The sequence below is a fragment of the Monodelphis domestica genome, chromosome 2, assembly GCF_027887165.1.
Source record: "Monodelphis domestica isolate mMonDom1 chromosome 2, mMonDom1.pri, whole genome shotgun sequence".
NCBI classification, from domain to species: Eukaryota; Metazoa; Chordata; class Mammalia; order Didelphimorphia; family Didelphidae; genus Monodelphis; species Monodelphis domestica.
In genome coordinates, this window is record NC_077228.1 from 250,592,482 (window position 1) to 250,664,570 (window position 72,089).

General features: G+C 36.5%; 1 protein-coding gene across 10 annotated transcripts; it reads left to right on the plus strand.

Moving 5' to 3' along the window:
• Positions 1-18,787: 18,787 nt before the first annotated feature.
• On the plus strand, positions 18,788-59,694 carry ZKSCAN5 (zinc finger with KRAB and SCAN domains 5). 10 transcript variants are annotated; one of them, XM_003340350.4, is made up of 7 exons: positions 18,788-19,327; positions 19,542-20,060; positions 33,933-34,071; positions 36,866-36,957; positions 37,500-37,635; positions 56,459-57,058; positions 58,050-59,694. In XM_003340350.4, exons 2-7 carry the CDS (start codon positions 19,650-19,652, stop codon positions 59,171-59,173), a joined length of 2,502 nt encoding a protein of 833 aa, XP_003340398.2. In that variant the 5' UTR covers positions 18,788-19,327; positions 19,542-19,649; the 3' UTR covers positions 59,174-59,694. The 10 variants fall into 10 exon arrangements, with proteins under 10 accessions (XP_003340398.2, XP_007483458.1, XP_056673450.1 ...); XM_056817472.1 differs by having other exon boundaries at positions 18,791-19,327; positions 56,459-56,895; XM_007483395.3 differs by having other exon boundaries at positions 18,791-19,327; positions 19,542-19,973.
• The last annotated feature ends 12,395 nt before the right edge of the window (positions 59,695-72,089 follow it).

Genomic DNA, 72,089 nt, shown 5'->3' on the forward strand with positions numbered 1-72,089 from the left:
TTCATCCTTGAGCTCCTCTAGTTTCTCCTTTAAAAAATTTGGATACTCTGCCATTTGGTGCATACATATTGAGTACAGATATTTCCTCGTTGTCTATACTGCCTTTTATCAGGATGTAATTACTTTCCCTATCTCTTTTAACTAGATTTATTTTTGCTTTGGATTTGTCAGATATCATGATTGCTACTCCTGCCTTCTTTTTATCATTTGATGCCCAATAGATTTGGCTCCATCCTCTTACTTTCACCCTATGGGTATCTCCCTTCCTCATGTGTGTTTTTTGCAGACAGCATATGGTAGGGTTTTGGATTCTAATCCACTCTGCTATTTGCTTGTGTTTTATGGGTGAGTTCATTCCATTCACATTCAGAGTTGTGATTACTAGCTGTGTATTTCCCAGCATTTTGATTTCTACTCCTGGCCCTGCCTTTTCTTCTTTCACTATTTCCTTCTATACCAATGTTTGTTTATAGTCAGTTACTTCCCTTTCTACCCCCTCCCTTCTTATTCCCTCCCTTATTTTCCCTTGTAGTCTTTTTACCCCCCCCCCATCTCACTCCCTTGTACTGCTTCCCTCCCCACCAGTCTGTTTTTTACCCTTCTACTCCCCTATAGGGCACAAATCTATTCTCTTCCCCAATGGATTGGATTGTGCTTCCTTCTTTGGGTCAGTTTCAAAGTACCTAAGAGTTGAGTATTTCCTGTCTCCAACCTCTTTACCCTTCCAGTGTATCGATGTTCTCCCCCCTCCCATCATGTGCATCTTTGTGACATAAATTTACCCCCATTTTTTTCTTTTCCCATTACTTTTAGTCATAACCTCTTTTCTTTTTTAGCTCTAGTCATGTATATACATATATATATACACATGTATATGTATTTATGCATGCATATATCTATATACCTATTAATGTCTTGTCCTTTCATCCTATACAGTTTGTCACTGTTCCCTCTGAGTGTAATTCTTCTAGCTGCTCAGGTGATAGCAACAGTTTTTAAGAGTTACCAATGACCTCTTTTCTTATATGGATACATACCATTTTAACTTATTGAGTCTCTTAAATAATTTCTATTGTTGTTTTTCTTCACCCCCCCCCCCTCTTTTTCAATTACCTTTTGATGATTCTCTTCAGTTCTGTGTTTGGACATCAAATTTTCTGTTCAGGTCTGGTCTTTTATTTATGAATGCTTGGAACTCTTCTGTTGTGTTGAATGACCATACTTTCTCCCCTATAAGAATATAGTCAGTTTTGATGGGTATTTTATTCTTGATTGTAGACCTAGTTCCCTTGCTTTCTGGAATATCGTATTCTATGTCTTTCGTTCCTTCAGTGTGGATGCAGCCAGATCCTGTGTTAACCTCACCGTGTTTCCATGGTATCTGAATGGCTTCTTCTTGGCAGCATGTAATATCTTTTCTTTCATCAGATTGTTTTTGAATTTGGCTATAACATTTCTTGGTGTTGTCAGTTGGGGATCTGTGGATTCTTTCAATCTCCACTTTCCCCTCTTGTTCTAGGATCTCAGGACAGTTTCCCTGGATAATTTCCTCTAGTATTATGTCCAGGCTTTTTCTTTTGTCATGGTCTTCTGGTAGTCCTATTATTCTTAAATTGTCTCTTCTTGAATGATTTTCTAAATCGTCTGTTTTGTGAATGAGATGCTTCACATTTTCCTCATTTTTTTCATTCTTTTTGTTTTGTTTTATAGTGTCCTACTGCCTTGTGAAGTCACTTGATTCTAATTGTTTTATTCTGGTTCTTAAAGATTGGATTTCATCTCTGGTTTTTTGGTCATCTTTTTCCTTCTGGTCTGATTTTCTTTGAAGATCGTCTTTCATCCTCTTTACCTCATCTTTCATCTCCTTTGCCTCATTTTCCAGCTGGTTGATTTTGGCTTTCAAGACACTATTTTCTCATTATAGTTCAAGTGCCTCTGTTTCCTGATGACTTATCTTAATTTTTAAGTTCTTTTCCCAATTGTCTTCAGCCTCTCTTAGTTGTGTTTTGAGTTCTTCCACAGCCTGTATCCAATTCGCTGGGATTGCTGGTTTATCGTTTGCTGATCTCTCCCCCTCTGTTCCATTTGCTGAGTAGTAGCTGTCTATTGTAGTTTCTTTCTTCTTTTTCTGTTGTTTGCTCAAATTCACTCCTTCTTTACTCCCCGTATTTGTCTGTGCTCTTGTTCCTCTCATTTTTTTGTTTTTTGGGCACTTCTATCAGTCTCCCCTCTTGGAGCTTTAACAGAAGATCTATTGGTGTAGTCTCTGGGGGAGGGTTGTTGGGGGTTTGAGCTTCCCTATGGTCTGGAGGCTTTTGATTGGCTTAAAGTCCAGCAGTCAATGAGGATGGGTGTGGAGCCTGGGCTTCCCTCAGTTCTGGAGACTTTTGATGGGATTGAGTTCAGCTTAGTTGGGCTGGGTTTACTCTGAGTTTTAAACTTCCTGGATGGCTAGAGGAAATATGGAGGATCTCCAAAGCTCTGGCCAGGCTGCCAGGTTTATGCTCCTTCTAGGCTGCCATCTTGACTCCGCCTCTAGGTTTCTGTTTTTTCAGAAGACCCTGCTCTCTAAGTGGGGAGGGGTCGTGGCCTCCCTGGGTTCTGAGGGCTCCTGATGGGATTATGTTCAGCTGGTTTTGGCCGAACGAGCCCTGAAGCAAAATACCCCCTCCTCCACAATCTGTTTTGAATGCCCGGAGACTGGCCCAGGTTGCTTTCAAGGAATGCCCTTTGGAGCAACCCCTTTGCCGGCCCTGTTCTTTCCAAAGAAACTGCTCTCCAAGTGGGGAGGAGTCCTGGCCTCCCTGGGTTCTGAGGGCTCCTGGTGGGGTTATGTTCAGCTGGTGTGGGCGGAATGATCCTCTAACCAAACCAAACCAAACCAAACCAAACCAAAAAAAAAAAAAAACCAAAAACAAAAAAACCCTCCTCCTCTACCATCTGTGTTGAATGCCCGGAGACTGGCCCAGGTTACTTTCAAGGTACTCTCTTCAGAACAACCCCTTTGCCGGCCCTGAGGTTTCTGTCCTTTCAGTAGCTCTGAGGGCTCCAGCTGGTGCCCTAAAGCTGGAACCTCCCTTGAGACTCAGATGGAAGGACCCAGCCAGGGGGCTACAGGCTCCCCCCCTTTCCCCCAGGTTTCCCTGCCGTCTGTGTTGGGTGCCCTGGAAACTGGCTCAGGTTGCTTTCAAGGTGAGTCCTTCAGAATAGCCAGCCCTGAGGCCCTTTTGCTGACCCTGAGGTTCCCTCTGCTGCCATGGGCTCAGCACTCTGGGTTGGGGGGGATGGGTCCTGGGACCTTCCTTCTGCCTACCCCTTAAACCCGAGTGATCTAGGGTTCTGGCTTTTGGGGGGCCATACTTTTTGATCCAGGTCCGAGAGGAGGGTTCCCCGGGTCTATCCTGTTCTTCAGCTTGAATTTCGGTGTCCTAAGAGCACTCAGTTTTCTATCGGTAAGGAAGGGTTTTCGAGTTCTGAACTTTCGCAGCTTCTAAGCTGCCATCTTGACCAGAAGTCTCTATCCAATCAGCAACTTTTAAATTAATCAAACAAGAACTCAAAGCACCCCAACTTAACCCTATGTAAGAGGATTCACAAGTCACTTGCTAAAGTGGGTGACAATTCCAGAGGCTACTGTCCTGTCCCTAGGAAGTTCTAGGCAAATTAAAAGACTGCAATTGTCCCTAAGAAGTGGAAGAAGTGACAGGAAGTGATGTGGGAAATGGACAATAAAAGGTCCTGAACTTCCTGTCCAGGACACTTCTCCTTCAGACTTCTCCTTTGAGCTTCCTGGCACTGCTTCTTTAGATCTTCAGCTTGGATATTTGGAGGTCTCTGCTTGGAACTACTCCTGAGACTTGGATTAGTATCTTCTCCTTGGGACTTCTCTGAAGGACTGCTTTACCTCTATGCATGAGCTGGATGTGGATTATTGGGAAATCCATGTGGGAACAAGGGATGTGGGGAATCCCCTGCAGTGCTGAGCCTCATTTCATTGGAGAAGGATTGAAGGTAGATAATTCTCCACCTTCTTCTTACATTTTTCCAGTTTTACTCTTTCCACCTCTTTGAAAATAAAGCACCTAAAAGTCATTTTGACTTAGCTATAATATTTTTAAATTGGCAACCACAGTGTTATTTTAAAACTGTCATGTTAGTCAAATTTATCTTCTTACAGACCTATGCCCAAAGTGTTATAAAACTGTATATACTCCCTGATCTAGCAATACTGTTACTAGGTTTGCATCCCAAAATGATTTTTAAAAGGGGCAGGTAGGACTCAGTGGATTGAAAGCCAGCCTAGAGATGGGAGGTCCTAGGTTCAAATCTGACCTCAGATATTTCCTAGCTGTGTGACCTTGGGCAAGTCACTTAACTCCCCATTGACTAGCCCTTACTGCTCTTCTGCCTTAGAACCAATACTCTGTATTGATTCTAAGAAGGGAGGTAAAGGTTATAAAAAAATAGAAAAGAAAAAAAAATTTTTAAAGTTCTATTTGTTTTCTGTCTCTGTGATGTTAGTCAATTAAATGATTTCTGTTCTTCTCTTTGTACTATGCTTAGAAAAATGTATTACACCCATATTTGGGTTTTTGTTTTGTTTTTTGGCTAGAAACAATACCTATCCTTTATTATCAGGTCTTATACCCCTTATAATAAATAATAGATAGTTGGAGATTTGCCTCAGTTTATTCTTCTGATAGTTTCAATTGAGAAAAAATATGGATAGTTTTTAATACCTTTTTACCTATCTTCATTCCTTTAGTTTCTTTCACTTTTCATTGCTATTGCTAGTATTTCCAGAATTAAATCAAATAATAGTACATATGATGTTTGATTTAGGCTTTATACTCTTGATGATATTAAAAAAATATCTCTCTGCCTTTTCTTGGAAATTTTTTTATGAGTGTTTCTCTTTGTTAAATACTTTGTCTGCATCTGTTTAGATAATAATATAGTTTGGGGTGCTTTTTATTTTTAATATATGTATTGCTGGGATTGATGGGACAATTTAATAAGATTAATTATGTTGATTGCTTTCCTATTTTCAAATTAGTCCTAGTAGCCCTAGATAAATCCCATTCAATGAATGGTTCCTTGGATAAATCACGATAGTCTGTTTAATAGGATTTTATTTGAAAACTTTTCATCACTATTTATTAAAAGTATTGTTTTATAGTTTTCTTTCTGTGTTTAATCCTTTCCGGGGTTAGATATTAGAACTATATTTTTCTCTCAAAAGGATCCTGGCAGAATGCTTTCTTTCTCAGTTTTTGAGAATAATTTGTGAAGTATTGGTACTATTTGTCTTTAAAAATTTAATGGAATCCTCCTGTGAATACAGGAGTTCTCTCTCCTCTCCCCCTCCTTGGCAGTTTCTTTATGGCTAATTCTATTTTCTTTCCTGAGATTTGTACATTTATTTGTAATATTTACTTGGTTGTCAGTCAGTTGAAGTATTATATATTTTTGAAGGCATTCTGCTAATTATTTTGCATTCTCAGATTTATTAGCATATAACTGTGCATAAAAATTTTTGGTTATTCTTTTTAGTTCTTTTGTGTGTGTGATTTCACCTTGTTCATTTACTATTTTATTGATTTCATTTCCTGCTTCCTTCTTTATTAGTTAGATTAGTTAATAGTTTATCTATTTCATCAATCTTTTCTAAGAATTAGCTTTTAGCTTTTAGTTTTATGTATCATTTCCTTTGTATTTAAAATCTCCTCTTTTATGCTGATATTAGGTTTGTTTAATTTTTTACTTTCTATTTAAAAAGTCCATATTCAGTTCATTAATCTCTTTTTCTATTTTGTTATTGTATTTTTTTAAGGATATGATTTCCCCCTAAGGATTTCTCTACCAGCAGCCCAGAAATTTTGGTGAGTTGTTTTATCATCATTGTCTTTCAAATAATTATTGTTTCTCTGAATTATTCTTTGATCCACTTATTATTTAGGGATTCTTTGTTAAATCTCCATTTGAGTCAGTATCTTTTGTTTGTGATCTCTTAATCAATGACTATTTTTATTGTATTATGTACAATATTATGTACAATAAAAATGTAAGATTTCTACTATTTTTATTAGCTTGCAATATCTCTGTGCTTTAATAACATGCCAATTTTTATAAAACTTTCATATTGTGCTGAGAAATATGCATATTTTAGTACTCTTGTTTACAAGAGATCATAAGTCTTTTAGGTCTAGTTCCTACAGCAATTCATTTAGCACTATATAGTCCCATTTGTTTTTGTTGTTGTTGTTGTAGTTGTCAGGCTTATCCGAAAATGAAAAGACATTGAAATCTGTGATAGATATTTGTTCTTATAGTAAAGTTAATGTTTCTTTTCTGAATTAGTGTGTTAAGCATATTAATATTGGCCTTAGTTTATTAGTTGTGTTTCCTTTTACCATAATATGGCTGTAGTCGAGGCAGAGCCGTAATGGTTGAAGCCCACCTCTTCTCCCTGCTTGGGCTGCATAGTCAAGGTCATGGGTTGAACTGTGTACGACCTGCCCAGCTGCGTGTTCAAGGTTAGAATAGTCAGCGGAGGGAGGTTTGATAACAACTGTGAGAAACTGTGAGAAACTTGTTTTTCTGCCCTTTTTTGGAATCCTCTCGGTTCCTCCTGGTGCCTGGCAGGTAACGTCATGAATTCCTATGAAGTTGCCCAATTATTGGTTCCTGCTGTTGTTGGGCTGTAACGTCATATTTTCCTGTGGTTTTAACCTATATATGCTTTGTCTGAATCCAATAAACTTTGTCGCTATGCATTTCATATAGCGCCCATTCGTTACTCTTCATCTTTGTTACCACAAGTAAGGGTGCACAGGGCTGGCCAACCCTGGAGCTGAGCCTTACAAAAATGGCATCCAGAACTGGGACATATGCCATCGTAACCCCAATCCCTTTGCTGGTCATAGAATGATGAAGAGTTAAAGGCCTCTGCCACGAGACTGCAGCTCGAATGTGCAGGGGATCGAACAGAGATGAAGTCACATTGGCGGGCCTCCTCTGTTCCCCAACTTTGTCTCTCTCTCTTTCTTTCACTTTTAGTTTATCTTTTAGCAGTAATGGGTAATTCAATTCCTGTCCTTTTAAAGGACAAAGATTGGCAAGCTTGGTACCGTATACATGCTGCCTTAATGGCACATGGAGCTAAAATACAGAAAAAGGTGCTAAAGAAATTCATGTTTTTGCAGTCATTTATAATGTAATCTTAGTTCAAGGCTGCATGAACAGTTCCAAGATCTCCTAGGAATGGGTTAACTCCCCTGCTAACACTCTGGGGAGGATAGGTTGTGTCTCTCAAGAAGAGCTTTAAATCTGGTGTTCTGCTTACTATAAACGTTCATTATCCCTCTTTGATAATGTTCCAATCTTTCTTTCTTGAGACTTCTCGGACAGCTCTAAGCTATCCCCCAATAGTTCTAAATTGTCCCCTATTAGGGACCCCCTTCCCCCCAGTTCTTTTATTGGAACCCTTCCTTCGGTTCTCTTTGGAGAACCCCTGACGCTGTGTGCTGGTCATGCAAGTTTCGACACTACAAAGATCCCCTCGGTGGTGAGTATACAAGATACTCTAAGGGTGAGAGGGAAATTATAATTTTTCTTTAGAATGGATCCTAAAACACTGATTTTTTTTCAAAGCATGCTTGTCACAATGTTGTGTGTTTCTGTTTATCGTTGTCTTTGTCAAAGTCTCGTCTCTATGTATTTTTAAATTGGACACTCACAAAAAGAAAGAAAATACAATGGGATAGTTGCAAGATTGAACTTGCCTGTCAAAAATCCTCAGCAGAGGACAAAAGCAAATACCTGTTCAATGATTTTCTCCTCTTTCTTCCTTTGGATGGTCCCCCAAAGGAGCAAAAAAGAATCATAGATCTGACAGGTAGTTTCTTTCATGTTCCACTATTTTTCTTATGATATTGTTGTGGGAGAGCTTAGAGGTGTTAACTTGGGAAAAACAAAACTACTCAAGTAGTCAGAAAAACCAAGTCTTTACTCAGGAAAGAGAGTTTTCACTATTCAGCCGCTACACAGAGTCAAGAGCCTAAAAACCACACAGAGCCAAAGGCTCTGGTACTCTGGCAACAGTATCTCTGAAAGAACCACCATGCTAGATTCTTCTAAGAACAATAGAATTTGGGGAACTCATATACCATTTGGGGAACTAAGGACAGGGAAGTATGACTGATTGACATTACCATGGCTACAAGGAAATTGCACTGACAGGACACAAACAAGCTTGGCCAGAGGCTGGGGTAGGGAGAGGAGTTAGATACAATGAGAGAAACTACAGGACAAAAAGGTACTTTTGATCACCCAAATAGGACCATTAAGTACCTGAATCTATTACTCAGTCTAAAATGGCTAAGTCTGGGACTGCCCTTGAGGTGAATTCTCAGGGGAAAGGAGCAGGATTGGGGTCTCCATATTTCAAGTAAAACCCCAGATTCAGGACAAGTTGCCCTTTGCAAGAATACAAGACTCCAAAAATTAGCTTAAAAATAAAAAGAGAAATTTATTAATTTGAGGGTAATGTTGAAAGGCTGGGAAACAGTACGCAGGTGGACACTGGTTCCTTGAGAAGATGGGGTCTGGGATTTTTATGTCCCTTTGATATCAGGGTTTACAGGATAAGTGGGGGAGGGGTGTGAATCAGGAATGAGGAAATTCATTGAATTGGGGGGTATAAGGGATGATCTGTAGAATTCAGTTGATGTATAGATTAGGTACCACCAATTGCTTATTGGGAGACAAGCTGGGAGGTGACTATCTGTACTCATTAAGAATGAGGGGAGAGGCCAGAAGAGATCTTCCTGTTAGCTCAAAGACACCTCCCCTTAGCAGTGCAGGAATGCAAGGAAAAATTAGTCTTTATGTGCTCTTTGACCTAGGATATAATCTGGAGATTTAGGGTATCTAGGGGAAGCCTATATCCTCATATCCATATCACTATTTTGCAAATCATGTCTCCATTTTGAATTTATCTTGGTAAATTGTGTGAGATGTTGGTCTATTCCTGGTTTTTGCCAAACTGATTTTAATTTTTTCCAGTGGTTTTTGTCAGATTGTGAGATCTTCCTCAATAGCTAGGATCTTTGAGTTTCTCAAACACCAGATTATTGTGCATATTTCCTTCTGAATACCATGTACCTAATCTGTTCTATTGATTAACTACTCTATTCTTCAGTATCAAATTGCTTTGTAGATTGCAGCTTTGTGCAGTTTGAGATCTAGTACTGGTAGGTCTCCTTTCTTCATATTTTTTTCATTGTTATCCTGTGATCCTATTGGGAAACCACTTTCCCCCAAAAGATCATGGAAACATAATCAACTTAAAAATTGCAATAATTTGTGGATAAAAGGAAAAGAGAACAAAACCAATGATTACTAGGTTGACAAAAAGCCAATTTTGGAGCAATCCCCTTTGGCATAAGAATATACATTCAAAACAAAGGCATTTCAACCCTCCATAGTTCAATTCACATCCTAACATTCACTCTGGATCTTCTGGTGCAAAATGTGGTCTCTGCAGGCATCTATCTTCATGGCACATTCTGGATTCTGGGAGGTAGCAAGTTTCTTATCCTAAAATTGCTCAAATTTAAGTCAAAGTTCACAATAATAACTTGGCCTCCCTGGGGTGAATAATAATAAACACAGGGATCACACAGGGATGCATGGATGAATTATGAGGTATATCAATCAATTTGCAAAAGAAAATCAAAAACATGAAAAAATCCAAATAAAAGAGAAAAGTAACTTGTGGATATAATATAAAATGTAAAAGTCTTATGTCTTAAAAAATCTAAGTAAAGGAAAAACAACTCTGTAACAGGTCCTTGAATCAGGGCCCAATTTAAATGATTTAAGCAATTATGCATTTATCCAATCAGTATCCAGGATTACAGAAAGTTTGCCACACCATGAAAGACAGAAAAGGGACTAGATTATAGGAGTCAGGTAGGAGCCAAATTTGAGATACTTAGTAGAATGTGGGACAAGGAAGGCCTGCCTTTAACACATGTTAAACTGCCGCAACCTCGAACCCCAAACCAGTTTAAGTTCTCTTGTCTTGGCTCAAAATTACATCAATCCCACTGGGATCTGGTCTCTTTGACCTTGTGCTTCATAGGCACTATGCAGGTGCTCTGTACTTCTTTAGCACTGTGCAATGGCTCTTTTTGTATTCTCTTGTCCTGGAATCAGACAGAATTATTAAGCAAAGTCCTATAAATTTTTTTAAACAATCAAGGGAATCATTTTTATAGTCTAAAGCTTTTTGGGTATGCATTAATATTAGAACAAATGTATTTAAAACATATTACTGCAAAATTAAAAAAAGTTAAAGAAAAATCTTCTCAATGCTGTTGACATGTGCTTCAAATACAAAAAAGGAGAGAAAAATAAAACTGAGATACTATATTGCACATGCAAGGAAAAACAATAATAAAAATGGTCTAAAAATCAAAAATATATAGCTTAAAATCAGTGACACACTGTCAGTCATGTGTGAGTACAAATGATTTTCAGAATAAAATGGAACACAGTAGATAATGCACAAAGAAGTACCAAAATCCCCAAAATTCAGAATAGTCCAGTTAATTACAACAGCAAACCAACCCACTATCATATTTCACATAAGTTGCTGTATTACATTAAAAAAAACCTATGAACTGATGGATATTTGTCACAATTTTTACAGATGTAGCAAATCTTTCAACCTTGGTAAATATAATTTTAAACAAAGTAAAACTTATTTGGGTTTAGAACATCATCAAGAAATCTAGATTGTTCTGATGGGAATAAATTAAAATGAAGAGTTTTGCAGGAACTCTTTTTTTTTCTTCCGACTTCTTGCTACATAGAAACACCTTGGTAGGAACATTTCTTTGTTTTTCTACCTTTAATACAACATTCTTTATAATACAAATGTAAAATATCATCTATGCAGAAACCACTAGTTATGTAAAATTATTTCTGAAGACCCCTTAAAATTACAATTAAATTCTTGGCTTATTAAATTCTCCAAAGGTTGCATACAATTTAACCAGTTTTGTTGAAATCCATCCATCATCATCTATGTGGCAATTAACAAAGGCAACATGTGATCTTCAATGGCTCTAGTGACAAGAGTTTTAGGCAAGATGGGCTTATACAGAGATATTTTGTTCTTCAGCAGAGGCAAAGGTACAAATTAAAGATAAATATGGGCAAAACATAGTAGCTTAAAATGATTCAGTATTACAGAAAGGTATTGACTAGATTAATACAGATAAACAAAAAAAAATAAACCTTAAAGCAATCAGTAAATACAATAATATAAACAAAGGTGCAGGCAGTCAAAATCCTTTTCACCAATCCCAATAAACTTGTTCACTATTATAGGAGGAGAATAAACTCAAAATAGCAAGAAAATTCCTGATCACTTTTAAAGTTTCCTTCCCTTCCCCCAGTATTTATTATCCATTTAGATTTCATTTGTCAGAAGCCTGAATTTCCTCATAGAAGTACAGGAGAGAATCTCTTCTCTACATGTTGAGAGCATTTAAGACTTTTAGAACGTTGTCAAAATATTTCAGGTTGGTTTGTAGTTTAACCAGGCTAGTTTGTGGCACATTCTTGAGAAGAAGGAAATAATGTGGGAAATATCTAATGAAAATAAAAAGTCCCAGGATAAGAATTAAGCATATCCAAACTGCACCTGTTAGCTCTACCAATTCAAACTGTTGTTTCAGAGTTTCAAGCATGCTTTGCAATAGCATTTTTCCTGAAAGATGTTGAATGGGGTTTGTTTAAAGAGTAAACAGAAAGAAGCAAAACTTTGAAGGAAAACAATAGTGTATTTGCATATGAGAGGAAAAAATACTTCTCCTTAATGTTTTGGGTCAAGAGAAAGAAGGGGAAAAAAACAGGCTTATTCCCCCAAACTTATTTTAGATATACTGATTTGGAACTAACTGCCCTCCCTGTGAAAAAAAACTAGTAACAGCCTTCTAAACTAGGAGTCCAGAATCAGCTTAAAAAAAATCTGCTTGAAAATTAGAAGGTGTGGGGTTCTTTTCTCCATACTGAAAAATGGCTATGGCAGGCTAGAAACACACATGTGGAGTATGGAAAGGAATTGGGGTGGAAAGATTTTTATATATTACTCTCTGTGGCAGGCTCTTATGGTGGGTCTGGTCTTGGCAAGAGGAGGCTCCAAGCTGGGTGGAGAGCAGTGAGGAATGCTGGCCAAGCAGATGGACAGGAGAAACAGCAGGCAGCTGCAGGCGGCAGAGTGGGGCACCACTGGACCCTCATGGTGGGCAGCAACCAGGCAAACTTACTATCTTTACTTAGTAAGGCTATCTGCTCAAAAGTTTTTGAGAATTTGTAAGTCCCTTTGTGGTCCTCAAAATGTGTGTTTTAAAATGAATAATCAATAACTAAATATTGTATTTTATAATGTTTTATTAATAATAACTAAAACAAAAGAATTGCCTGACTTCATCCTGGTCACAGGTCCAAGAGAGGAAGAGGGAGGAGTTGCAGCCACTTAAAAACAATCGCAAAATGCGGGGATGCAGGAAAAGGGAAGTTTGGGAAAATACTAAGGGATGTCTGGGGGATGAAGTCCAAAGGCTCAAAATCTCCATTTATACAGTTATAAATAAAAATCAATCTGGGGGAATCTGGGTAGTTTAGTGGATTGAGAGCCAGGCCTAGAGGTGGGAGGTACTGGGTTCAAATCTGGCCTCATACACTTCGCAGCTGTGTCATTGCCTAGACCTTACCACTCTTCTGCCTTGGAATCAATACACATTATTGATTCCAAGAAGGAAGATATGGGTTATTTTAAAAAAATTAATCTGGGAGCTTATTACTAGATTTATAGGCATTTGTTAGTAAAGAGAAAGAAAATAGAAGTCTTTCATACTTTAAAGAAAGTAACACTAGAGGAAAATGCAATCCTCTATTGCAGCTGGCCTCCTAGTTGTTGCTATCAGAGATGGCTAGATAAGATAAATAAACAGCCAGAGGGAGTCAGTCCAGAGACCATTAGTTTAAGGGCAGAAGCAAAAAGTCCTCTCTGAACTGTTTTTTTTTTTTAATTAAACTTATAGCTCCTCCCTCCATGGTAATGTTTTGCTGACACTGGGATGCCAGGGGATACTGGCATCAAGCTGTCATGTCCAACATGTGACTCCTATGAACTAGGCTGGGGTGCTTGGGATCAAAGGTGGAAAGGAGGTCTCATGTGATGGATTCCTTTGATATTCTTTTTTATTTATAATAAAAAGTGTTTCCAGTTACACATCAATTTGATTTTTAAAAATATTCATTTTCTGATATTTTGTGATCCATGTTCTCTATCTCCCTTCCGGTCTTACCACTTCTTCAAAGAAGCAGGTAATAATATATAGATTGCACCTATTGTGGAAAGGAACACTGAAGCAAATTTTGTACTTTCTGCCACTCAGGTGGAACAAACAGCAGTTGGAATATTAGAGAAGATATTGACAAGAATGACAGTTGGTGGGGGGAGGGGTACTTGGAGAGTGACAGTTGGTCTGGTGGCTCTCTTTCCTGGCCCTTGGACTGGAAGGAGCGCTCTCTCCCTCTTCTATCTCTCTCAGGATAGAAATACCTCTATTCATGGATCTTTCTCAAATGTGTGCCCTACCTATATTCCTGTAATCATGTTATGGGATAAAAGGATTTAAGGGGAGTGGTTTGAACTGTAAGGCCAATTTTAAGGGGTGTCAGCCTGAAGAGACAGGCCCAACCAGCTCTGAAAGTTAGAACTTTTTCTTCCTCTTGCTCTCTACTGCTAAAAACTTTGAACTTAGGAAAGCTAGCATAGATATAGCATAGACAAAAATAAAAGAAACTCTCTACCAGCCAGTGAGGCCTGGCCTCAGCTATAAAGCTGAGAGAGGCTCAAACCCCATCTGGGGAAAAGTATAGGGAAATCGTTATTCCCTCTACCCTGATACCTCTCCCAATCCAAACTTGTTATTAAATTTCATCTTTATTTAAATAAACCGATAAACAGATAAAAGGTCTTTATTGGACCCCTGCTAGGTGACCTTGGTCTGGGGGGAGGCTTGTCCATTAGGGGGGTCTGTGCTTACCTACCCTGGGGTATCTTCAACATCAATCAATAGAGAAGACATTCCCTCTTACAGGTGACCCATTTCTGGGAACCCTATGTTTCAAAGATAGCCTCTCGGCAAGGGGCATCTGTCTCCTTTTACCTCACCAACAGCCATATCCCCCTTCAACTCCTCCATTCCCTGTTACAAACCTTCTTTATCTCCTTATCCCTCTTCAATATCCCTACAATTCCTTTTGAATATTACACTATATTATCACATAATACATATTTCCATGTTTTCCATTGTGAATCTTGAAATTTCTCAGACTTGTGAATGTTAAAAAAAAAATTTCCCTTTGGGGAATTCTCCATTGCAACAATTCCCTACTGGGAACATTCCCCATTTGGACAGTGAGAACTCTACTTAGATCAGAAATGGGAGGACCTCTACTCCACCCATACTTAAGACTGCTTTAGGGGAGAAAACTCCTTGCTAAACAATGAAAGTACTTAAACCCATACTTATAATGAAGGCAAAAAGTTCTTTAAGCCATGCCTATTTTTAGAATTAATACAATGGGGTGCTAAGTACCTATTAAAGGTCAGGCAACTTGTAAACTTACCAGGACAAAAAGGTGAAAAACTTACTAAAAGGGATTAGTCGACTCAGCTGTGAATTCCGAATGGGTTGTCCTTTGGAAAACATCTACTGTGATTGGTAGATGGAAGAACTTAGGGGAGGTGACATAGGAGAAAACCCCCTATATAAGAAAAAGGATCTCTTGAGAAGAGGGCTCTTGAAGGACAATCTCTAAGGAGGTCTCTCAAGGGAGACAGTCTCTGGCTGGAACTCCCTTTGAGGAGGACTTTGGCTGGAACTCCCTCTAAGGAGGGTCAGCTGGGAGAGGCTGCCTTGAAGGGTCTCTCTCGAGACTCTCTTGGGGACATTTCAGATGGAGGCATTGAGCTGGTGGAAGTCAGCTGAGATGATGCTGGCCTGGTGTCACTAGAATCCTTGCTTGGACAGATCTTGTGGTGAGTGATTTAGGACTGACTGATCTCTCTCTCTTAAGACTCAGGTCTAGGCCATGTTGGCTTAAGGCCCTTTATACTTGTTCCTTTCTTACTCTTTCTCTCTTTCTTAAATTCCTCATTGTATTATAAATTAAATTCTCTATAAAACCCAGTTGACTTGAGTAGATTCATAATTGGGAATATTTCCCTTATATTTGATTTAAAACAAGACACTGTGGTGAAAACATATTTCCTGCGGTCAAATTTACTCACCCACTCTTATATCTATCACAATTTATATCTTCCACTATTTTACTCACTACAGTTTACAACCTCAACCATTTAAATTCTTACAGTTTATGGCATCCCACTCTTTTAAATGCCACAGTTTATGGCATTAACTACTTTTAAATGTTACACCATGTTGCGAAAAAAAAAATAACCATATTGGTTACACTAGAGAAATATTCAAGGAAGAAATAAAGAAAAGAATAGTATTTTTTTTTAACTCATACCTTCTGCTTTAGAACCAGTACCATGTTCCAAGGCAGAAAAGTGGTCAGGGCTGGAGAATGGGGGTTAAGTGACTTGCCCAGGGTCACACAGCTAGGAAGTGTCTGAGGTCAGATTTGGACCTAGGACCTCCCATCTTTATGTCTGGCTCTCAATCCACTGAACCACACAGCTGCCCCCAAGAATAGTATTTTAAGAAGAAATTTAATTAAGTAGTTTTTGATCACTTATAAGGATTCCTCTATAATAGTTTGATAAGCTATAACTTTGTGAATTAAATAAGATATAATAGTAATAGGAAAAGTGTTAAAAACCTCTGTAATGATAAAGTGCCTATGTACTTCCCCTTTACTTGACACACAGTCTGAAAGTTATGTCATGAAGAAACTGATTCCCTAACTTAATCTTGCAGTGTTATAACCTAGCAACTTGAGAAGGGAAAGGAGTTGTCCTGGATCTATGCCTTTTGATAATAGTTAAGTCATTCATAGTTACTGTGTATAATGTTCTCCTTGTTTAGCTCACTTCACTTTGCATCATTTCATATAAGTCTTTCCAGGTTCTTTTTTGTGACTGCCTTGTTTGTCATTTCATATGGCCCTGAAGTATTCTATTACTAGCATACACCAAAACTTGTTTATCCATTTCCCAGTTGATGAGCATCCCTTTGATTTCCAGTTCTTTGCCAGCACAAAAAAAAAGAGCTGCTATAAATATTTTGTACAGGTAGGTTATTTTCTTTTTTGGGGGGGTTTCTTTGGAATACAGATCTAGTAGTGGTATTACTGGGTCAAAAGACATGTGTAATTTAACAGACCTTTGGCATGGTTTCAGATTGCTCTCCAATTCAGTTCACAGACACACACAATAGAATATTAATGCCCTGATTTTTCCACATCCCCTCCCCTCCCACATTTATTATTTTCCTTTTTTGTCATATTAGCCAGTCTGATGGGAGAGAGGTAGTGCCTCAGTTATTTTAATGTGCATTTCTCTAATCAATAATGATTTGGAATATTTTTTATATGACTAAAGACAGTTCTAATTTCTTCATCTGGGAATTACCTGTTCACATTCTTTAATGATTTGTTAATTGGGAAAGATTCCTTTGAAATTCTTGACCTTTTACTTCTCCAGAGAAATGTTGTTATGGCTTTTCTTTCCCTAGCTCTAATCATTTGGTAATTTGATTGATGTAACACTGAATAAGTAAATTAGTTATAACTATCATTTTTATTATATTGGCTCAGTTAATCTATCAGCATTTACTAGTTCTCCAGTTGTTTAGATCTGTCTTCATTTGTATGAAAAGTATTTTGTAATTATGCTCATATAAGTCTTCTGTGTGCCTTAGCAGGCAGACTCCCAAGTATTTTTTACTGTCTATTGTTATTTTATTTATTATTATTATTATTGAAACACTTACCTTTCATCTTATAGTCAATAGAGAGTGGTAAGGGCTAGGCAATGGAAGTCAAGTGACTTGCTCAGGGTCACACAGCTGGGAAGTGTCTGAGTCCAGATTTGAACCTAGGACTTCCTATCTCTAGGCCTGGCTCTCAATCCACTGAGCCACCCAGCTGCCCACTATTGTATTTCTTAAAAGGTTTGGTAGAATTCTCTTGTAAATCTAACTTGTCATTTTTTTAAAATCAGGGAACTCATTTATGGCTAATTCAATTTACCTTTTTAAGACAAGGTTTAAAAATATTCTATTTCCTCTTTTGTTAATCAGGGCAGCCTATATTTTTTGTAAATATTAATGAAATTCATTTGGATTTCCATCATGTAGTTAGGCAAAGTAGCTTTTGACAAATTCAGAGAGACATTTCAAGTGAAAAAAAAAAAAGCTATGTTATGCCCTAAAAAATCAACGGGGGGGGGGGGGGGGGCAGCTGAATACAGTGGGAAAATCTTTTTTGTCTACATACTTCAACTTTAGAGACTCCTTGAGGGCAGACAATTCCCTTGGAACACAAGAACATTACTAGCCAGCTCAGAACCATATATACTGTCAGATTTAGCTCTGGTATAGGGACAGAGAGAGACTTGACAATTCACAGGAGGGTTAGAATTATCTGACCAATAACTAGATTTGTGGATGTGTTTGTGATCATATTACACTTGCTTTTGCATTTTTTGTATACCGAACACCTAGTTCTGTTCTTGACACATTGTATGCTTTTAATAAATTCTTTTTATTCAAGGTTATCCCTCTTTTACACTCTGGGTAAATGTTTATCAAATCCTTTTTCGGAGCAGGGAGATAGCCTGAGAACAAAAGGATTGAGGACACAATTGGGTAAAGGCAGACATGAGTGCACAAGAAAAAAAGGTACACCAAAAGAGAGGGGCACTAAAATAACTTTTTTTTTGATCTCGGGGATTGATGTGGATTGTTAATGACTAAGGAAAAAGTGTCTCAGTTTATAAGCGGATGTTCACCTCAATCTAATTAAAAACCTAGTTGAGACTATTCCTCTAAGTAGTCCCACCTCCACGTCCTGATTGGCTCTGGTGGAAGGAAAGCGTATGTCAACTAGCGCCTACGGTACGTAGTCCGGAAGACGCTTTCTGAGAAGTGTTGTCAACCCTCTCTTGTTTTAAAGCTCTAAAGATCTAAAGATCCGCCGATCTGGAGCTGATGGGGTCAGGATCTGGGTCAGGGTCGGTAGGAGGACTTGAAAGGGAATGACACCAGAAGTGCTCTGTACGCCCAGCACTGTTTAAAAAAGCCTTAAGAGCTCGTCTACTCAAAGGGAGAGAAAGGTGCGAGTTCCATGAATAATCAAATTTGCTCACTGTGTTCTGGTACGCCCCGACCCAAAGGTTGAGTTTTGTTACCACCTTCAGAGTAGCCAAATATTCTGCTTCTCCCAACTCTCGACCTCCCCGCACTCCATTACCATCCCCATACCCCCATTCCTCCAGTCTAGTAGCCACTGGTGACGTCGGAAGAGCTGGGGAGATGTTATTCTCTTTCTGACGGCTTAGACCGGTGTGCAGGGGAGAAAGATCTGGAGACAGAAAAGCGATTTGGTATTTGGCACCAAAAAAATACCAATTCTCTTTTTCTCCAGGCTCCGCCCCAGCCAGGGTCAACTGGCTAGAGTCGTCCACTCACAGAGATGGAACTCTCCGGGATTCCTAGAGAGGACTCGGAAGTTTATTCCGGGAGGGGAAGGGGCGGGTCTTAGAGGCCCTACCAGCCAAGGGCAAGGAAGGCATTGATTTAGTAATTTCCCGTGAGTTTTTGGAAATCTAGGGATCGAGTCGGCCACTCCAGGGTCTCATGGAAAAAATAACTTTCTTTCTTCTCTGATTCCGCCTTGTTGGGAGTTCTGTTTCCGGATGAAAGCGAGACTCCCAGGAGAGAGGGGTTGTGCACAGGGGAAGGTAGTTGGGAGGTTCCGGCTTCATCAGTTGCTGACTAGGCCCGTTTCTGGTCCTAGGTGGGTGCTTGCGGTTATTTTGGTTCCGTTGTCACTGAGGCTGGGTCACTTCTCTGAACCGATGACCAGAATCTTTAATGGGGCCGTGCAGTTTCTACTGGGAAAGCTTATCTAGGGTCTTTCTAGTCTTTATCTTAAACCAGAAAGATTTTTTTTTCTTTTTTCATTCTTTTTATGTTGAGCCCCTAGGCCATTTGGGATTGCCTTTTGCGTTTGGCTCATATGAGAAAGGATCATTTTATCTGGAGAATTATTTGTAAGTTTCAGCCTTATTGCTTGTTAACTTTACATAATCTAAACTGTCCTCTAAAGCTGTGCTTTATATTGGATCTAAAGTTCAGTAATTTTATAGCTAACCCTTTCTTAAATTTACTTTTGTGTTTAACATTCAGTAAATTTTCTTTATCTTGGTATTTACATGAACTTTGTTTTTTTCCTAATGCTAATAATTATTTTTAATTTGTCACTAGGTTTCATTCTACCTAAAGTGCCATTCAAGAGTTCTCTTAAATAAACAGAAGTGGGTTTGATCTCCACAGGTCAGACTTTATAGTGAAGCATTCCTTTGGGTGTGAATCATGCCCAGAGAGTCCAGAGAAACCACATCCCTGCCCACTCCAATTCATCCTCCACAGGAGCAAGAAGGACTTCTGATAGTGAAAGTAGAGGAAGAAGATTGCACCTGGATGCAAGAGAACAGCCCTCCTGATATGGAGACATTTAACCAGCGCTTCAGACAGTATCAGTACTATGAAGCTTCAGGGCCCCGGGAAGCTCTCAGCCAACTAAGAGTCCTCTGTTGTGAATGGCTGAGACCGGAGATGCACACAAAGGAACAAATCCTAGAGCTGCTAGTGCTGGAACAGTTCCTGGCCATCTTGCCTGGGCAACTTCAGGCATGGGTGAGAGAACATCATCCAGAAAGTGGGGAGGAGGCTGTGGTTTTGTTGGAGGAATTACAGAGAGACTTTGATGAACAAGGAGAAGAGGTGAGGAGAAAAAACAAACAAAACTAATCTAGGCAATGAAGAAATAGAAGGGAATTAAGGAGGTATCTTGGGAATCATCTAATATTTCTTGAATTGAATTAAGGAAAAAGTTAAGAAAGTGACCATAGAATTCCTTGCCCCTTGATCCCCACCAGGAAGTTTTTGTTCTCTTAGGTTCTACTTGAGCCCTAGGTTCAAGCAAGCATTTATTTAGTACCTGTTATGCCGGGCACTGGGATTTCAAATATAAAAAAGTGAAACAAATCCCTAATCTCAACATTTAAAAAAGAAAAACTATTCCGCTGTCCCTATCTGGAGAAGACTTTTAAAATTTCACTTTCACTGTTTTTATGGGGAGATGGGTGCATTTCCCTTTTTTCTATAATAGTTTTTCTTTTTCCTATGCCTCAGGTCACTTTGGGTTTCTGGCTGTTCTCTGGATTTCTCTCTAGAAACTCCTTTTCCTCACTTTAGACACTTCACAGGTTCATATTCTGTGAGTACCCTGGGTGCTACTTTAGGCATGGAACATGATAGAACCTTTTGTCTTAGTATCTTTGGGCAACATTTCCAGTAGCCTATTTGACATTTAATCCTTTAAAACAAAGCAGCAGCACTCTCCAACCTAAGGCAAATAACTTTGACTTTAAATAATGACTGAGGGAAAACTGCTAAATTTTCTCCTTGCTCTGCTACCACTTTCTCCCTTTCCACTAAGCTTATTTTGTTCTTTTTAGTCAAATTCTATCAGAATATTAATAGACTACTTCCAAGGTACTACTTTAGGCTGATACTTAACCATCTTGAACAGCTTTGTAATGGGGTCAACATTATCAGTTTATGTTCATTGAGCTAGATATTATAGGGAGAGAAGACTCTGGATCAGATATTAAATGTCACTAAAGAGGCTACCCTCTAAAGAGAAGTATAGTACAAAAGGAGCTCTATAAATATAATCAATTGCAGACAGACAAGGAAATTGTTAGGTACCTAGAGAGAATGGGACTAGTAAAACTTTATGTTAGGCACTATTTCATAGATATTTTATAAACAGTGGTTCTTTATGTCAAAAACTGCAGCTATATAAGGACAAAGAATGTCAGGAGAGCATGTTCCTTTATAAAGGAAAATAAATTTTTGAGTTATTTGAATTTGCCAGTTAGATACTCATTGCTATGCACACAGGATGCTCAACTCAATTTATGTTTTTCTCTACCAATCTTGCCGGTGTCCTTGAAAAGTTTTCTTTTTTTCCTCTGACGCTTTATACTTTATAATTTCCACTATTTTCTGTGTGTCCTCATTTTTTTTTGATGCTTTTATCCTAACTGACTCACTAGTGTTTCTTGAGGGGCAGAGATGTGGAGCCACTTCATTATAGGCATGGTGGACAACCTGTCAGATCAAGAAGGAGAGGGCAGGAAGAGATTCAGCAACTGATGTTAGTCTAGTTTGTTAGGAACAAATTAGTTTATGTGAAATAAGACTGTGAAGGAAAGTTGAGTTCACATTGAAGGGTCTTGAGAGCCATTATAAAGAGTTTATATATATTCTTGAGACATCAGGAAATCCTAGAAAATGTTTGAGAAGGGTAGTGGTGTGATCAGCATTGTGTATTAGGAAGATTACTCTAGTAATGGTGTGAATAATGGATTATAAAAAGGTGACAGACCAATTAGGAGGCCATTATAATAAGCTTAGTGAAAGGAAATTAAGGTCCTTGCACTGGGTAGAGAGGAGGGTAGAGAAACTCTGAAACGGGGAACTTAAGGATGTGAGTAGTAGAGAAGAGAAGAGAGCAAAAGTTGATTTATCAGAGAGAGGGAACTTGGACAGAGGACCAATTTTTTTTAATGCTAGTGTCTTTCCTCTGAGAATACCTGTAGTTTATCTAGTTTATGTATCTTATTTGAACATAGTTGTTTGTATATTGACTTCCCCATTAGATTGTGGACTTCCTAAGGGCAGGGACTGTTTTTTCTTTCTTTGTATCTTCTACTTTTAGTATAATCACTGGCACATGGTAGATTATTATGTGTATTGACTTAAGTTAACTTTGGGGTTAGATGGTAAATATTTTAGACTTGCAGAATTTGAAGTGATGGTGAATTAGTTATTCTGGTGGATAACATTTCAATTCAGAAAGTTTCATATTAAAAATTAGTTTTCAGATTAGTTTCAGGTAGAGGTTGTGTTTTGAGATGCTGGATTTGGAAGCATGGGAGTGAAATGAGATTGCCAAAGGAGAGAGGATATGGAGAGAGAAAAGAGAGCCAAGAACAGATCCTTGAGGTACATGTAAGGGACAGAAAAAATGTGAAAGAGCAGTCAGGGGGATAAGAGAAATTAAATCAACATATCACAGAAGCTAGAGATCATTAAGAATGTGGTTGGAGGTATCAAATCATGAAGAAAGATTGAATAAGATGGGGACCAGGAAAAGATGATTGAATTTATTCATTAGATTACTAATACCCTTGGAGAATAGATTTTAGTGGGTAATGTTGACTGAAATCAGATTGGGCAGAACTAAAGTAGTGAGTAGAAATTAAAGAGGCAAATTTAGGTTTAAGGTAGAGAAAATGCTATTAATTAGAGCTATTCAAAAGTGAAAGTAGTTGCTTTGGGAATATCCTCAAGGTCTTGACATTATTTTGTACAGGTGATTTTTGTTCAAGTATGGCTTGGATTAGATGGCTTCTGAGGTCTCTTGACACTAAGGGTTTGAGATTATAAGTAGGAAAACTTTCTAATTTGGTATGTGTCCTTGTAGAAGGAATGGTGGGAAAATAGCAGAAGTATGGACTTGGAATCAGAGAATGTTAAACCCTGCAAAGGACCTTAGAGATAAATTGATCCAAAGCATGAATTCTTAATACAAAGCATTTTGTTTCTTCTACTTCCCGTCTTCCTTCTTCCCTCAATTGAAAATAAGACATAGGAAAAACAAAACCTTTTTAAACAAGTATGCAGAGTCAAATAAAACATTCCCACATTAGTCGCATCTAGAACTGCATGCCATATCCGCAACTTGAATTTATCACTTTTCATTCAGGAAAAAGGCAATGTGTTTCTTTCATCATTTTTCTGGAATCATGATTATTCATTGTGTTAATGATCTTTCAAAGTTACTTTTTTGTGTTCTGGTTCTCAATTTATTCTTGTATCAGTTTATATAAATCTTATCAAGTTTCTTTGAAACTATTCCTTTTGTCTTTTGGCATAATAGTATTCTATTACATTTACATTGTATAGCTTTTCCTCAATTGATGCACCCTCTCTTAGTTTACAGGTTTTTTTCCACTATAAAAAGAACTGCTATAAATATTTTTGTATATAATGGATCCTTTTTCACTTCTGATTTATTTGGGGCTATTGACTGAGTAGTGGTATCACTAAAATCATAAGGTAAGCCCTTGATCATTATTCCAAATAATTGTTCCACCTACAGAACATTAGTGTGTGTCTCCCCTCCCTCACCCCATCCCATTCCTTTCAACATTTATCATTTTCCCTTTTTTTTGGTCTTTACCAATCTGATGGATGTGAGGTAGAATTCAGAGTGCATTATTTGGAACATTTTCTCATATGGTTGTTGATCACTTAGATTTCTCTCTTTGAAACTCATGTTTTTATCTTTTGATTATCAATTGAAGTCAATTCCTTTGTTTTAGAAACTTGATGTTTTAAAGATTTTATTTCCCAGTTACTTTCTTATCTAATTTTAACTATACTTTGTTGTGCAAAAAACCTTTTAATTTTATGTAATCAAAATTATCTCTCTGATCTTCTCATGTTTGGTTTTGAACTCTTTCATTTTATTTCTTCAAATTTCTTCCTTGTCTTCTCTAATTTGTTTATGATGTGACATTGTATCCATTTGGATATAATCTTCACATATGGTGTGAGATACTGGTCTAAATTTTAATTTCTTCATGTTGTTTAATTGTTTCAGTCATGTTAGACTCTTCATAACCCTATTTGAGGTTTTCTTGGCGAAGATACTGGAGTGGTTTGCCATTTATTCTCCAGCTCATTTTACAAATGAGTAAATTGAGGCAAACAAGGTTAAATGACTTGGCTGTGATCATACAGCTAGTGTCTTGAGGTCAGATTTGAACTTAGATCTTTCTGATCGCAGGTTCAGTACTCCATCTACTGTGCCACCAAGCTGCTCCCAAACCCAATTTCTGCTAGAATTCACTTTTCCCAAGCAGTTTTTGTTGTTCCCAGGTGTAAGGGAAGTTTCCTTATTCTATAGTTGAGGTTTAGCAACGTTAAATAACTTGTTCAAGGTGCCAGAATTTGCAGTACCTTATTGCCTTAGACCCAAAGGTCTTCAAGGCCATACTGAGAATCAAGAAAAGAAGATTATTATAAAATTATTAGAATTGTTTTTTCTTATTAATCTTCATCTCCCATCTCTCTGTCTTGTGTTTTTGCCTTCCTACCCGTGAAACTGAATAATGTTTTAGTTTAAAAAATTTTCTCTGTTTACCATAAAGATTTCCTGAGGTTTTCTTTTTTTCTCCAATATCTTATTTTTTCCAATTATATGTGACAATTTTTAACATTTATATATTTTCCAAAAATTTGAGTTCCAAATTCTTTCCTTCCCACTCTTATTCTCTTCCCTCCCTACTTCTTGATACTAAGCTTTTCAATCTAGGTTATACATATATAATCAAGCCAGACATATTTCTACCTTGGTCATATTGTGGAAGAAGATTCTTAAAACAAAATAAAAGACCATGAAGAATAGTGTGCTTCAATCCATATTCACACTCCATCAATTCTTTCTCTGGAGATGAATAGCATTTTTCATCAAGAATCCTTTGGAATTGACTTGGATCATTGTATTGCTGAGAATAGCTAAGCCATTTATAATTGATCATCATACATTATTGCTGTCACTGTGCACAATGTTCTGGTTCTGTTCACTTTGCTTTGTATCAGTTTATGTAACTTTCCAGATTTTTCTGTAATCCTGCTCATCATTTCATACAGCACAAGAGTATTCCATTATAATGATATACCACAATTTGTTCCATCATTCTCCAATTGATGAATATCCCCTCAATTTCTAGCTCTTTGCCACCACAAAAAGCACAGCTATAAATATTTTTATAAAAATAGGTTCCTTTATCTTTTTTTATCTCTTTGGGATGCAGATCTATTAGTGATAGTGCTGTATCAAATGAAATGAAAATTTATAGTCCCTATAGTTCCATATTGCTTTCCAGAATGGTTGGATCAGTTCAAATTCTACCAACAGTGTATTAATGTCCCAATTTTTCCACATCCCCTTCAACATTTATCATTTTTTTTTCTGTCATATTGACCAATGTGATAGGTATAAAGTGGTAGGTCAGTTTTTTTAATTTGCATTTCCCCATTTGTCAATTGGGAAATGACTATAAATTTGACTCAATTCTTGATATATTTGAGAAATTTATTAGTGAAATTTATTAGTGAAACTTACAAAAATTTTTTTCCAGCTTTTTGCTTTTCTTCTAATATCGATTACATTTGTTTTGTTTTTGCAAAACCTTTTAAGTTTAATATGATCAAAATTATTTTATATCTCATAATGTTGTCTATTTTTTGTTTGGTTATAAATTCTTCTCTCATCCATAAATCTGACAGGTAAACTATGCCATGCTCCCCTTATTTATTTATGGTATCACCCTCATCTTGGTATACAGTTTGAGATGTTTGTTTGTACCTAGTTTCTGTCACACTGTTTGCCAATTTTCCCAACAGTTTCTGTCACATACTGAGTTCTTGTCCTAAAAGCTGGGATATTAGGTTTATCAAACACTAGATTACTATGGTCATTTACTACTGTGTATTGTATACCTAATCTATTCTGTTGATCTAGTATCTATTTCTTAGCCATGTTGTTTTGATGATTACTGCTTTATAATAGAATTTGAGATCTACTACAGCTAGATCATATTCTTTCAATTTTTAAAATTAATTCCCTTGATATTTTTGATATTTTGTTCTTACAAATGAATTTTGTAATTATTTTTTTCTAGCTCTATAAAATAATTTTTCAGACATTTGATTGGTATGGCACTGAATAGGCAAATTAATTTAGGTAGAATTGTCATTTTTATTATATTGGCTTGGTCCATGAGCAATTAATATTTTCCCAGTTGTTTAGATCTGACATTATTTGTGTGAAAAATGTTTTGTAATTGTGTTGATATAGTTGCTGGGTTTATCTTGGCAGATAGATCCCTAGATATTTTATATTGTCTAGGGTTATTTTAAATGGAATTTCTTTTTTCTATCTCTTGCTGCTTGACTTTGTTGGTAATATATAGAAAAATTGATGACTTTTACGGATTTATTTTGTATCCTGCAACTTTGCTAAAGTTGTTAATTATTCCAACTGGTTTTTTTGTTGATTCTTTAGAATTATTTAAGTATACTGACATATTATATTGTCTGTAAAGAGTGGTAGTTTAGTTTCTTCATTGCCTACTTTAATTCCTTAAATTTCTTTTTCTTTTCTTATTGCTATAGCAGTTCTAGCAGTTTTTTTTTTAAACATTATTTTATTTGGTCATTTTCCTACATTATTCATTAGAAACAGAGATCATTTTCTTCCCCCACCCCTCCACCCAGCCACCCCTTCCCTAGCCGATGCGCCGATTCGTCTGGGTATCACATATGTCCTTGCTCCGAACCCTTTTCTTTGTTGTTGGTATTTGCATTAGGGTGCTCATTTAGCGTCTCTCCTCGATCATTTCCCCTCAACCTCTATAGTTAAGCAGTTGCTTTTCCTTGGTGTTTTTACTCTCAGTTTGTCCTCTGCTTGAGGATAGTGTTTTTTTTTCTCATAGATCCCTGCAGATTGTTCAGGGACATTGCATTGCCTTTAATGGAGAAGTCCATTACCTTTGATTGTACCACAGTGTATCAGTCTCTGTGTACAGTGTTCTCCTGGTTCTGCTCCTTTCACTCTGCATCACTTCCTGGAGGTTGTTCCAGTCTCCATGGAATTCTTTCACTTTATTATTCCTTTGAGCACAATAGTATTCCATCACCAACATATACCACAATTTGTTCAGCCATTCCCCAATTGAAGGGCATCCCCCTCATTTTCCGATTTTTGGCCACCACAAAGAGTGCAGCTATGAATATTCTTGTACAAGTTTTTTTCCTTATTATCTCTTAGGGGTACAAACCCAGCAGTGCTATGGCTGGATCAAAGGGCAGACAGTCTTTTATCGCCCTTTGGGCATAGTTCCAAAATACCCTCTAGAATGGTTGGATCAATTCACAACTCCACCAGCAATGCATTAATGTCCCTACTTTGCCACATCCCCTCCAGCATTCATTACTTTCCTTTGCTGTCATGTTGAACAATCTGCTAGGTGTGAGGTGATACCTCAGAGTTGTTTATACTTTCATCTCTCTGATTATAAGAGATTTAGAACACTTTTTCATGTGCTTATTAATAGTTTTGATTTCTTTAACTGAAAATTGCCTATTCATGTCCCTTGCCCATTTTTAAATTGGAGAATGGCTTGATTTTTTGTACAACTGGTTTAACTCTTTATACATTTGTCAGAGGTTTTTGTTATGAAGATTGTTTCCCAATTTGTTGCTTTGCTTCTCATTTTGTTTACATTGGTTTTGTTTGTACAAAACCTTTTTAATTTGATGTAATCAAAATTATTTATTTTACATTTTGTGACTCTTTCTAAGTCTTGCTCTGGTTTTAAAATCTTTCCCTTTCCAAAGGTCTGACATGTATACTATTCTGTGTTCACCTAATTTACTTATAGTGTCCTTCTTTATATTCAAGTCATTCACCCATTCTGAGTTTATCTTGGTGTAGGGTGTGAGATGTTGATCCAAACCTAATCTCTCCCACACTGTCTTCCAATTTTCCCAGCAGTTTTTATCAAATAGTGGATTTTTGTCCCAAAAGCTGGGGTCTTTGGGTTTATTATAGACTGTCTTGCTGAGGTCATTTACCCCGAGTCTATTCCACTGATCCTCCTTTCTGTATCTTAGCCAGTTCCAAATTGTTTTGATGACAGCTGCTTTGTAATATAGTTTGAGATGTGGGACTGCAAGGCCCCCTTCCTTTGTATTTTTTTTTCATTATTTCCCTGGATATCCTTGATCCTTTGTTCTTCCAAATGAACTTTGTTATGTTTTTCTCTAATTCAATAAAAAAGGTTTTTGATAGTTCAATATGTATGGCACTAAATAGATAGATAAGTTTGGGTAGGATGGTCATTTTTATTATGTTAGCTCGTCCCACCCATGAGCAATCAATGTTTTTCCAATTGTTTAGATCTAGTTTCAATTGTGTGGAGAGTGTTTTGTAGTTGTGTTTGTATAGTTCCTGTGTTTGTCTTGGGAGATAGATTCCTAAGTATTTTATATTGTCTCAGGTGACTTTAAATGGAATTTCTCTTTCTAATTCTTGCTGCTGAACTGGGTTGGATATATATAAAAATGCTGATAACTTATGCGGGTTTATTTTGTATCCTGCAACTTTGCTAAAGTTGTTGATTATTTCAATTAGCTTTTTGGTTGATTCCCTAGGATTCTTTAAGTAAATCGTCATATCATCCGCAAAGAGTGACAGCTTGGTCTCCTCATTGCCAATTTTAATATCTTCAATTGCTTTTTCTTCTCTAATTGCTACTGCTAGTGTTTCTAGTACAATATTAAATAATAAAGGTGAAAAGGGCATCCTTGTTTGACTCCTTATCATATTGGGAAGGCTTTGAGTTTATCCCCATTGCAGATAATGTTTGCTGATGGTTTTAGATATATACTGTTTATTATTTTTAGGAAAGGCCCTTCTATTCCTATACTTTCTAGTGTTTTTAGTAGGAATGGATGTTGTATTTTATCAAAGGATTTTTCTGCATCTATTGAGATAATCATGTGATTTTTGTCAGTTTGCTTGTCAATATGGTCAATTATGTGGATGGTTTTCCTAATATTGAACCATCCTTGCATTCCTGGTATGAATCCTACCTGATCATAGTGGATAATCCTTGCGATGACTTCCTGGAGTCTTTTTGCTAGTATCCTATTTAAGATTTTTGCATCTTTATTCATTAGGGAGATTGGCCTATAGTTTTCTTTCTCTGTTTTTAACCTGCCTGGCTTTGGGATCAGTATCGTGTTTGTGTCGTAAAAAGAATTTGGTAGAACCCCTTCTTGGCTTATTCTGTCAAATAGTTTGTATAATATTGGGATTACTTGTTCTTTGAATGTTAGATAGAATTCATTTGTGAATCTGTCTGGACCTGGGGATTTTTTCTTAGGGAGTTCTTTGATGGCTTGTTCAATTTCATTTTCTGATATGGGGTTGCTTAGGTAATTTATTTCTTCTTCTTTTAGTCTAGGCAATTTATATTTTTGTAAGTATTCATCCATATCATATCACTTAGATTGCCATATTTGTTGCCATATAATTGGGCCTAGTAGTTTTTAATGATTGCCTTGATTTCCTCTTTATTAAAGATGAGGTCTCCCTTTTCATCTTGGATACTGTCAATTTGGTTTTTTTCTTTCCTTTTTTTAATTTGACTGACTAGTACTTTGTCAATTTTATTTGTTTTTTTCAAAGTACTAGCTTCTAGTCTTATTTATTAAATCAATAGTTCTTTGACTTTCAGTTTTATTAATTTCTCCTTTGATTTTTAGGATCTCTAATTTAGTCTTCATCTGAGGATTTTTAATTTGTTCACTTTCTATTTTTTAATTTGCATGCCCAATTCATTGACCTCTGACCTTCTTAATTTGTTTATATATGAACTCAATGATATAAATTTCCCCCTGAGTACTGCTTTGGCTGCATCCCATAGGTTTTGAAAGGATGTCTCACCATTGTCGTTTTCTTCAATGAAGTTATTAATTGTTTCTATGATTTGTTCTTTAGTCAGTTTTGGAGAATAATATTGTTTAATTTCCAATTAATTGTTTATATATCTCTCTATGTACCCTTACTAATTTTTATTTTTATTGCATTGTGGTCTGAGAAGGTTGCATTTATTATTTCTGCTCTTTTGCACTTGTTTGCAATGATTTTGTGCCCTAATACATGGTCAAATTTTGTACCATGTGCTGCTGAAAAGAAGGTGTATTCCTTTTGTGCCCTAATACATGTCAAATTTTGTACCATGTGCTGCTGAAAAGAAGGTGTATTCCTTTTGTGCCCTAATATATGGTCAATTTTTGTACCATGTGCTGCTGAAAAGAAGGTGTCCCTATTTTTGTCCCTATTTATTTTTCTCCATATGTCTACTAACTCTAATTTTTCTAAGATTTCATTTGCTTCTCTCACCTCTTTCTTATTTATTTTTTGGTTTGATTTATCTAGTTCGGATAGAGGAAGGTTCAGATCTCCCACTAGTATAGTTTTTCTATCTATTTCATCCTTGAGCTCCTCTAGTTTCTCCTTTAAAAATTTGGATGCTATGCCATTTGGTGCATACATATTGAATACAGATATTTCTTCATTGTCTATACTGCCTTTTATCAGGATGTAATTACCTTCCCTATCTCTTTTAACTAGATTTATTTTTGCTTTGGCTTTGTCAGATATCACGATTGCGACTCTTGCCTTCTTTTTATCAGTTGATGACCAAAAGATTTGGCTCCATCCTCTTACTTTCACCCTATGTGTATCTACCTTCCTCATGTGTGTTTCTTGAAGACAGCATATGGTAGGGTTTTGGATTCTAATCCACTCTGCTATTCGCTTGCATTTTATGGGTGAGTTCATTCCATTCACATTCAGAGTTGTGATTACTAGCTGTGTATTTCCCAGCATTTTGATTTCTACTCTTGGTCCTGCCTTTTCTTCTTTCACTATTTCCTTCTATACCAATGTTTGTTTATAGTCAGTCCCCCTAGTTCCCACCCTTATTTTACTTCCCTTTCTACCACCCTCCCTTCTCATTCCCTCCCTTTTCCCCTGTAGTCTTTTTAAAAATCCTCCCCCCCCCCACCCTCTCCCTCCCTTATACTGCTTCCCTCCCCACCAGTCCGTTTTTTACCCTTCTACTCCCCTTTAGGGCACAAATTTATTCTCTTCCCGAATGGATTGGGTTGTTCTTCCCTCTTTGGGTCATTTTCAAAGCAGGTAAGAGTTGAGTATTTCCTATCTCCAACCTCTTTACCCTTCGAGTGTATCGATGTTGTCCCTCCTCCCACCATGAGCTTCTTTGTGACATATAAATTTACCCCCATTTGTTTCTTTTCCCATTTCTTTTAGTATTAACCTCTTTTTTTTAAGCTCTGGTTATATATATATATATATATATATATATATATATATATATATATATATATATATATATATACACATATGTACATATATACAGATACACACATACATGTATATGTATTTATGCATGCATATATCTGTATACCTATGAATGTCTTGTCTTTTCATCCTATACAGTTTGTCACTGTTCCCTCTAAGTGTAATTTTTCTAGCTGCCCAGGTGATAGCAACAGTTTTTAAGAGGTACCAATGCCCTCTTTTCTTATAGGGATACATATCATTTTAACTTATTGAATCTCTTAAAAAATTTTTGGGGGGCAGCTGGGTGGCTCAGTAGATTGAGAGTCAGCCCTAGAGATGGGAGGTCTTAGGTTCAAATCTGGCCTCAGACACTTCCCAGCTGTGTGACCCTGGGCAAGACACTTGATCCCCATTGCCTAGCCCTTACCACTCTTCTGCCTTGGAGCCTATACACAGTATTGTCTCCAAGACGGAAGGTAAGGGTTTAAAAAAAATTTGTTGTTGTTGTTTTGTTTTTGATTTGTTTTTCTTTCCCCCCTCTTTTATAATTACCTTTTGATGATTCTCTTGAGTTCTATTCTGGGGCATCAGATTTTCTGTTCAGGTCTGGTCTTTTCTTTACGAATGCTTGGAATTATTCTATTGTGTTGAATGACCATACTTTCCCCTGTAAGAATATAGTCAGTTTTGATGGGTATTTTATTCTTGGTTGTAGACTTAGTTCCCTTGCTTTCCAGAATATCATATTCCATGCCTTTCAGTCCTTCAGTGTCGATGCAGCCAGATCCTGTGTTATCCTCACCATGTTTCCGTGGTATCTGAATGGCTTCTTCTTGGCAGCTTGTAATATCTTTTCTTTGGTCTGATAGTTTTTGAATTTGGCTATAACATTTCTGTATGTTGTCAGTTGAGGATTAAATATAGGAGTTTATCTGTGGATTCTTTCAATCTCCACTTTCCCCTCTTGTTCTAGGATTTTAGGACAGTTTTCCTGAATAATTTCCTCTAGTATTATGTCCAGGCTTTTTCTTTTGTCATGGTCTTCTGGTAGTCCAATGATTCTTAAATTGTCTCTTCTCGAACGATTTTCTAAATCGTCTGTTTTGTGAATGAGATGCTTCACATTTTCCTCAATTTTTTCATTCTTTTTGTTTTGTTTTATAGTGTCCTGCTGCCTTGTGAGGTCACTTAATTCCAGTTGTTGTATTCTGGTTCTTAAAGATTGGATTTCATTTCTGTCTTTTTGGTCATCCTTTTCCTTCTGGTCTGATTTTCTTTGAAGATCGTCTTTCATCCTCTTTACCTTGTCTTTCATCTCCTTTGACTCATCTTTCGTCTCCTTTGCCTCATTTTCCAGCTGGTTTATCTTGGCTTTCAAGACACTATTTTCTCGTTTTAGTTCAAGTGCCTCTGTTTCCAGATGACTTATCTTAATTTTTAAGTTTTTTTCCCAATTGAGTTCGCTGGGATTTCTGGTTTATCGTTTGCTGATCTCTCCCCCTCTGTTCCATTTGCTGAGTAGAAACTGTCTATTGTAGTTTCTTTCTTCTTTTTCTGTTGTTTGCTCAAATTCACCCCTTCTTTACTCCCCAAATTTGTCTGTGCTCTTGCTCCTCTCATTTTTTTTGTTTTGTTTTTTGGGGGTTTCTATCAGTTTCCCTTCTTGTAGCTTTAACAGAGGATCTCTCAGTGTAGTCTCTGGGGGAGGGTTGTTGTCCTGTCCTCTGGAGGCTTTTGATTGGCTTAAAGTCCAGCAGTCAATGAGGATGGGTGTGGAGCCTAGTCTTCCCTGAGTTCTGGAGACTTTTGATGGGATAAAGTTCAGCTTAGTTGGGCTGGGTGTGCTATGAGTCCTAAACTTCCTGGAAGGCTGGAGCAAATATGGAGGATCTCCAAAGCTCTGGCCAGGCTGCCAGGTCTATGGCCCCTCTCTAGCTCCTTCCCCGCCATCTGTGTTGGATGCTCTGAACTTGGCACAATCCTGCTCTCAAGCTTTGCTCTTCAGACCAGCACCTTTGCCCGCCCAGAAGTTCCTGCTGCTGCTAGAATCTCAGGGCTCCGGGTTGGAGGGGGAATGGGTCCTGGGACCTTCCTTCTGTCTTCTCCTTAAACCCGAGGGTTCTCGAATTCCAGTTTTTCATGGGGCGTACCTTTTGAATTAAGTCCAGGAGGAGGGTTCCTTGGCTCTGTCTTGTCGTTAAGTTTGTTTTTCAGTCCCTTGGGAGCATTCAGTTTGTGATTGGTAAGGAAGGGTTTTCAGAGGTCTGAACTTCTGCTCCTTCTAGGCCTCCATCTTTACTCTGCCCCCAGTAGTAGCAGTTTTTGTACAAGATTGAATAATAGCGTTTTGTCCTTTTATCTTTTTTGGAAGAATTCTAGCTTATTCCCATGACACATAATGCTTGCTGTTGGTGTTAGATAGGTACCACTTATGATTTTAAGGAAAGCTCCATTTATTTCTAGGCTCTCTAGTGTTTTTAATAGGAATAGTTGTTGAATTTTGTTAAAAGCTTTTTGGAATTTCCTAGTATTCCCACTATACCCTGTATATATCATGCTTTTTTTGTTGTCCCTAGGTTGCTGCCTATCCAGAAGTACCCCTTCAGGAAATGATGCCGCAGAGAATGATACAGGAGTCTCTGAATATCCAGTTCCAACCCATGGACACCCAGCCCGAGAGTGGTCCCCAGAAACCTCTTTCCTTGGAGGCAAATGGTAAGGAAATAGCACTGTTAATTGATGGTCATGGGAAAATCTCTGTAGAATGTCAAGTGGGAGTGTTGGCCATAATAAGGAAAAATTAACTCTGAGAAGGAAAGTAAACTCACTAGTAGAGTGGGAGTTTAAGGACTAAGATTGGAGAGCAGATCAGAGAAATTTAATTCAACTCAACAGATAATAAGCTCTATACTATGCACTGGGAATATGAAGATGAAATAAGATATAGTTCTTGCTTCAATAATAATTTAGGTCATTAAAAGGGATAAGATATATACAGAAATAATTATATTAATACAAAGCAGAATGTGCTAAATGTGATGGAGAGGTATAGACAAAATATAATGAAAAACATTGAGAGAGATTCCTTTTGTTAGGGTAACATGGGAAGGAGTGGCACCTGCGATGGGTTGTCTTTGAAAGGTAGAAGTTTCAAAGGAGGGAGATGGTAGTTGGGATGGGCCTGTTCTATTCAAAAAATGGGGAAAGTAGAAACATAGAGAAAAAAAAGAGGAGGATGAATAGTGTATTTTGCCTGTAATGTAGTTCAGCAAATAGTATATGCTTATAGGTGCAAAGCATTGGATTATGTATTGGGAATACAAAGACAAAAATGAAATACTCTCTTCAAGGAATTTTCATTCTAGAGAAGAAGAAGAAGAAGAAGAAGAAGGGTTATTTGAAATTAGAGGAAATGGGAAACCAGGTTGATAACAACAGCAATAAAAATAAATGAACAAATAAATAATAGCTTATGTTTATATAGTACCTACTATGTGCTGAGTACTTTATAAGTATTTTCTCATTTGGTTCTCATAAATCTCTGGGGAGGATAGGTGCTATTATTATCCCCATTGTGCAGTTGAGGAAATAGGCAAACAGGTTAAATGACTTGTCCCAAGTCATACAGCTAGTAAGTATCTGAGTTGGAATCTGTCTCTTCCTGATGTCATGCCCAGTGCTTTATGCATTGTGCCACCTAGCTGCCTTGTAGAAAGTCAAGAAATTAAGATAAAGAAAATATCAATCAAGGGTAATGGAGTCACTGGAATCATGATAGTGATATATTATTGAGATTATTAGGATAGATTAAAGAAAAAACTGAAATTAGGAAAACCACATATTATAATATAGGTGAGAGGTGAAAAAGGCTTGAATTAGGGTTCAGTAAAAGCAAACAGAAAGGGATGTATATAGAGGTAGATACATTGCAGAATGAGAATGTACAGGATTTGGCAACTTATTGAATGAAGGAGGGAGAAGGGAAGACTCCAACAAGTTCAGACTGAGGATCTAACTGACCTAGGCAGGCAAGGATCAGGGATTCCACAGGTGCATCTCTTTCATCCTTCTTTGTAGTTGAAAGTATTTCTGATAGTGATACTGTGACTAGAAAATAAAAGCTATACAAAATCCCTGTTCTAATGTGCACCTGTAATGTTTTGTTGCTATTTATAGAGCCCACAACTGTTTGTAAATCTCTCTTAGATTGCTTCCTAAAAACCTATGTTCAAAAAGAATCCTCTTTTACTTGATTATAGCATGTCTGACTGATTCTCCTATTTTCCATAAAGTAATTATCATGACAGGTTCTTTGAATTTGTGCTTCAAAATATTTTCCTGTTCTTGTCTCACTTCATGCTGACATCAAATTATGGAAAGAAAGTGAACAATTAGTGACCTAATAATAGTCATTTATTGCCTATAAAACTATTATAAAGTTAGTCTACACATTTTTGTTCCTTTTATATTTTCTTTTCTTCATACCTACCTCTTTGATTCATAGCTGTCTCTCCAAACCCCTGAGGATTTCCTCAACCCCAATCATTTCATCTCCCTTAATTGTCTCCCCATCCCCCATTTTCCCTCTTCCTTGAAGGAACCTTCATTATCTAACTGGATACCACTTAAGTTCAGATCCTTAATGCCTCTTAATAGTAATTTGGCAGTCCTAACAATTTTTAGATTTGCTTTCCCTTTTTTTTTTTTTTGCTTTGATGTTCAGATCCCTGGATTGAAGATCAGTTTTTACTGCTACTTTTATAGTCATCTTTTTTTTTTTTATCACATTAATTCCTTTCATTCAAGACTTCTTTTGACCCCTTGACCTTATTCTTGATGTCTGGTCTCTTTCCTTTTTTCAGTCAGTCTCTTGTCCATTCTGCCTTTAGGCTATGAACAGAAAGCAATTCATATGTAACAGGCAGGTAGTAAGATTTAAAGAACCAAATGAATGTTCATTCTAGGGAAAGTATGAGATAGGATCATTTCAATGGGTAACCCACAGGTGGTGGTGGTGGAAAAGCTTGGGAGCATAGAAGAAGACAGATAAAGAGTTCCAACAAAAGTGGTATCAAAGGATTGAATAAACAGCCATGTTCATAGGAATTCAGAAATAGGCGAGATTCATGTAACCTAGGATACTGGGAGAAAGTATCATGGAAAACTTGAGTTGGATCTTGATTGAAGTATAGGCTTTGTAGTATTAGAGATGAGGGCATTCGAAATAGAAACCTGATGATCAAAAGTGCAAAGAACAAGAATAATCAGCATAGTGTGCAGAGAACAGAAATGCTAGTCTGAAGCTAAGTGTCCATGGTGGGGAGAAATGGAAAATGAGGTTAGTTAGGTAGTGTGTGGAGGCCAATTATCCTGGGCACTGAAATTTAATTAAATTTGGATTTGTTCCATTGTAGATTCTTGAGCAGGGGAATAACATGTTGAGTGAACATGAGTGAACATTGAGAGTAGGGCAAAACAATTCTCTCTCACAACTCCTTTTCTCCTTTAGCTCTGCCTGCTTCCCAGATTCCGGCTATTCCTCAGAAGGGAAATCTTAGAGACCAGCAGATGGCAGCTGCATTTCACATGACTGGGGCCCAAGTGAGCTATCGTCCTTTCTCTGCCTTCATTGAAACCCTGTGACTACTCCCTGATTATGGCCTTGTATGATCCCCTCATCCTGGAGTTTCTTTAGGAGCCCCCAGATAGGAAACTTAACTCTAAATACTTTTCTCATAAACTAAGTCCATCTTGATTTGATCCTTAGTTCCCTATGTATTTTCAACTCTGCTTCTCTATACTTAACACCTACTCACCCTTTTTAGGAAGGCATATATAATCATAGAAATATTAAAGCTGGAAGAAATTAAAAGATCATATTATCTAACAACTTTATTTGACAGATGAAGATATTGAGATTTATAGTGGCTAAGTGTCTTGCCCAAGGTCACACAATTAGCTAGTGGCCAGAACCAAGACTAGAATCAAGGTTTCCCAACTCCCAGGCCAGTGTTCCTTCTATGTAATACCACACTGCATATTTCCTCCCACTTCATCCTGTTTTGATGTTTTGATGCTCTGCTGTCCTTTATTTAAGAGCAGAGCACAGGGAACAGGAACTGAGTAGGGATCTCATGTTTCAGACATTGGTGAAAATTGAGGATGTGGCCGATGTGGCTGTATCTTTTATCCTGGAAGAATGGGGGCATTTGGACGAGACTCAGAAGGACCATTCTAGGAATGACAGACAGGAGAATTATGAGACCATTACTTCAGTGGGTAAGAACTGTTTTCTTTTTATGGATTAGAATGAATTCATTTTGTTACCTTGTGTAAAACATTTATATCACAGTATATGTGTATATGTGTAGGTATATACATATATGTAATTATGCATATACATTTATGTAATTATGCATATGTGTACATATATATTTCCCCCCATTGTTATAACTCAATTTTTAACATGTAAAACTTGAAGGTCTTAAGAAACACAAACATTTCCATTTACAAAGAAGGCTAGTAAAAGAGGATTGGATAGGAAATCATGAATCTGTTATATACAAATGATTTTTCTAAAAATTTATTAAATTTAATGTGGTAGTACCAACATTACTCTTTTTATCTCTGTTACCTTGTAAACTTCCTCATTGTTCTTGTACATTTAAAAAATGTTTCACTGTTGGGTATGGAAGGGGAGCATTTCTTCTGCTCCATTACAAAAAAAAAGCTCTTCTTTTTAATAGATAAGTTTAATTAAGAAAAACATTTGGGTTGAATGTGTTTGAAAATGTCTGACTCATTCTGTACCAGGGAATGGGGAACATGCTTCTTTATAAGTCTCCTAGAGTCCTGAATAGTTGGTTACTATCAGTGTTCTTAAGTCTTTCAAAGTTCTTGTGGTCAATACAAAAAAGTTCTCTAGTTTTTGCTCACTTCAGGCTACATTAATTCATAGAATTCTGCCATAGTTTTTCTGAACCCATGCTTTTTTGTCATTTCTTACAGCATAATAATATTCAATTACATTTAGGTAGCATAATTTATTTGGCCATTCCTAACTGGTTCTCTACTTTGCTTTAGTTCTTTGCTTTAACAAAAATAATTTTGTACAAAATAAATTGGTAGGATTCTTTTTGTCTTTTTTTGATCTCTTTGGAATATATCACTAGTAGTGTTATAACTGGGTCAGAAGATGTGATTTAGTGACTTTGGATATTGTTTTAAACACATGCATTAGTGTACTTGTCCTTTACTAGCTCCTCCAATAATTGAAATTTTTCCATTTGGTTATTTTTGTCAATCTGATGGGTAGGGGGATTTTAATGTGCATTTCTTCTTCTTATTGATTCAGAACATCTTTTCTTATGGCTTTTAATAACTTGCCTTTTTTAGAACTGTTAGTTCATATGACCATTTTATTTGTTGTCTGAGAAAGATTTTTTTTCTTAATATATTTGTATCTAAACAATACACATATTTACCTAATTAGTGTACACGTATATAGATATACAGTTCTATAGTTTGGATATGAGGCATTTATCACTGAAAATATTTTTTCCAGTTAACTGCTGTTTCCTTTCTAAAATTCTAAATGTATTTCCTTTTGTTTTGTGCAAAAAATTGTCAGTCTTAGGCAATAAAAATTGTTTTTGTCTCTTATGGTTCTTTCTATTCCATCTTGAATCAAGAACTCTTTCTTACTCATAGTTGTGATTCGTGTCTCTTTCCATTCTCCTTTAATTTTTATTATGACTTTTTATAGGTCATTTGTCTCATTGAAGCTTATTTTTAGAATATTGTGTGAGTTGTTGATCCAAGTCCAATTTGTCCCAGTCTGCTTTCCAATTTTCCCAGCAGTTCTTTACTGCTTCTAATAGGAATAGATGTGTTTTGTCAAAAGTTTTTTCTGCATCTGTTGAGATAATAATTTGGTTTCTTTTGGTTTTGTTCTTGATTCAAGATTGTTTTGATTTGCATTTCTCTTATTAGTTATTTGGATATAGTTAATATTTATTTGCAGTTCTTTTAATAACTGTCCATTTAGATCCCTTGACATTTTACAGAAAACAATTAAGGCCATTTGCCATGAGTTCTCTCTTTTCCCCTCTTCTTCTACTTTTATCATTCAGATGTCTTTGTCACTATATTCCTCTTTACTACTGTCTCACATGGTGAGGTGGCCTTACTCTCTTTACCAAGGGTAATCACTTTACCTGCTTAAGTCATTCCATTCCATTCCATCTCCTCCAGCTGTTTGCTCCCTCTGTCATCTCTGCTCTATCATTTATTTTCAATTTCAACTTATCTATTGGTTCATTCCATACTGTCTACAAAACATGCCTGTGACTCTTCCATCTGAAAACAAACAAAAAAAACAACCCTACTTGATCCTTTCATCCTGTCTGGTGGCTTCACTTTCTCCACATTTCACTCATTTAGCCTCTTCCAATCTTATCATTTCAACACTGTTCTAAAGCTACCAGTCACCTCTTAGTTGCCACATCCAATAATCTTTTTTTAATCCTCATTCTTTTTAACTTACAGCCTTTAATGCTGCTAATTACCTTTTTCTCTTTAATATTCTCTTCTTTCTAGGTTTTTGGGACACCATACTCCTGATTCTGACCACTCCTTCTCACTCTCCTTTTTATATTGGTGTGTGCCAATTTTGGCATATTGGATCCTCCTGCAGATTATACCCTCTAATTGGAGGTGTTCATCAGGGTTCTCTTCTGGGTCCTCTTCTCTTTTTTCTCTATAGACTATTTCACTTAGTGATCTCATCAGCTCCTACAAATTTAAATACCATCTCTATGCTATAAATTCCTTGATCTACCTGTCTTGTCCCCACTGACCTCCAGTATTACATTTCTAATTGTCTTTCGTACATCTCAAACAAGATGTCCTATAAGACATCTTAAATTAAACACGTCCAAAACAAGAACTCATTATCTTTCTCCTTGAATCCTACTCCTTCCTTTCCTCTTACTGTAAATGGCAATCCTCATCTCCTAGTCCCTCAGGTTGACTCCTCACTATCTTTCCCCAAACCCATTAGATCCAGTTTGTTGCAAAGGCCTATTGATTTCACCTTTACAACATCTCTTTAATATATTTCCTTCTTTACTCTCTGATACTGCCATCATCACCTTGTGGCTGGGCTATTGAAATAACCTGCTGGTGGGTCTGCCTGCCTCTGGTCTCTTCCAACTCCAATCATTCTCTATTCAGTCACCAAAATGATTTTCCTAAAGTTCAGAACTGTAAAAGTTAAATTAGTTTCTACTGCTAAAAATATTATATTTTTTGAGGTTTATTAAAGATTATTAGAAATCAAGGATAAAGAAATACAAAATAAGAAAAGCACGTGCCTAGGGCTGATTAGTCCATTCACATTCACTTACTTACATCTTTCATGCCAAGTAGAGAGATGTGTGTTCTTAGAAGTGGAAGAAGAGAGCTCTTGGGAGGCAGAGAGCCCTTTAAATACTAAATTGTGTTCTTGCCCAGATGGAGACTCAGGTGAGATTATAAGGAATTCTGGGAAGTACCAGGGACTTCTGGGGATTGAAGTTTGGGGTTCAAATCTCCATTTTTACACCCTCCTGTGATCCTATTGGGAAAATAGTTTCCCCAAAGGATCATGGATACATAATCAACATAAAGATTGCAATAATTTGTGCATAAAAGGAAAAGAGAACAAAACCAATGATTACTAGGCGCATTGACAAAAAGAGAGTTGGGGGCAGTCCCCTTTGGCATAAGAGTATACATACAAAATAAATGCATTCAAACCCCACACCCAAAGTTCATTCTTGGTCTTTCTCGTGCAGCTTGTGGTCTGTGGAGGCATCTTCATGGTGTCTTCTCCAAGCAGTTCAGTTTCTGGATTTGGAGAGGTAGCATGTTTCTTAAGCTAAAATTTCTCTCTCATGGAATTTAAACTTTGCAATTTAAAATAATAATAATTATACATCCCCCTTGAAGAGGGTGATTGAAAAACACAGGGATCACTTAGTGATGCATGGCTGAGTTATGAGGTATATGAATCAATTGGTAAGAGAAATAAAAAATCAGAAAAAATCCAAATAAAAAAAGATAATTTCTGGATGAAATATAGACTATCAAAGTCTTATGTATAAAAATTCTAAGTAAAGGAAAAATAAGTCTATAACGGGTCCTTGAATCAGGGCCCAATTAAAATGATATAAGCAATTAAGCATTTACCCAGTCAGTAGCCAGGACTACAGAAAGTTGCCACGCTATGAAAGACAGAGAGGGGACTAGATTATAGGAGCCAGGTAGGAGCCAAATTTGAGATACTCGTCTGTAAGTATTTTCACAAAGTGTGGATACAAGGAAGGCCCATGTCTTAACATATGTTAAACATTGCAATCTCGAGTCTTCACACTAGGTTCAAGTCCTTTGTATTGGGTTAGAATTTATCAACCCCTTTGGGATTGGTTGGTCTCTTTGACCTTGTGCTCGATTGGCACTGTGCAGGTTAACTTTGTGCTTCTTTGGCCCTGGGCAATGGCTCTTTTGTATATCTTGTCCTGGAATCAGACAGAATCATTAAGCAAAGTCCCATAATTTTTTTTTAAACAATTGGTGGCATCATTTTTATAGTCTCAGGCTTTTGGGGCATGCATTGACATTATAGCAAATGTATTTTAAACTTACATTACTGCTAAATTTAAAAAAGTTAAAGAAAATCTTAATATTGGTGACATGTGCTTCAAATATAAAAAGAAGAGAAAAAATAAGAATGAAATAGTATATTGCACATGCAAGAAAAATATAATAATAAAAGAGTTTTAAAAATTCAAAAATGTAGCTTATAATCATTGACACACATTGAAATATAGAATACAACACATTGAATACTAGGCTTTCTCACCAAAAATGAGATCTATTTCCTCTTCATGCCTGGCCGTGATCCACTGTGAGTATGAGCAAATGTATTCACAAGGTAACAGTTTTTTTTTTTATAAAGGACAGTAGTACAAATATTTAGGTATCAATATCCCCAAAATTCTCAATAACCCAATTAATTACAATAGCAAACAAAACCACTATCATATTTCACATAAGTTGTTGTATGACATTTAAAGAAAAATGGATACTTGTCACAAGTTTTTCAGGTGTAGCAATGTTTCAACCTTGGCAAACGTATTTTTAAACAAAGTAAAACTTATTTGGGTCTAGAACATTACCAAGAAATCTAGATAGCATTAAAAAATGTGCCAGAGTTGTCTAGGAAAAATCCAAACCCCTGTACTGTTGATGTTGGGTAAAGTGAGCTGAAGAGTTATAAATGAGAGATGCTCCTCTTTTTGGAGTCATCCAGAGAGGTACAATACCCTGGGATTAACTTCCTAGCTCCTTTTGTATGAGACTGTGATGTCCCATCCATTCACATTTTTATAAATATGGGAGGTGGGGATTATAATTGTATTTCACTTCAGCTACTAAAATGGACCTTATCTCATGTTAGAAACAGGCAAAATGACCAGAGTTGTTGGGGAAAAAAACCCTAAAAATCATGTCTAAAGACCCCTTAAAATGAATTTGAGATATTTAGCTCATTAAATTTTCCAAAGGTTGTTATACAATTGTAACCAGTTCTGATGAAGTCCATCTGTCCTCTATGTGACAATTTACAAAGTCAAAAATAGAAAAGGGCTGTTCTTATATATGGGCTTATTCAATAATATTTGTTCAGCATAGTTATAGGGGAAAAGCAACAGAATATAACAGTAGTTAAAACCCAGTACATTAAAATGATTCAGTGTAACAGAATATTGAATACATTAATATATGAACTTAAAACCACAAAATTAAATATGAAACAGAACCATCAGTAAAATGCAATAAAATACAGAGATTTTTTTTAAAACATTGGAGTCTGAAATGCCCTAAAAATATAACCTCCATTGTCTTTAAAGTTCCTTGTTTTTTTTGTTTTTTAATTTTTTATCCATTTAGATGCCTATTGTCAGAAGACAGAAGATTGGTAAGGGATAGGCAATGGGGAGTTAAGCGACCCGCCCAGGGCCACACAGCTCACTCCACTACTTAATAAACTCCAGTGGCTCCTTGTCTCTGTGATCAATATAAAGTGCTGTTTGACATTTAAAGCCCTTCATAACCTAACCCTCTTCTACCTTTTTTAATCTTTTAACATTTTACTCTCCACCAACTATTTAAGTGACACTGGTCTTCTGACTGTTCAACAAATAAGACACTTCATCTTATGGCTCTAGGCATTTTCTTGACCTGGCTATTATGCTTGGTATGCTCTTCTTCCTCAATTCTGCTTTACTGATTTTAATGACTTCCTTTAAGTCCCAATTAAAATTCTGTCTTTTGCAGGAAGCCTTTCCCAACCCCTCTTAATTCTAGTGCCTTGTCTATATTATTTATTTTTTATTCTGTTAATGTAGTTTGTCTCCTCTATTAGGCTGTAAGAGCTGGGGACTATCTTTTGCCACATTTTGTACACCTAAGGTTTCTTATAGTGACTGGCACACAGCAAGTGCTTGATAAATGTTTATTGATTGATTTGTTGGAATGGCTTTTGATTTTACATAAATGTAACCATATATATGATGATAATTGTCTGAATACTTGAATGCCAAACCCTTATCTGAGAAATTTGTTACAAATTTTATTCCTAAACAGATAGTTTCCTTTTTTATCCTACTTGTCTTAATTTTGTTGTAGGGTTTTTTTGTGTTTTTTTTTTTGTTTTTTGTCTTTTGTAATTGCCTTTATCACTTGTCTGTTTAAGAATCCATTGCTTACCAATAGTTCTGAAAGACTTATTTTGGGAGTTTTGGGAATTTCATTTTATTATTTCCTTTTGGTAGACCTATGATGTTTAGATTATCCCTATGCATCCTGACTTTGAGCTCAGTATTGTTTTGCTTGCATAGTGAGCATATTTTCTTTTAATGTTATTTTTTCTTCTAGATTATTTTTTATTTCTGTATATTTGTATTCTCAATCTGTTTTTTCTCTCTTTTGTTTCTTTGATGAGACTGAACATTATAGATTCTAGTTTTTCTAATCTTGTAACCATTATCTTTGCAGTGCAGGACATAAATTTTGCTCTTGTAATTGTCATTTTTCTTTTAAACCACTCAAGAACAGCCCATTCTAGTTTCACATTCTCACATTCCATAAGACATTCTTTCTTATCAAATGTTGGGTCATTTTTCTTCATTTTATAGTATTTATTCATAGGTACTTAAACTCTTATAGATCTAGAAGCCACATTTCCTTCTGTTGTTAATATTTTCCATGTTGATATAGGTCTTTGAATTTTTTTCTTTCTGAGATCTTTAGTAATTGTCTTTTTTCTCCCACCTGATTTCCTACTTTCTTATTTTGGCTTCTGTGATAGTGATTTTCTTGGGGGCTGAAATAAACCTCCTCCCATATTGGGCAATTCATGGTTCACTAGCCTAGATCTCTGCCCCAAGTGATTTTTGGGTGGTCAGAACTGTCCCTAGCTAGATTGACTTGTCCACCTTCCTCTGTTTCATAGTTCATTGGCTTGGCACTGGCAACCCAGATTGTTGCCAGACTGGTGCAAATAGTGGTGTTATAAGATTATCTGCTCTGGCACTAGCAGTTCAGATTTAATAGTGCTGGCGCTATAAAGTTGTAGAGTTATGGCTCTTACCATATTTTTGCTTCTGAAGGGCTGTGGCAACTCTGTCTTTTGCAGCCTGGGCAGATTTCTACAACCTGGAGCCAGTGTGTCTATGTCACTGGAAAAGGGGAGAAGACCAGGGTGTAAGAGTGAATTTTGTTGTAAGCAATTGGGTTGTCTTTGGGTCTACTAGTACAGCCTCTTGTAGTGTGGGAGGTAGGGGGAGCGGTGCTGAGTGGGTTCAGGGTTATTGTGAACATCAGTTTATGGGTTTTTATATTTTTGTTAACCTTCTTTTGGATTCTGGGTATCTTAAAAGACCTCAGAGACAGCTGAAGTTGCTGTTTGGGAGAGGTTTGAGACATTGGTGGAGATCAGAGAAAATATCTGGTCCTTTATCTTGTTACTCATATGACCTGAGAGTCTTACCCTCTTCTTTTTAATCAGGTTGGCTAAAGTTTCTTTTGTCTGTATTTATTTATCATTTGAATAATCTTTCATGATTTCCAGTTTATCTATTTTTTCTTAGTATTCAATAACTCCTCTTTTGAACTTATTTTGAGTTTATTGTTTACTTTCTAATGTTTTATAGTTCATGAATCCCTTCCTTTTCTGTTCTGTTAATGTAAGTTCTTTGAAATATATTTTTTCCTCTGAAGACTACTCTAGCTATATCCCAGAAATTTTTGCATGCTGTTTCATCACTATGATTTTCTTTAATGTGATTATTGATGGCTTATATAGTTTATTATACTCTTTATTTGTTATCTCTATTTGAGTCTATATCTTTTGTTTATGCTTCATAATCTGATTGCTATTTTTATTGCATTATAGTCTGAAAAGGATGTTTACTATTTCTGATTTTTTACATTTCTTTTTTTTTTTTTTTTTCTTTTCTTTTTTTTTATTTTATTTGGTCGTTTTCATACATTATTCACTGGAAACAAAGATCGTTTTCTTTTCCTCCCCTCCCCCCCCCCCCCCCCCCCCCCCCGCCTTTCCCTCTCCCATAGCCGACGCATGATTCCACTGGTTATCACATGTGTTCTTGACTCGAACCCTTTTCCCTGTTGTTGGAGTTTGCATTATAGTGTTCATTTAGAGTCTCTCCTCAGTCTTATCTCCTCCAACCCTGTGGTCCAGCAGTTGCTTTTCAGCGGTGTTTTTACTCCCACAGTTTATCCTCTGCTTGTGGGTAGTATTTTTTTTTTTTTAGATCCCTGCAGATTGTTCAGGGAAATTGCATTGATACTTATGGAGAAGTCCATCACCTTCGATTGTACCACAATGTATCAGTCTCTGTGTATAATGTTTTCCTGGTTCTGCTCCTTTCGCTCTGCATCACTTCCTGGAGGTTGTTCCAGTTCACATGGAATTCCTCCACTTTATTATTCCTTTTAGCACAATAATATTCCATCACCAACATATACCACAATTTGTTTAGCCATTCCCCAATTGAGGGGCATCCCCTCATTTTCCAATTTTTGGCCACCACAAAGAGCGCAGCTATGAATATTTTTGTACAAGTCTTTTTGTCCATTATCTCTTTGGGGTACAAGCCCAGCAGTGCTATGGCTGGATCAAAGGGCAGACAGTCTTTTATCGCCCTTTGGGCATAGTTCCAAATTGCCCTCCAGAATGGTTGGATCAATTCACAACTCCACCAGCAATGAATTAATGTCCCCACTTTGCCACATCCCCTCCAGCATTCATTACTTTGCATAGCTGTCATGTTAGCCAATCTGCTAGGTGTGAGATGATACCTCAGAGTTGTTTTGATTTGCATCTCTCTGATTATAAGAGATGTAGAGCACTTTTTCATGTGCTTATTAATAGTTTTGATTTCTTTGGCTGAGAATTGCCTGTTCATGTCCCTTGCCCATTTGTCAATTGGAGAATGGCTTGATTTTTTGTACAATTGATTTAGTTCTTTATAAATTTTAGTAATTAAACCCTTGTCAGAGGTTTTTATGAAGATTGTTTCCCAATTTGTTGCTACCCTTCTGATTTTGGTTACATTGGTTTTGTTTGTACAAAAACTTTTTAATTTGATGTAATCCAGATTATTTATTTTGCATTTTGTAATTCTTTCTAATTCTTGCTTGGTTTTGAAGTATTTCCCTTCCCAAAGGTCTGACATGTATACTATTCTGTGTTCGCCTAATTTTCTTATAGTTTCTTTCTTTATGTTCAAGTCATTCATCCATTTTGAATTTATCTTGGTGTAGGGTGTGAGGTGTTGATCTAAGCCTAATCTTTCCCACACTGTCCTCCAATTTTCCCAACAGTTTTTATGAAATAGTGGGTTTTTGTCCCAAAAGCTGGGATCTTTGGGTTTGTCATATACTGTCTTGCTGAGGTTGCTTGCCCCCAGTCTATTCCACTGATCCTCCTTTCTGTCTCTTAGCCAGTACCAAATTGTTTTGATGACCGCTGCTTTATAATATAGTCTGAGATCTGGGACTGCAAGACCCCCTTCCTTTGTATTTTTTTTCATTAATTCCCTGGGTATCCTTGATCTTTTGTTTTTCCAAATGAACTTTGTTATGTTTTTTTCTAAATCAGTAAAAAAAATTTTTGGGAGTTCCATGGGTATGGCACTAAATAGATAGATGAGTTTGGGTAGGATGGTCATTTTTATTATATTGGCTCGTCCTACCCATGAGCAGTTAATGTTCTTCCAATTGTTCAAGTCTAGTTTTAGTTGTGTGGAAAGTGTTTTGTAGTTGTGTTCATATAGATCCTGTGTTTGTCTCGGGAGATAGATTCCTAAGTATTTTATTTTGTCTTGGGTAATTTTGAATGGGATTTCTCTTTCTAGTTCTTGCTGCTGAGCTGTGTTGGAATTATATAGAAATGCTGATGACTTATGTGGGTTTATTTTGTATCCTGCAACTTTGCTAAAGTTGTTGATTATTTCAATTAGCTTTTTGGTTGAATCTCTAGGATTCTTTAAGTAGACCATCATGTCATCTGCAAAGAGTGATAATTTGGTCTCCTCCTTGCCTATTTTGATGCCTTCAATTTCTTTTTCTTCTCTAATTGCTACTGCTAGTGTTTCTAATACAATGTCAAATAATAGAGGTGATAATGGGCATCCTTGTTTCACTCCTGATCTTAATGGGAATGGATTTAGTTTATCCCCATTGCAGATGATATTAGCTGATGGTTTTAGATATATACTGTTTATTATTTTTAGGAATGACCCTTCTATTCCTATGCTTTCTAGTGTTTTTAGTAGGAATGGGTGTTGTATTTTATCAAAGGCTTTTTCTGCATCTATTGAGATAATCATGTGATTCTTGTTGGTTTGCTTGTTGATGTGGTCAATTATGTGGATAGTTTTCCTAATGTTGAACCAGCCCTGCATCCCTGGTATGAATCCTACTTGATCATGGTGGATGACCCTTCTAATCACTTGCTGGAGTCTTTTTGCTAGTATCCTATTTAAGATTTTTGCATCTATATTCATTAGGGAGATTGGCCTATAGTTTTCTTTCTCTGTTTTTGGCCTGCCTGGCTTTGGAATTAGTACCATGCTTGTGTCATAAAAGGAGTTTGGTAGGACTCCCTCTTTGCTTATTATGTCGAATAGTTTGTGTAATATTGGGGTTAACTGTTCTCTGAATGTTTGATAGAATTCACTGGTGAATCCATCAGGCCCTGGGGATTTTTTCTTAGGCAGTTCTTTGATGGCTTGATGGATTTCAATTTCTGATATGGGATTATTTAAGAAAACTATTTCTTCTTCTGTTAGTCTAGGCAATTTATATTTTTGTAAATATTCATCCATATCACCTAGATTGGTAAATTTATTGCCATATAGTTGGGCAAAGTAGTTTTTAATGATTGCCTTAATTTCCTCTTCATTTGAGGTGAGATCCCCCTTTTCATCCTTGATGCTATTAATTTGCCTTTCTTCTTTCCTTTTTTTAATTAAATTAACCAGTACTTTGTCTATTTTGTCTGTTTTTTCAAAGTACCAGCTTCTAGTCTTGTTTATTAGCTCAATAGTTCTGTCACTTTCTATTTTATTAATTTCTCCCTTAATTTTTAGGATCTCTAGTATGGTTTTCTTCTGGGGGTTTTTAATTTGTTCATTCTCAAGTTTTTTGATTTGCATTTCCAATTCCTTGGTCTCTGTCCTCCCTAATTTGTTAATATATGCACTCAGGGATATGAATTTTCCTCTAAGTACTGCCTTGGCTGCATCCCATAAGGTTTGAAAGGATGTTTCGCCGTTGTCATTTTCTTCAACGAAATTGTTAATTGTTTCTATGATTTCTTCTCTAACTAAATGATTTTGGAGTATCATGTTATTTAATTTCCAATTAATTTTTGATTTGGGTCTCCATGTACCCTTGCCGATCAATATTTTAATTGCCTTGTGATCTGAAAAGGCTGCAGTTAATATTTCTGCTTTTCTGCATTTAAGTGCCATGTTTCTATGACCTAGTGTATGATCTATTTTTGTGAATGTGCCATGTGGTGCTGAAAAGAAGGTGTATTCTTTTTTGTCCCTATTTATTTTTCTCCATATGTCTATTAATTCTAATTTTTCTAAGATTTCATTCACCTCTTTTACCTCTTTCTTATTTATTTTTTGATTTGATTTATCTAAATTTGATAGTGGTTGGTTCAAGTCTCCCACTAATATGGTTTTACTGTCTAATTCCTCCTTCAATTCTCCTAGTTTCTCTATTAAAAATTTGGATGCTATACCATTTGGTGCATACATGTTGATTAGTGATATTTCCTCATTGTCTATACTTCCTTTTAGCAGAATATATTTACCTTCCCTGTCCCTTTTGATCAGGTCTATTTGTACTTTGGCTTTGTCAGATATCATGATTGCAACTCCTGCCTTCTTTCTATCGGTTGAGGCCCAAAAGGTCTTACTCCAACCTTTAATTCTAACCTTGTGAGTGTCAACCCGTCTCATATGTGTTTCTTGAAGGCAACATATGGTAGGGTTTTGTGTTCTAATCCAGTCTGCTATTTGTCTGCGTTTTATGGGTGAGTTCATCCCATTCACGTTCAAAGTTATGATTGTTATTTGTGGATTCGCTGGCATTTTGATGTCTTCCCCTAGTTCTGACCTTTCTTCTTTAGCTTTCTCCTTTTGAACCAGTGATTTACTTTAGGTCGGTCCCCCTAGTCCCCTCCCTTGAGATGCTTCCCTTTCTAGCCCGTCCCTTTTTATGCTCCCTTCCCCTCCCCCCTCTCCTTCCCTCCCTTTTTGTGCTCCCTCCCCCCTCCCCCTCCTTAATTTTCCTTTCTTTCTTGCCCTAATGGATAAGATAGAAATCAGGATCCCACTGGATCTAGATGTTCTTCCCTCTCAGATTTGATTTCACTGAGAGTAAGGTTTAAGTACTTCCACTTCACGCTCTCTTCCTCTCCTTCTCATATGAGAGTTCTTCCCCTCCCCTTCCCATGTGTATCTTTATATGGGAAAGTTTATTCTATTGATTCCCCCCCTATTTCTTGAAGTTAATCTTAGTATTATCACGGTTCCCCCCTCCCTTTTCCTTTTTTTGCCCCAACTTTCCCCAAATCTTCTTGATTCCCCAATCTTTCCCTATGCATGTTTCTTCTAACTACTCTTATGATGAAACAATTTATGAGAGTTACACAAAACATTTTCCCCACATATTAATATATATAATTAGATGTAAATGTAGTCCTTATAGAAGAGAGTTTGACTTAAAGAGAAAGATAAGATTTATCTCCTTTTCCCTTTCTTTCATATTTACCTTTTCATGTTTCTCTTGCTTTCTGTGCTTGGATATCGAACTTTCCACAGAGCTCTGGTCTTTTCTTAGCAAATGCTTGGAAATCTTCTATTTTGTTGAATGCCCATACTTTCCCCTGGAAGTATATAGTCAGTTTTGCTGGGTAGTTGATTCTTGGTTGGAGACCCAGCTCTCTTGCCTTTCTAAATATCGTGTTCCATGCTTTGCGGTCTCTTAGTGTGTTAGCCGCTAAGTCATGTGTGATCCTTATGGGAGCCCCCTTATATCTGAAGCTCTTCTTCTTGGCTTCTTGTAGGATTTTCTCCTTTACTTGGAAACTCTTGAATTTGGCAATTACATTCCTAGGCGTTGTCTTTTGGGGATTTAGTATAGAAGGTGTTCTATGAATCCTCTCTATTTCTATTTTGCCCCCTTGCTCCAGAACGTGGGGGCAATTTTCTTTTATAATCTCCTCTAGAATAAAATCCAATTTGTTGTTTACCTCTGGTTTTTCTGGGAGACCGATGATACGGAGATTTTCTCGTCTTCCTCTGTTCTCCAGGTCCGTGACCTTCTCAGTGAGATATTTTCTGTTTTCTTCCAATTCATTAATTGTTTGGGTTTGCTTTATTGATTCTTGCTGTTTTATCATCTCACTTTCTTCGAGGTCCTTAATTCTGGTCATTAGGGACTGGATTTGCTTTTCAGCCTTGTCTGCCCTTGTATTGGCTGCTTCGAGTTCTTTTTCCAATTGAGCAGTCTTATCTGTCAGACAGCTGATCTCTTTCTCCCATTTTTCTTTCCAGAAGGTTTCCATCTTTTGGATAAGTTCCAGTTTGAGATCTTCCAGAGCTTGTTGATAGTTTCCATTTTGGGAGGCGTGTTCTGAATTTTTTTGGATTTCCTCTTCATTCTCCTCTTTCCCTTGGGTACTTCCACCATAAAAGTTTTCAATAGTCACTTTTTTCCCTTTCTTCCTGGAGGCTTGATTTTGGGCCATGTGAGCCATCCCTTTGGTGGTTTTATTTCCCTTTCCTTTTTGGTCTGGGGTCTGGGTTATAAGAGTGGTTTTTCTGTGAATTTAGGTTGCTTCAGACTAGTTCTTCCCAGCCTCCGAGCCCAGGTATTCAGCTCCGCCCAGATAATCAGCGCGCGTTGTTCAGCGCAGCCCGCCCCAAGTCCAGGTCCGCTGGATTCTCCAGTGAAAGCACCCTGAGACGTTTTTTCCTGGCAGTCCCCAGATCCCAAGGACCCTGGAGTGCCCCCCCAGACAGAGACGCTCCCCACTCACTCGCTGTCCTGGTGAGCGCTCAGGTAGCTCACTCTGGTTTATTGGGGGAGGTGGGGTGGGGGAAGGGCGGCTCAGTTCACTTTTCTGTGCAAGCTTTTCCTTCTTATTTTAGTGTGGAAATGTTCAAGCCCCACGTACCTTTGCCTCTGTGGGGTACTGGGGAGTCCTTCTGTTCCTCCAAAGGTGATTTTATGCTCCTTTGATGTAGTCTATTTCGTTCGGTGCTGGGGAGAGGAAACGTGCGGCGTCTAGATTGCAGCCATGATTACCCGGAAGTCCTTTTACATTTCTTAACAATATCTCTTTGTCCTTTATATATAATCAGTTTTTATAAAAATTCTATGTGGTGCTACTATATTATTAAATGTAAATATTATGTATCTACATACACACACATGCACACATACATATATGTATATATATATATATATATATATATTTGTTTTTTTAGCCAGCCTAGTTTAAAAGATGCCATAATTCCTTTAGCTGTAGTTTCTTCAGTAATTTGTTTTCTGGGACACAATTGTGTCGTGTCCCAGAATACACTGATTCAGTAATTGCTGATTCACTTATCTGTAGTTTAACAACAACAAAAAATTGGAAAATTTGGGAAATTCCAGGAAAAAAATAGTTCCTAAGTTTCAAACTACCCACAAGAGAGTGGGTGATGTTGGCCAGCCCAATATGTGACACATCTCCCCTTTTTCCCATTACCCATACTCCCATAGGAAACTTTCCTTCTATTTGCCTTTGTTGTTGTTGCTAATTGTATTCATTATGGTATTATCACTGTGCTTTCATTTAAGAAAACCCTTATTCATGTAAAAATGGAGATGTGGAGATGTGAACCCCAGATTTCAATCCCCAAAAGTTCTTGGTAGTTCCCAGAATTCCCTATAATCTCACCTGAGTCCTCACCTGAGTGTGAGATCACAAATTATTATTTAAAGGGGCTCTCTGCCTACTTTGGGCTCTCTCTTCTTCCACTCCTAAGCACATGCATCTCTCTACCTGGCAGGCAAGATGTAAGTGGCTGTGAATGGGCTATGTGCCCTAGGCATGTGCTTTCTTATTTTGTATTTCTTTATCCTTGATTTCTAATAATCTTTAATAAACCTCATAAAATATAATACTTTTAGTAGAGTAACTAATTTAACTGTTACATTCACTTTAATAATGGCCTGAAAGCACAAAAGGAATGGTGCTGGTGGTGCAATTGTAACCTTGTATCCCTTGATTCAGTAATCTGCTGATTCTGTTACTCATCATTAATAGTAGGTATTCACTTATATCCTTAATTTCATCCATCTAGATCTTCAAATGTGTCTCCCGGGGACATGGGGATTCTACTGTATTTTCCTCTCAGTTTGTCAGAAATGGGGCAGGATTTCAAAACCTCCTGCTATTTTTATTACTATGTTGTCTTGTTATTCAGTTAATTTTTCCATTATGAATTTGAATGCTAAAGTATTTGAAGCATAAAAGTTTTGACATTAGTTTGTTTATTGTCTTTCAACATAAATTAATTTCCCTGTTTATATCTATGTTGTGTTTTTTTGTTTTGTTTTACAGTATATGATTTCTGCTTTTTCATTCATGTGATGCATACCCTCCTTTTTATTTTCTTTTTCTTTCTATGTAATTTTATAATATATATCTTTGCTTTTTAGTTATCTTTCTTGTAAGCAGCAAATTGTAGGATATTTTTCCTTTTTCGTTCAGATTCTCTATTATTTTACTGCATTTTAAAATCCATTCTCATATAAAATTGTAAGATTTAGGTTTACATTTTCTTTCAATTGACTCTTAATACTGTTCACCTCTTCCCAGATTCAGCCCCCCTCCTTTTTTTTGTTCCTCTTCTTCTGTAAGGACAGTACTTTGTTGCTTCAGCTATCTTTGTTTAAAATTCACTTTAAGCCAATCCTATTCCCATAATCTCTCTTCCCCTTACTCTGTAAGAATTAAATTTTAATGGTTTGACTAAAATATATGAAGATTATAAATAATAATGGTGGTTGCCAATTCAAAGTATTATTGCTCAAAGTCTAAATGACTTTAATACTTTTATTTACAAAAGAGGTGGAAAGAGTGAAAGCAGAGAAATACAAAAAGGTAGAGAAGACATTAGCCTATCTAACTAAATATTTCTCTGGTGCTTAACTCAGCCAGGACTTGTTGACCTTCAACCAGAATTAAGCTCTCTCCAGAAAACAGGAGGGGAAAGCCAGCTATCCACTCACCCAAGTTCCCTCCAAGAGGCAGGCCAAGACAATAACTCGAACTGAAGGTGACTCCTGAGGCCGACTTTCTTCCTTGAGCCAACCTTTTTCTTGAGGCTGACTTCCTCCTTGAAGTCGACCCTCTTAGCCCCAGAAATTCAGGGCCTTTTATAGTGGCTTCTTGTCTCTTCCCCTTTTCACAAGGGCCAATCACAGCTTCCAAATTGCCCAGCACTGCCCAGGAAGCAGTGTTTTGGGGAACCACTTCTCACCTTCTGGAGAGGTAAAATAACTCATCAAAAGGTTTCACAGATTCCTGGCTGAATGAGGTATGAATTCTTATTTCCTGGCTGATTTGAGTTGAAAGGGTGGCGAGCTCCTCCACCTAGTGCTATATAGGGTATTCAAGTTTTTGTTGATTCAATTCAAAAGTAGACAAAGGAGGGTTAAGGATTCACAATCTAGTGAGGTACTAAGTAAGGGTACTTAAGTTATTGTTAACCAAGTGTTAACTCAAAATAGACAAAGGGAATAAAGGATTCCCTTTCATAAGTGTAAACTCATAATAGACAAAGAGAACAAAGAACTTCCTTTTCACAACTCTGTCCTCACTTCCCATTTATAAACCTTTCCCCTAGTTTTTGAGTTTTACTTAACTTTCCTTTTTTTCTTCTTTCTTTTATATAATTACCTAATTCCCCCCAACCCCCCCATTTAAGTAGTAAAAATACTTGCTCAGAATTAGTGGTCTCTTTCATCACTAAACCCTTGCAGATTATACCCATTCATTCACCTATAGTTGGGGTATTCTAAAATGTTTTTTCATGCTTTTTCAGTTCAATTCCTTCACTGTCAGTTCTATTTAAGTTCGATTTTTGCTATTATCACCTTATATGTGCTCTTTAAAAAAGACCTCTCAATGGTTGCTTTATCATTACTTTGTTTTAGTAATACCACAGTTATTTTTCTCTTTCTATTTTTTCTCCCTTTTTTCCTGGGATTATTTATTTCATTACTTGTGCTTTTCTTGGTAGCTATGTTTATTTACCTCTCTTATATTCCACTTTTTGGAATGCTTATAGAACAAATAATTTGCTCATATCTTTTTTTTTTTAAGAAATGTTTCCATTGTCCTTCTTTCATTGAAGGTCCTTTTTTCATTAACAATTAGATTCAAGTTTATGGAGTGTGATTATCCTGAAGTGCATCTCTAAGCTTCTTTGCTCTTAGTAACACATTCCATTCCCTTCTACAGTTTCTATTGGATGCAGAATAGTCTTGTGCTATTTGAATTTCCTTTCCTTCATATTTGAAGGTCTTTCTTCTAGTTGCATAAAGAATTTGTTGTTTATCATTATTTTTTTTTTGGAGTAGTTGTTAGGAGGAAGCTTAAATGTGCTGCTTTCCTCTGCTCCTCCAGTTTTGCACGTCTTGTCAAGACCTCTTTCTACATTGACATTGAACCATTAATGATGATGGCTTGGATACAGCCATTCAGCTTATTCTAAGTCCTTTTAATTGTATTATCTTTTCTCAGTATGCAGAAATAATGAATGCTTTTTCCTCGTAGACTAAACCATTCCAAATTGAACCAATTTCAGCTTTGAAGAGAGTAGGAAAGACTTCTAGGAATTGAAAGGGAAAGGAAGGTAAAGACTGAGTTAGGTTTATAATGCAAAATTAGGGTTTATTATGGGTATATACATGTAGAATTTTTATTTCATTGAAGTATAAGTACCATAGTAAAAGGAAAATATCATCATTAAAGAGACATATTATTTCCCCTAATCAGAGGCAGCATGGAGCTAGTTTCAGAGCAAGAAAAACCTGGGTTCAAGTTTCATCTCTGTCCATATTGACTGTGTGACCCTGAAAAATCACAATCTTTCAGTACTCTGGACAATACTTTTAAGACTATGGGTGGCAGAGAATATATTGATAGAGGCAGTTTCTTTATCTAGGATCTCCATATATTAATGATATCATAGTTTCAGCCCCTATCACTACTGTTTCCTGTGCTTGTCTCCTTCTAAATCTTTTTGCTGTTTTTGATCTTATGTGGTGATCTCTAGTGTGCTACTTAAATGCTTATATAATTTTTGTTTTACTAGAATTTTCTATTCTACCCCAAAAGTTTTCTTTCTTATAGAAACAACTAACATTTGCATTTTTAAAAAAATTGTTATTTCAGATTATGAACCCAGGAATGAGATTGTAAAGCAGGAAATTTCTGAAGAAGCAGAATCACTATGGATGACTCAAGGAATCATTGAAAAGCATGACTCTCAGGATCAAGAATATGAAGAACTCCCTAACTATGGAGGCCACTTAGAAAGACAGCAAGAAAATTATGCAATGGATAAACCAAAGCAGTCTCCTTCCCATAAAAGGGGTTTCAGGGATATTATAGATATCAACAAAAAACAAACCATGAGGGTGGAAAAAGGTCATAAATGTAATGATTGTGGTAAATTCTTCCTTCAAGCCTCAAACTTTATTCAGCATCGACGAATCCACACTGGTGAGAAACCATTTAAATGTAATGAATGTGGGAAAAGCTATAATCAGCGTGTGCACCTTACCCAGCATCAGAGAGTCCATACTGGTGAGAAACCATACAAATGTCAGGTGTGTGGAAAAGCTTTCCGTGTGAGTTCACATCTTGTTCAGCATCAGACTGTCCACAGTGGAGAGAGGCCTTATGGATGTAATGAATGTGGGAAAAGCTTCGGTCGGCATTCACACTTGATTGAACATCTGAAACGCCACTACAGAGAGAAAACTCGTCCATGTAATGAAGAGAGAATTTATATTTGGGGGAAACTGAAAAAAAAAACTGTGTAGTGCTGTTGAATGGGGTGGAAATGTTAATGGAGAATGGATAGGCAGGGTAATAATTTAATAAGCCCCGGCAAGGTTACTATAAAAATTTTGCAGCCTGAAGGAGAAGAGTAGTGGTACTAATTTTGTAATTATTATTATTTTTGTAAATACCTGATTGGTTATTTATAGTTTGGATTTTGCTTTCAGACATTATTTTGTATCTTTTGATTCAATGTAACATGTTAGTAAATTTACAACCATTTAAAAATTTCAAGTCAAATTAACCATTTTCTTCAGCCAATTTCATCTCATTTTGAAGTCAGATTACTTTGTTAAAGATGTATGCCCCTAGTCTTTAGAGTAGTTATCTTAAACTAGGTTGTGGCAACTTTATAGATATTATTATTAACCCCTTCTTAATGCTTTGAAATTTCCCAGTCATTTTTTCCCCATCCATATGATTTCCCTTTCCCCCATCAGTCCTGATTTTTTTAGCCCACTTAATTTTTTTAGCTTATTTACCTTTAGCCTTTCTAATTTTTTCCCTTTCTATCATCTTGCTTTCTTCAGTTATTGTTCCGTTTATTACTTCTCCCTTCTTTTCCTCTGTTTTCTAATGATCCATCTCCTGTGTTCCCTACCATTTTCTTCCCTGCCCCTTCCTATCAAGATTCCTTTCTCTCTTTATTATTTGATATACTTGTTCATATTTTTCTACTTATACTATTTACCCCTTCACCCCCAAATTCTTCTTGACCAGCTCTATCCATTCTCTTTTAGTTTTGTCTTCTTTACCTGACCCAGTCCCAGAAATCTTGCTCCCCAAATCCCTATAATGGGAGTCTTCCAATAGTTATTATATAATATTTTAACTTGATTTAATAATTATGTTTATCTCTTGTACAATTTCCTTCTCTATGGGAAACAACTGACATTTGCATTTTCTATTTATGTTTCAGGTGGTGAGAAAAGGGGTAAGAATATGAAGGTGCTAAAGAAGAAAATTTCTGATGCAACAGAAACATACAGAGAAATATCAGCAAAAATTCAAAAGGATGTCACACAAGGTCAGGAGTTAAGAGAAGGCCATGAACATGAAGACTGGTTAGACAGACAGCAGGGGAAACTCACAGGGATGATACTGGGAAAGCTTCCTTCTCAGGAAAGAAGTTTTAGAGAAATTATAGATATCCATAAAAGACCCCCTACAGGAGAGAGACCACATAAATGTAATGAATGTGGAAAAAGCTTCATTCAGAGTGCACACCTTATTCAACATCAACGAATACACACAGGGGAAAAACCCTTTAAATGTGATGAATGTGGGAAAAGTTATAATCAACGAGTACATCTTACTCAGCATCAAAGAGTCCACACAGGGGAAAAACCCTATCAGTGTCACTTGTGTGGGAAAGCTTTCCGGGTCAGATCACATCTTGTTCAACATCAAAGTGTTCATACTGGAGAGAAACCCTTTCAGTGTAACGAATGTGGTAAAAGCTTTGGGCGGCGTTCACATCTTGCCGGACATCTGAGACTCCATTACCGTGAGAAACCAAACCAGTGTCGTGAATGTGGAGAAAACTTCCATCAGTATAACAGCCTAATTGAACATCAGATGATTCACAGAGGCCAGCACCCTCATGAAGATGGCAACTGTGAGAAAGCTTATTGGAATTTATCATTGATTGAAAATAAGGAAATGCTTATGGAAGAGAAACCCTTTAAATGTGATATGTGTGGGAAAACTTTTTGTTATAGTTCACACCTTGTTCAGCATCATAGAATGCACACTGGAGAGAAACCCTATGAATGTGATATATGTGGGAAAAATTTTGGCCAGCGTTCCCATCTAACTCAGCATCAGAGAAGTCACTCCTGCAAAAAACCTCATCAGTGTAATGAATGTGGGAGAGCCTTTGCACTAAAGTCACATCTTAACCAACATCAGAGAATACATACTGGTGAGAAACCCTTTCAGTGTAAGCAATGTGGAATGAGTTTTAGTAGGAGTTGCAGTCTAATAAAACATTTGAGAAGCCATGAGAGGCTGACAGATCCTATAAGCAGCTTCAGCACATAGAAAACTTCTGTTTTGGAGAATACTTTTTATTCAGCTTTAGCGAATTTCTCCTGTAGAAAAACCTTGTTAATGTAATGAATGTAGTGACAGCTTTCATTTACAATTCAAACTTTACTTATATTTACATTTTCTATTTATTTGGAGAATCTACACTGAAGAAAAGCATTTATTATTAATCAGAAATAGTTCACTTAGCAGATTCATCTTAAAGAAGAAAGCCTGAAAGAATGTAATGGATAAGTGAAAGAATTTGAATGACACTCTTTTGTCATTGAACTTCAGAGAATAGACCCTAGGAAGAATGATTTTGAAGCCAGTAGACAAGTCTATTCATTGACAGTCCCTGCTTTACTACACATCAAAGAATCCAAATAGTTCAAGAGCCCAGTGAATCAAACAGTTAAATGAGGCTTATGCAGGCTATCAGATAAAATCACTGTACTCCTGAAGATATCTCCTTTTAACTTATGGAGGGCTCTAGTCATGGGTCCTAATTTGAACATTAAACACTTTAAAAAGAAGTTGGCTTAGGGTGTCTATGTATTTGGGGACTCGGGAACCCAAAAGTCTGGTAAAACATCTCAAGTACTTTATTTCAAGACTTCTTCATGAGATCCGACCCACTTTTTATTGCTCAGGTCAGAATGGATATTAGTAAGAGGACTTGATACTAAATGATCTAGATGGCCAGCGTAGATTAAAACAATGGAGGTAAAAGGGAAATGATCTAAGGTGCTAGATTAAGGCCCAAGTTTCTTTTGAGGTATGAATTTGAATCCCATCATTAAAAATAGACACATAAATCATTTTTCTAGATCATCATGCTTTTACATTTTGGGAGCAATTTTGTCTTTAGTGTACACATTTTGATCACTCTGGAATAGACCATTAAGAGGGAAGGATCTTTTAGAAGAATCATAGTAGAGTATAGAAGTTCTTAACCTTTTTTTTTGTTATGACTTTTTTTTTCACAGTCTGATGGAACCTGTAGATCCCCTTCTCAGAATAAATGTTTTAAAAATAATAGGAAATCATAAATATCAGTTAGAGGTTAATGAAAATGCAGAGAAAATTGTTTTTCCCCTCCAGCTTTACAGACAACCTGAAATCTGTCCATGGACCCTAGTGTAGTAGAATAAGGAATCAAAAGACCTAGTATTGAATTGGTTTTGCTACTTACACTATTTAAGTTTGGGCTTTTGTTTTATTCCTTAGTAAGATGAAATTTTATTTTCTTAATCAAACCCTAAATTTTCCTAGGCAGTGTCCCCAATTTTTTCTCTCTGGAGACAGATAAAACAAATCTAATTCCTCTTCCATAGGCCAGTCTTTCAAGTATTTAAAGATAGTTGTCATTTCTCCCCCTGAACTCCTCTAGATAAAATACCCTCAATTTTTTTTTATTGCTCATTATATGACTTAGACTCAAGACCCTTCACCTTTCTGGTTGTACTCCTCTTAAATCTCTTCACCTAATCAATGTCATTTCTAAACTATGATGTTTAGAACATATTCCAAATATGGATTGAGAAGTGAACATAATACTCCATATGTAGATTGAACTGGGCAGAATACAATGAGACTATCATTTTATTCATAGAAGTTATCTGTCTCTCAATATAGCCCAGTATTCACTTTTTTTCATTGTAATATCAAATAGGCATCTCATTGAACTTGTAATCCACTGTCTTTTTTCATTCAAATTGCTGTCTAATCAATTGAAATCACTTTTAAAAACACGGGAAAGACTTTACATTCATTTCTGTGTGGCTCCAGGTTCTTCCAGACTTGATGCTCATTACTTGTCTTTGGTGATTTATGCAGGAAAAACATACTACCAACCAGAAGAAATCTTAAGGTCACCAGAAATATTTCCAGGACTATTATCTATTGAAGATAGGGAATTCAGAAAACAGAGTCTGATTTTGAAGTGGAATAAGGTGGAATCTGAAAATAGGTTTTAGATTTCTGAACCACAGCTTAAAATAAAAGCCACAGGTAGAATGTAATTCATAAGTGAGTGAAAACATGCTTGTCTAGAATTTCACAAACTTGATAAAAAAGGCTTTAAACTAAAAGGAATTTTTCTGTATATGTCTATGTACACCTACATGTATAGGTTTTCTCATATATATGTGTATATATATGTATATATACACATACATATATGTTATGTATGTGAGTAAAAAATGTGACATTGCAAACACAAAAACAAAATATTAGGCATCATTTAGGGAAGTATAACTTCTCTGGATGAGAGGGGGTACCATTGTATTCTGCCCTACTTACTACATATCTAGATTTATACATACACATATTTACACACACGCACACATGCAACTTTATGTATTAATGTAGATACCATAGATAACTACCATTGTAGCAACTACAAGATAAGCAGCAGAGATAAAATAATTTATGAGACAAATTTCAAGAAACAAACCAGCAACAAAATCCATGGTTTTAAATGTCTATACAGATTTACAAAGTATAAACTAGAAAACTGAATGATAGACAAGTTTGAAAAATATTTTCAGAAAAGGAAATCTAGCAGTGAGATGGGAAAGAATGATGGAAAACTTTGGTTGAAAATCAGTGGAAAGAGAATTAGAAGTGATCGTGGAAGTATGGAACAGTTGGTGAGGAAATAAATATGGATTAAAAATTAAAGAGGTAAAATAGAGGTAGATGATGGAGGCTTAATCTATCTGTACATCTACTTAAACTCTGCTAAAAGTAGAGTAGCTACCAAGGTTTTCAATTTGCCTTGATCATCTTTATCTTCCAGAAGATGGAGAAGGTAACAACAGACAACAGAAACTACTATTCTGAACACAATTTTGACAAGGAAGAACTATTTCCTAAACAGAAGGCAAGAAACATCTTCATCAGAATTCATGATAGAGGAAAAGAAAATTGAGGTGTAGTCTGAAGTGCACTCAATTTTGAGAATAGATTTCAAAGGATTTATAGAAAGTTTAGCCAGGATCTTGTATAGTAAAGATTATAATACAGTTAGAGGGCCTAGGCTTGCATTCTAACTTTGCTGCATACTATTTTTGTATAACTGGTTAAATCACAAAATCTGAGCCTTAGTTTCTCATCTGTAAAATTAATTGGATTAGGTGACTTCTAAGTTTCCTAACGATTCAATCAGTTATATCCTGATAGATATTATCTATGCTCTAGTTGCTTAATATGCAACAGGAGGAGTTTAAACCTAAGAGCTTTTTTTTTTTTTTAAAGCCCTTACCTTCTGTCAAGGCAGAAGAGTGGTAAGAGCTAGGCAATGGGAATTAAGTGACTTGCCCAGGGTCACACACCTGGAAAGTGTCTGAGGCCAGATTTAAATCTAGGACTTCCCATCTCTAGGCCTGGCTCTCAATCCACTGAGCTACCCAGCTGCCCCCACAAACCTTTCCTTTTTTATTTACTATGTTTAGTTGGAAAGACTTATTATATTTAAATTTCAGCATAGCATTTGACAGTCTCAAACTTGTGACTAAGTGTCTCCAGGGACCCCTGATTAGTATTTTTTTTGTGAATGCAGGATTGAATGTTGAATCAAATTTAAAGGCATATGTGTAAAATTGTGCTTGGGATTACAAGTACAGAATAATACACTAGTAGTTAACATTTCCTATTAAAAAGTTTGTGAGGTGATGTTGGTGACCAATGTGACATGCAATCAAAAATGTTTATGGTATTGGATGAAGTATTAAGAGATCCATGGCATTCAGAATGAGGTATATATATCCTGTTCTTTGCCTTGGTCAGAATGAATTGTGTATTGTATTTAGTTTTGGATGCTACAACTTAGGAAGCCTTTAGCCACATGTCTCATTTTTCAGGAAAATGATCAGGATGGTGAAAGGAATAGAGTCCATGCCATACATGGATTTATTAGAGGAATTGGAATGTTCAATGTAGAGAAGAAAAAATTTGATAGGGCATGATAATCATCTAAAGAATTATCTCTTAAAAAAAGATGATTAAACTTGTTCTATATGACTGAAGAGGCCAGACAGAACTGGGGGTAAATAGGTAGAAGTTACAGACAGGCAGATTTGTACTTCCAAAGAAAAACTTCCAAATTGTCCAAAAGTAATGGACCACCCTAGTAAATAGCAATTTCTTCTTCCCTAAAGGTCTTTGGAGTAGAGGCTAGAAGACCTCTTGTCAGATGATGTCAAGTTAGTCAGAGGTCAAATGATGGCCTGTGAAGTTCTTTCTGGCTCACAAATTTTGTGAAAGTACTTTGAACAATATAGAAGTAAAAGCTATGTATAAATGATATATGCAGAAATTAGAGGTTATCTCAGGGGGAAGGTACTAAGATTAAGGAGGATTCAAAAAAACTTTAGAGAAGGTGGGAATTTACTTGGGATCTGAGGGAAACCAGTAGGTAGAGATGAGGAGGGAGAGAATTCTAGGCAAGGCAATCAGAGAAAATACCTGGGGCTGAGATGGAGTGTCTGATCTGAGGAATAGCAAGGAGGGCAATGTCATTAGACTGCAGAGAATGGAAAGGAAGGTCAAGTATAAGAAGACTAGAAAGGTGACAGTGGTGGTCGAGGTACAAGTAATGATGAGTTTTGGAAGCAGAACAGAAGATTTTATAGTTGCTCCTTTAGGCAATAAGAAATCAGTTGAGTTTATTGAGTAGGGCAGTTTTATTTGGTACCTGCATTTTAGAAAGGTCAGTTTGACAACTAAGTGGAAAATAAATAGGAGTAGGGAGACTTGAGATGTGGAGCCCAACCTGTTGACTATTGCAGGTACTAGGTATGAGGATGGGGGGCTGTGCTGAGGCAGTTGCAGTGTCAAGAGAGGAGTGTATTTTTATGAGATGTTATGAAGATAGAAATAACAGGACTTGTCCACTTATTGGATATATGGAGATGGGATGGATCAATGAGAGTGAGGGGTTAAAGATGATACATAGGCTATGAGTCTAGGTGTCTGGGAGGCTGAGATTTTTCTTCATAATAAGGAAGTTATGGAGGAAGGGTTTTTTGTGGGAAAGATAATGAGTTGTTTTGGACATGTTGAGTTTAGGATATCTATGGGACATCCACTTTGAGATACCCAAAATGCAGTTTTTGTGAGACAAGGTTTTTTAAAGGTTCTACTATCTCTTTCTTCCCTATATGCCACTTGGAAGATTTATATCATTGTTTATGTTAGTTTAAAACAGCATAGAAGAGGACAAAAAAGTTTCCTAAAGATTTTAGTCTTTGAAGGAAGATTGGAGTTTTAGAAATGAAGGTATGATCTTTCAGCATTGTGTCAAGAGCATTGATCTTGAAATTCTATGGCCTGAGTTGAAGTACTAGTCCTGATTCTTATTGTGATCCTCAGGAATTTTCTTAACCTCTCTGAGCCCCAGTTTTCTTATTTACAAAATGGTCATGATGAGTTTTGCATTATGTTCCTTACAGAATTGTGAAAATATTTCATGATACTAGAAAGTATTAGGTTAGCTCTTACAGAAGGTTTATTTCAGGATTTCCATACAGGGATTGGTAGCAGAGTCTCAGCCAAAGAACTACAGAAAGGAATTTTCCCTCTCCGTTTATCCTTGTTACTGTTCCACCAAATTCAAATCAATCATGTAGTGAGTTCCTAGCCACTTTTTGTTTTTACCACTTCTCAAAAAAACCTGCAGTTTTCATTTTGTGAGTAGTATAAACTGGCTCTTTTCATCAGGTTTCAGGGCCTCTTCAGGGTCTTAAGAATCTCAGGAAGATAGTTTGGTTCAGAGAAGGAATTTTAAATGACATTTTATTGATCTGATCAGCATCTTGTAGTCACATTGTTAATTACTTGCTTTCTTCAGCTATAAACCTACCTACCAACTTTCTCTAATCCAGGTCCCCATGGGTATATATATATATTACCTATGTAATTTGTCCATACAGTGAACTGTTATTCCATCTACTGAGTATGGAATGTTCTGTATAAATGTGTATTTTGCAAGCATACTTCAATTTTTGAAATAGATTTGTCCTTGAGAAGTTAATGGAATGTTTTCTTTTTACCCACAGAAATGAAATGTGCTTTTATGGAAACAAGGCTAGCTACAGTATGTCATAAAATTAATCTTTCCAAGAGACATTTTTCTGATAAAATGTTAATCATACTCAAAATAGATATCAATATAATAGAGTCCCTAAAGTTAGAGTTAAATAAGTTTAAAAGTTGAAGGGAAAAATTCCTGTAGCTTAGTTGAAATGAACATACTATGGCTTTTCTCAAATCTTGTTCCCTTATATTAAAACAAATGAAAAAAACAAACAAACAAAAAACCAGACAACATGGAAGTCTAGCTATTCAGACTATTTTTTAGGACTTTCAGTTTTCATAGAAACTTTTGGAAAAGAGTGAAAATGAAAGATTTCTTAGAAGCAAAGGCAAATTCAGTATTCATTAGTTAATGCACAAAATTGGGAGTATGTGTAGTAACATAATATGTCTTTCTAACATATGTAAATATATGTATAGCATATAGTAAATGTGAAGTACTCAGGGAAGCATACTCAAAGCCCATGGCTGAGGACTATCAAAGATTCTGTATAATGAATTGCTGTAAAACATTACATAAAATAGCTCCCTGTAAATGAGTGTATATTGAGGTTCAGGTTAACAAGGTTTACCTGTATATGAGTATTTGAAGCATGTGAGTGTATTTTTTAAAAACAATGTATGTATATTTGCTTATGTGTCAGTATTTCTATCACTTTGGACATGTATCTCTGGGGATTTATAATTTTGTGATTCTTGAAGCATGTTATTTAATCTCCATATTCTGTAAAAATATGGATAATAGCTACCTTATCTACCTCACTTCTTTTCATTATAGTGATATTTAGAAGATAGAATAGTAAAAGCACTTTGAAAAAGTTAAGCACTATACAAATGATAAATAAGAAAGTAACTGAAAAAGTTGTGTCTGAGATACACTGTCATTTTGAGAAGGAATGAAAAACTTTCAAAGCATTTTTGTAACTGGATGGAATAGTAAATTAATTTATTTAAGGAAGGTGGGATAATATGAATACATTTACCTTTTAATCATTCATCTTTCAAAAGGAGTCAAAGAGAAGTAATGAAAAAGAGCACAAAAGCACTAACTCTGGATTCAGAGGACATAGGATTGAATTCTACATCTACTTGTGACATTGGTTGGACAAGTCACTTAATTTCCCTGGGCCTCAATTTTTTACCATTTAAATGAAGGGATTCTGCTCGATTCCTTTTAGATCTACATTTATGACTCTTTGTTTTAGTGCTGTCCTTCCTCACCAGAATTTTTATCTATAATTTATGCAGTCCCAACCCACTTATGGTAGAGAAGAAGGGAGGAAAAGGAGGAAGGCAGACTTGGGCTATTTTGCAAAACCTTATGATTAAAATGGCAGGAAGACAGTATACTGTGTAAATATGAGGGCCATATCTGATTTTTTAGAAAAATATACCAGAATTTACACACCAAAATGAATCTTACACTTCAGTGATGCTGCTTGTTATTGCTCAAAATATTTTGCCCTCTTGAGAAGTTGCCTTCTAAGTAAGTTTAGAAATCACACATGCAAAAAATTTAGTCTTACTACTTATAGCTATACTCATTTGCTAAAAAACCAGGACCATTCACCATAGCAACTGGAATGAAGACTTTCTGAGTTTGAACAGTTTGTTATATATATTTCATATGTGGCAACATTGTGTGAATTAAAGAGGGGGGAAAAACCCATGCACAAGACTTATAAGAGATCTATTAATGGACATTTACGGCTGAGTAGAAGTGGGAAGAGGGTGCTGTGGACTTCCAAATCTGTGTCTAGATAAGGGTGGTGTTATGTCATTTCTCTAGACTGGTAGTGATGTGACAGCTTCAGTGATGAGTTCTTAGTTTTCCCTTTTGATATTTAAGTCCTGGGTGAAAGTAATCAGTTCCTAACTAGTCTCTGGAATTGGGGGAGAAAAGTGTTCATGTGGTTAATTACCCTATGACTTACTTTGGGCATGGGATTCTAGATCTACTACCTTAAAGGGGTTAGGAATGATGGCATCAAGGGGCATGATGTCTTTGTTCAGCTCTTTGTGGTCCACTGTAGATTGACAGAAGCCACCTGCCTCCGCATGGGCCTGTTTCCTGTCTGAGATTACTGGTACCTATCTTTATTAGTGCTATTCTTAGATGTAGTAGCTGCCCCTGTGCTTTAATTGCATGATCCTTAAAAACCAAGAGCTCCATTGCTTTTTATGTACATCTTTCTTGTGCTGGAAATTCAGATTTTCTCTTTCCTTATCCCAAATAGCCTCTTCTAGCATCTGGTGAACTAATTGTTACATATAGGTAGGACTTCTGTACTATGTAGAGGACTCTCTTACATAATCAGAAGTATTTTATATTGTTATTTTTAAACATGGAATGTTTTAGAAATATATCACTTATTAAAAGCATTAGTAACTTTTTTTTTTAAACCCTTACCTTGCATCTTGGAGTCAATATTGTAAAGGCTAGGCAATGGGGGTCACGTGACTTACCCAGGGTCACACAGCTGCCATTAGTAACTTTTAAGGACATTTTACATGAAACAAAACACAATTTAACCTTCACAGTAACTGTGTAATAGAACTCTAATAATTAAACCTAATTATTCTTCCTTATTTTGGATACTGGTCAGTGTTTGGGATATGAATATAAGATTTTAAAAGGCTGAAGTTTTCACAGTTAAAAAGAAATTGAGTAATAATGTCTCCTACAAATTGGGCTCAAATCTACCAGGAATAATTTTATTGAATTTGTCAATTTTCTATTCAATCCATTTCTAGTGTGGAGATATCCAAATTAATATGGTCCCTCGTATGTTCTAACAAAGTTGTTACCTAAGATTTCATATAACAGAATCCCTAGCCAAGGTAGGAAAATGTCAATATAGTTATTATTTATGAATATTTATTATATATAATACTGTTTAATTATTATACAGTTATTATTCCATACTAGTCACCATTCAGTTCTTGCCTGGACCACTTCTCCTTAAAAGTTCCTTCCAGCAAACAATATCTCAGCCTTGAATTTCAAAAGAGAAGACTTTGTCTCCAGGTCAGATGTAATGGCAACTATTCCAGGGTGCAAGAAGATAATGATTTCATATAGACAAAATAGTTATTCCATCTCAATTCCATCTTAAAGGAAGACCCCAGCTTTTGTTCTCATTTTCCTAAAGGGAACTTCCGTGAAAGGATTTTAGGCTGCAGAAGATGTTTCTTTATAGAGAAACTTAAGAGATTTTGTTAACATCCTTCAATATCCCTTTGCATCATTTGTGGTCGTTTTGAGGAGTATTTTCTGATCATCTCTATTCTGTGGCAAATACAAATTTTTCAGCTTTACAGTACAATATCCTGGGGGTCAAAAATGGTAGGAATGTCTAGAATGGATCAGTGATGGGTAGAATGTTGAAACGGAGAACAAGGGGAACAGCAATAAAGTTTCCATTTTGTACTGGTTTTCCTAAGTATCTCTGGTGACTAATGTACATTTGTATGCATGTTTATATTCATGGTCTCAAGATAGTAGGTTCTAGAAACTAATCCTTTGCTGGAAAAATATTCCAGGACCCCAGACAAAAAATAGAGATGAATCATAGTTGTTGAATTAAGCGTTTGAATTGTCCAGATTGCTTTTCATCCTGATGTTGTCTCACTTATAAAACTTTAAAACTCAAGGATTCACTATTTTATCTATCAAAATAGACTCATTTTGATTTCAAATACTGTCACCCCTAATGATGCATCTGTCTAGTTTTCTCAGGCATGGTTGCTATGATTCCTTTCTTTTTACATTGCTTTTGAAATCACATGTTCTTTGGATAAGTTTGACTGTCTTTATCATAGAATTCTTCAATGCGCACTAATATTCCTTAGAAAACTTGCTGAAAAGCAATGGTTAATATTAACAAGTGAAATTACATGTCTCCTGTACCTAATTTTTAAATGACTTTTTAATTTGTAAATTAGGTTCTTTAACCAAACATAGGAAATTGGGAATGATTGGGGCTTAGTTAAGGTGTACATATCTGCATATAGAGCCCCCTGAATGGAGAGGAGCATGAGGGAAGAAAGAAGAAACCTTAAGTGCTACTAGCCTTGGTTTTGTACTCCTCTTTGACTAAGGATCTCCTTATCACAAACCTATTTGTTTAATATGTGCTCTGGAGCCAGTTTAATATAGATTGTAAGAGTAATGACAAGAGATTACTTTATATAGCATTTTAAAGTTATCTCATTTGTTCCTTATGCCAATTTTAGAGCTATTGTTCTAGGGCCCTATCCAAGGCAATATAAGTCAACAATCACCTACTATATACTAGATATAAAATGAAAAAGTCCTTTATTCCCTTATCTCTAGAAGCTAACAGTTTAAGGGGAGAGAATTAGATTAGTGACTGTGTGCAAACTATCCCACTTAGCCCACTGTATCTACTGGTTGGCCCTAGATAATTGACCATTCTTCAATTTTACATCCTATCCAGCCATCCATGAGTTTTTCATCTCATTTTCTTTATCCCAGAATCTCTTTACCCTCTCACTCCCATTTCTTTTCCACCTCCTTGGAACAAAACTCTGTTCTGGTCGCTTCTTCCCTATGTGTTGTCTTCTTTTTTATTCTTAGAAATCACCAACAAGCAGACATTTCTATATAAAAAGAACAGAAAACAAGAATAGATCTCTTACATATCCGTTTTAAAAACATATATTACATTTTATACGGTAGTTCTAGCATTCCCCTGCTTTTCTAGGGTAGCTAAATTGTGTGGTAAGTAAAAAGTTGGATCTAGAGAAAGGAAGACCTGAATTCAAATATAGCTTAGACACTAGCTAAGTGGCCATCAGCAAGTCACTCAACCTTTGTCTACCTCAGTTTTCCTCATTTAAAAAAAAAATTCTAAAATAGCACCTACCTCCCAGAGCTGTTGTGAGGATAAAATGAGATAATATTTTAACAAGTGCTTTTCAAGTCTTAAAGTATTATACAAATGCTAGCTATTGTTTATTCCTTTCTGGATTTCCTTCTGCTTTTTTGTTGTTGATGTTGTTGTAATTTAAAAATGTTTCATTGATGCTCTTTTCTTTGTAATTGGTTATTACAATTCCTCCCCCCCACCCCCCATAAACTTCTCCTCACAAAGAAAATAAGATATGTAACAACCGAATTTATATTCATGGAAATGAATTTATATTCAGGGTAACAAATCCACATGATATCTGTATCTGAAAATATGTCTCATTCTACCAAGAGGTTTGGAGTGTGATTCATTACCAGTCTAGATTCAGTTAATATTATTTAGTTGTGGAAATGGTAACTATAGGAATAGTGATAGTGACTAGACTTGTAATTTCATTGTTATATGAAAAAATTCCCTCTAATAAGTGAGGCTAGCATCTTTTTTGCGTTGTGTAATCTTGGTGAATTACCTAGGCACAGAGAGTTTAAGTGAGGATCAGATAGCCAAATTGTATTCAGACACAATATTTGAACCCACATCTTCCTGCCTTTGAGCACTGCCTCCTTTATTCCCTATGGTATGCTGCCTGGTAAGACATTTTAAAAAAATTAAATAGATTTTTTTCTTTATTCTCCTTCTGACAAAGTTCTACAGAAGTTTTCATGAGTGTTTTTTGTCCTCTTACTTGGAGAGAAGAGGGGATACAAAACCCAAGGGAGGATGATCATGATGAGACATTCCCAATGTGGTTGAAGTTCAAGAAGCTGCATGGTTTTTATATTTTTGGAGGCCTGGATATTAAATAGAAGAATCACAGGGTCACAGCACACTATTGGGGAACTTGAGGGCTTAAGGCAGCGATGGAAAGCCTTTTAGAGACCATGTGCCATGCCTTCTCCCCTCCTGACTTTGTGCTATGTCCTGCCTCCAAGTGCCAGGTACACTGCCCCACCCGTTATCCCACACAGAGGAGGGAGAAAGAGCTCCCATTGGGCTGCTGTTTCGGAGGGGCAAGTGATGTGAAAAAATGTCATCAGGCATGGTGGAGAGGGGGAAGGGAGCAGCTCGGCCTGAGTCCCTCTGCCTTTCTAGTAACAAACTCAGGGTGGGGGTGGGGGAAAGAAAGGGTGGCTTGTGTGCCCACAGAGAGTGCTCTGCGTGCCATCTTTGATACACGTGCCATCGGTTCATCTTCATGGCCTTTGGGTTATGTTGAGAAGCCTGACTCAGTCCCATGTGATAAATATTAGGTGCATGTAGTGGTTTTACTAGATATCAGGAGAAAAATGTAGTCCAAAATTAGGTGGGACAATTGCAGAGGTTCTAAAGTGCTCTAGTTACTCCTCGAAGAGGGATCTGAACAGAACAGATCATTGGTATATTAATCATCATTGAATTCTATTCCCAGCTTCCCACAAAATCCTATGAAGTCCAAGCTGCTATTTCCTCTAAGTGGCCATCTAAGAAGTGATGTGTTCTAATAAGATTTCTGAATCAGTATTTCCCATATATAGTATTCCATCAAAGAAGAAAAATGGCACAATTAGGCTCAAATTCACTCTGATATGCTGTCTTTGGTGTAATAGATTAGTAGATAGGTATATAGGTAGGCAGGTAGATAGGTAGGTAGATAGATAGATAGATAGCATATCTATTAAGCACTTATTTAGTACCAGACTGTGCTAAGTGCAAAAACAAAAAGAAAAATAAAGACAGACACCAACAGTGAAAATACAGAGTTCTAGGTCATGTGATCAACATAAAGAACTAGACTTTTAGCTCAGATTTTCCTGACTTCTCAAACTTCTCCAAAATAAGAATTATGTGCAAGAGATAAAACAATTTTTGATAACTTCTATGATCTAAGACACTGCACTCTAATTAGGTATGATGAGGGT

Coding starts and splice junctions, on each gene's coding strand:
- ZKSCAN5 (XM_003340350.4), top strand. CDS start 19,650: ATGCCCAGAGAGTCCAGAGAAACCACATCCCTGCCCACTCCAATTCAT. Junction 20,061..33,932: donor TTGATGAACAAGGAGAAGAG/GTGAGGAGAAAA, acceptor TGTTGTCCCTAG/GTTGCTGCCTATCCAGAAGT. Junction 37,636..56,458: donor TGAGACCATTACTTCAGTGG/GTAAGAACTGTT, acceptor TTGTTATTTCAG/ATTATGAACCCAGGAATGAG.